Source organism: Malania oleifera, chromosome 8 (assembly GCF_029873635.1).
Source record: "Malania oleifera isolate guangnan ecotype guangnan chromosome 8, ASM2987363v1, whole genome shotgun sequence".
NCBI lineage: Eukaryota > Viridiplantae > Streptophyta > Magnoliopsida > Santalales > Ximeniaceae > Malania > Malania oleifera.
Window position 1 is genome coordinate 93,445,143 of NC_080424.1, and position 72,089 is coordinate 93,517,231.

Here is a 72,089-nt window from a genome sequence, read left to right on the forward strand (position 1 = left end):
TACTATGGGTTGGGATAGGTGGTTAGTGGTCGAGAGTGTGTGTATTGTGAACTCCTGAGACTGTTGTATATGTAACCACGGTGAAATTAGGAATAGCTTCCCAAGAGGGGGGGTGAATTGGCTTTTAAAAATTTCTTTTGACTTCTTTTAAGAATCCTTAACTTCTTTAAACACTTAACTAATTCTTTAACTTGTTTGTTTAATTTCACCAATCACATAAGAACTTAGTTCTTTTATCCAATTAATAACACAATTAAACAACCAATCAATTAAACACAATCTTCAAACCAAACAATCAATTTATTTGCCAAGTACAAGTTAAACATCAAACAACCAAACCAAGATATAAGGTATTCAGCACTTTGGTAATATAAGATCTTGAGATTGTTTGTTTGTTTATATAAGCCCCGTGATTATGAATTTGAAAACCTTGTGAAGAATGTAATTTAATATTCAATAATTCTTTCATAAACACAATAAAGCTTTTGTAGTCAGCTCTAGATATAAATTTTAATCAAGCCCTGTATATATGGATTTGCTTAATATGATATTCAATACAACATTCAATCACTCTTTCCAAATATTCAAAACTCAAATAAACTTTCAGTTAATTTATCTTTGAGTGTTTAACCAAGAAACGTACACCCGTATGGTTTCCACAAGATATGGTTTCACCAACGTACTCCCTTTCGGTTTCCGCAACCCATATCAAAATTAATCTTTAAGTTTACTTGATTTCCAAATATGCGTCGTATATTTGATTTTCAATTTAAATCATCCACGTAATTTAAATATGTACTAAAAATAAAGAATAGGGAAAGAGAGAGTGAGACGGAGATTTTTACGAGGTTCAGCTTATACCCAACCTACGTCCTCGCCTTTGAAAAACCACCAAAGGATTCACTAAACCTGTTCTATTGACGGGTGGAACAAAACCGATTACAACATTCCTTGGTTAAAGCTAGAGTCTGCCTTCTCCAAACGATATTCCCTCATTCGGTCACTCCTTACATAGGCTAGAGTCCGCCTCTCTAAGCAATATCCCCTTGCTTAGCCAATGATCCAAACACCTTGGAACGCCAATGAACTACAAGAAACATAAGATAAAATCTGCGTACAAGTATACTCTCTCAAAGAGCAAGTTAGTACAATTTCAGCACTATATACTTAAATGTAAAATATCAATAGGAAATAGAATGAAGCTCAAGTGTAGAATTCATCAATATCCTTCTTAGAAGAGGATTAGTAGTAGGAATTCAAAGGAAGAAGGATCAGCACATCATAATTCTCAGCAAAATAATTTTTTAATTAGTGAGCAAGAGAACCTAGGAAGAACAAGAGTACTTTCAGCTCCTCAAAACAGATTTTTTAATTCTTAGAGTTTTTTTTTTTTTTTTTTGCAAAACCATGTATTTATAGGCTTTCAAACTTGCAAAAGTTTCCTTAAAGAATTTCCCTATTTATTAGAATATTTAAGGTTCAAACGGCTATAATTTAAAACATTAGAATTTTAAAAATTTGCCCGTTGAATAGTTTTTAAATGTCTAACAGCAGTGACCCCATTTTAGTGTTTTGACCATAACTTTTTCTGTATAACTCCAAATTAAGTGTTCTTGGTGTCAAAAGAAAGCTAAGCGAAAATCCTACAAATTTAATGTTTACCATTCTTTAAAATAATGAGTTTTTGATAGATAAAAATTTACCTCAATGCGGCTATATAAAAACTGACAGCATTTAGGAAAAACTCTTTTTGGTGCTCTTTATTCCAAAAATGATTCTAACCTTTTTAAAATAATTTTTGACCTTATAAAAATATTATTCAGGTATTTTAAAAAGTATCTAGGTCTAAGAAGTTAACCTAAGAGTTTCAAAATATTTCAAACGATATTTTAAACATCAAAGCACTTACATGAGAGTTCTAAAATATTAACATTTTAAGTTCTTGAGTCTTCATGCTTTGTCCTTGGATTGAATCCATCTTTTCTTCAAGCTTCCATATTCTTTAAGCTTTCTTACTTTGCCTTTCTTTGGATCTTTTGACTTTAATATGCCTTGGCTTTCAACAACTTATTCATGTCCTCATGTTCTTCAACAAGTAATTCATGTCTTGGCTCATTTAAGCTTCATTTGATCCTTGTGAGCACTTTGACCTTGCTTCCATCATATTTGATCCTTGTGGGCACTTTGACCTTACTTTCACATATATGAACCTGAAATATCATTACTCACACAAATACATTAAATTTCACTTGTTTGTATCAAAACAAGATAACAAGATTTTAAGCCTTGTAAGCCAACACACGATATTCCTCCGCCATAAGTGACGGTATGTATGTGTATGTGTATGATGGGACTGCGTTGTAGTGGTCGCCAGTTCTCTCTAGAGTGGTAGATATGTGACAACTTGGTATCGATTGTATGTATGACTTTATGAATGAGAGATGGCAAATTTCGAGGATGAAATTTTTGTAAGGAAGGGAGATTGTGAGAACCCGAACTGTAATAATGGGTTTATATATATAAAGAAAGGGACATTTTTGTAAAAGAGCAGCTTTCGTCGACGAATCCAGAATTCGTCAATGAAGGTAGAAGGCTTCTCATCGACGAAATTCAGAGCTTCGTCGACGAGGAAAAGTCGAGAGGCAGAAGTTGAAAATATCGGGGTTCATCGACTAAGGCACCATTTCATCGACGAAATTCCCGAAGATTCATCGACAAAGACACCATTCGTCTACAAAATTGGGCCGGGTCAAAGGGCTACAAAAGGGAAATTTCATTTCTTCTTCATTAAGCAAACTTAATATCTCTCTCTCTCTCTCTAAACTCTCCCTACCCTCTCCTTCTCTCTAGATTTCTTCACCGATCGCTGCGGGAATCGGAAAACGGAAGTTACCATGAGGATCATGGAAGGATTCTCTACAACTTCTACGGATCGGAATCTCGTTTCAGAGGTTTTCAAGTTTTGGCAAAAAATCGAGGTAAGGCTCGGTTTTCAATTCTGATCCGGTAGTTTTGTAGGTATCAATCTTGTGAATATATGCTGTACTTTAATTTGTAGGTTTTGGAACTTAGTTCGCTGTTTAGGAGCCTTGGAGTTTGGGATTTGCTTACGGGATTAAGGTAAGGGGAAACTGTGTTATGTTGGTTATTTTTGAAATCGGACTCGGTGGAATTGTGGTCCACGGTCCTGTGTGTGTTTTGGCTACTCATTTGGGGGGATCTAACGGGGAAAACTATGGGTTTTTCATTATTACAGTTTTGGGAAAAAGGGGGTGACGGGTTGAATCCCGGATTTTGTTGAAAATCAAGTATATGTATGCTTTATACTGTGATATTGAAATGGCCGTGCCTTGACTTTATTTAAATTGTATTTGTTTGGAAAACCATGATTTAGATTACCAAATGAGTGTGGTTTGTTTGGTTATATAAGCATGCATGTGTGTGTGATATGTTGAGCATGCATGTGTGTATGAGCATGCATGTGTGTGATATGGGAACGCGATTCCAAAATAAGTCCAGGTACTAAGAGTGTCCGGCTCTATATCCGAGGGCGTGTGTTTATCGCCTGCCATGTAGGTAAGAGTGACCGATTCTATATCCGAGGGCGTGAGCCTATTCTAGCAGATCAGGCCGAAGGGTGTGGATCCACCAGTTAGCGCCGGTATGATGCCGTGAGAGTCTGGGACTAGCCATGTGCTAGTGGCGTCATGCTTCGTGGGTTGGCTACGGGCCAACGCCGAATTGTCGCAGATATGCTTCGTGCCGATGGGTGTGACGACACCAGGTTACTGATTATGTGTGTGTATTGTGATGGGGCTACGTATAAATGGCTGTCGTATATGTGCGCGAACGGACTGTGTAAATTAGTACTAGATTGCATTCAACTGCGTGTATGTTGTGTTATGATAACACTCAAATGCCACACACCGATATAACCTGTGTTCTTCCTTACTGAGAGGTGTCTCACCCCTGCTGTACGTACATTTTTACAGGTCCTTTGAGTAACCGGAACTAGCGTCCTGGTGTAGGGAGCGTAGTGGCCGGTGTACTGCGTTAGCGCTTGGGTAAGTGTTAGGACTGTAGTTTTGTTGGGTTTCCATTTTGAGTTGTATTTGGGCACCCGGTTTTACGTTTTGATAGAACTATGTTTGGCTCGTGGATTGACTCTGGTATGGTATTGCATATGTTGATATAGAATGACTTTTTCTGCTGCGTATATGGTTGTGATTGGATGTGTTTAGGGTGCCTTGGAACTCCACGAGGTCGAACCCTCATCCAGTGTACTGTATCTATGATGATTTGTATGATACATGGATAGGTTAGGTTACATTCTCATCTCTGGGTCCCATTTCGGGGTTCGGGGCGTGACAGAACAAGTTCTACCATCTCGACTGCCCACTTAATCATCCGACTCTACACTGGTCCTTTCATCAGGTACTCTTATCCTTTCACTGATTACCTTTCTTATTCCTGCTTAAGTCCTATTCACCGTGCCTTCACCATGGCTATCTCTCTTGCCAAAGAACCACAATCTTTCTTGCAGGACATGACCGATCCAAACTGGCATACTGCTATGCATGTTGAGATTGATGCTCTCGAGCTCAACAATACCTGGATCCTCACTCCTCTCCCTCCTGGTAAGAAGCCTATTGGATGTAAATGGGTTTATAAGATCAAATGCAATCCAGATGGATCCATCGAACGATACAAGGCTCACCTCGTTACCAAGGGTTACAGTCAACAAGAAGGCATTGACTACATCGAGACATTTACTCCAGTCGCCATGATGACCACTGTTCGCACCATTCTGGCACTTGCTTCCATGCAAAACTGGCATCTTCATCAACTTGATGTCAACAACGCTTTCCTCTATAGAGATCTGGAAGAAGAAGTATATACATGCAGCTTCCACTAGGATTCAGATGAAGGGGGAGACTAGAGTATGCAAGCACATTAAGTCTCTCTATGGCCTTAAACAAGCCTCAAAGCAATGGAATGCCCAGCTCTCATCCACCCATATTGATGCAGGATATTCACAATCCAAGATAGATTACTCAATTTTCATCCGATCCCATAAGAACAATTTCACTGTCATTTTAGTATATGTGGATGATATTATCGTTGTAGGAAACAGTTTGGAGCAGATCAATGCGGTCAAGAAACTTCTAAGTGACCACTTCAAGCTCAAAATTTTAGGAATTCTCAAGTATTTCTTGGGAATTGAAGTGGCTCGTTCAGCCAAGGGAATATTTCTGTCACAGAGGAAGTATGCCCTTAAGATATTGGAAGATGCTGGCTTCCTTGGAGCTAAGCCTAGCAACTTTCCCATGGAACAAAACCTTGCACTCAACGAGAGTGAAGATGAACTCATTACAGACCCTTCATAATATAGACGAATTATTGGAAGGCTGATTTATTTGGCTGTCACAAGACCAAACTTATCCTATGTATTACATGTACCAAGTTAGTTTATGGACAAGCCACGTATACCACACTTTGATGCAGCACACAGAGTCTTACGGTACATTAAGAAATCTCCAGGCCAGGGGCTTTTCTTGTTGGCTTCTAGTGAAATTCAACTCCATGCATACTGTGATGCAGATTGGGCACGCTGCAGGGACACTAGACTATCAATCACCGGGTATTGCATCCTGCTCGAAAAATCACTCACTTTCTGGAAGACCAAGAAGCAAACAACGGTCTCTCGCTCCTCAATTGAAGTAGAGTATAGATCTATGGCCTCTACATGTTGTGAGGTCACTTGGTTAAAATATTTACTCTCATATCTTGCAATGACATATTCTAAACCAGTCAGACTATACTATGATAATAAAGCTGCTATACATATAGCCTCAAATCCAGTGTTTCATGAACAAACCAAGTACATCGAGATAGATTTTCATGTGGTTTGAGGAGAACTCCAAAATGGGATCATTCAAACAATCCATACGCACACAAGCCAGCAACCCGATGATTTATTTACCAAAACTCTTGGAGTTGCACAATTTAACTACCTACTCAACAAGTTGGGTGTTATAAATATCCACGCCAACTTGAGGGGGAGTGTTGAGGAAGACCACAAATCAAAGAACAAACATGAGGCCTCAATTACGTGATATTTCTTTTTGAGAAAAGTCAGCAAATCTCGTTATTATAGAAAGGAGCTGGAAATTAATTTAGGATTAATTTTGTATTTATTCCATTGTTCCCCAATTATAAGTATAAATAGGGGTTGTAAATTGTTGTTAGATATACAATTTTTGAACAAATTTTTTTCTTTTATATTCTTCTTCCTTTAATTTTTCACAGATATTTTACAATAAAACATGAGTTTTTTGCATTTGATTATGTATTATTGTACCCGTACATATGAGCATCAATGGTAGCTGGATTGTCATTCAAGTCAACAAGGCAGCCTTCACTAACCCAACAGTCACCACAAGAGTCCAGCTCCCACCTTTCAAGCCGTCCTTCCTACGAGAGATTAAGACATGTACAGTAGGTTGTAAAACTCGATTAATTTTTGTGGGCAAAATTAGTAAATGGTAGTCTTGGAATGTTTGAATTTCTTCGGTGCCTTTTGCCTTTACATGTCTAGGCTCAGACGTGATGCTTTTTCTTAGCTCCACGGACACTAATGGCTCTTCGAGATCACATTGTATGTATAATAGAATATATATGAACACAACATGGATGTAGCCTTTTAAATTCATCCTTAGTGTTATCTATATCTGTTTAATTATTTGATCCCATCACACGTCTAATAATAATGCAGCAAAATCATGTCACATCTAATAATAATGCAACAAAATCATGAATTTTTCTTGGTGTAAGGTCTATTTCTCTGTTCACTAGGCTACTCTATGGGGGGACATATAGCTAGATATAGACAGGACATTAAGTAATGAATATGATATATTAACCAAAATAGTAATGAATATATATATATATATATATATATATTGAAATTTTAATCTACCCCACTTTAATTAATTTACCATATTCATTACTACTTTGGTTAATTTACCATATTCATTACTTAATGTCCTGTCTATATCTAGCTATATGTCCCCCATAGAGTAGCCCAGTGCACAAGAAATGAACCTTACACCAAGAAAAATTCATGATTTTGCTGCATTATTATTAGACGTGAACACAACATGGATGTAGCCTTTTAAATTCATCATTACATTCTCTGACTTTTCTATATCTGTTTAATTATTTGGTCCCATTACATGTTGTCACATCTAATAATAATGCAACAAAATCATGTCATGTCTAATAATAATGCAGCAAAATCTTGAATTTTTCTTGGTGTAAGGTCCATTTCTCTGTGCACTGGGCTACTCTATGGGGACATATAACTAGATATAGACAGGACACTAAGTAAGGAATATGGTAAATTAACCAAAGTAGTAATGAATATGGTAAACTAATTAAAGTGGCGTGGATTGAAATTTTAATATATATATGTATAGAGAGAGAGAGAGAGAGAGAGAGAGAGAGAGAGAGAGAGAGACATGACATTAATTAATGAATATGTTAAATTAATTAAATTGAGATTCAGACTGATAGTGAAGTTGATAGAAAGAAAAGTTCTATTTAAAGGGGAGGCTATAACGTTTTCTTCACCAACTAGCTTGTGAGCTCCGAAACTGATCAACCTTGTTACATACTATATAGTTTGTTTTGGGATCGATCAAAGGGTGGTGTAAGTGCAGAGAGAGGTCGAGCAGAATGGCTGCAGGAACTGGGATTGTGGAGAAGTTGGAGGCAGAATTGGAGATCAAGGCTTCTGCTGACCATTTTCATGACATCTTAAGCTCTAAACCTCACCACCTATCCAACGTCTGTCCTGAAAAAGTTCAGAGTTGTGATATCCATGAGGGTGAATGGGGCAAGGAGAGCTCTGTTATCTACTGGAAGTACGTCCTTGGTAAGCTAGCCTCTACACACGCACGCACACACACACACACACACTATACATGTTTTGAAATACTTTGAATATATATAGTAACTATTGATAAAGTAAAAAGAAGAAAAAATGATATACTGTCTTATTTAATTTGATGAGTTTGTTTTAATTCTACAATGAGAAAGCAGATCCCTAATTTTTATGGAATTTCCATTTATAGGTGTTGTAATAGTATTGATTTGAGCTGACCATGTATTTTCTTTAGGTTGGTTTGATCAAGAATTTCGTTTAAAAAAGAAGAAAAATAAAAAGAAAATTTATTTTTCATTATTTTTTCTCTTTACATCACATAATATAAAAAATGAAATTTTTTCTTGGTAATATAATTAAAAGTTAAGAAAAATCAAATGTTATTCATGTGTAATATTTTTAAAATATTACTAGGTTATTATATATTTTATTTTTCTTTTTTACTTTTCTTGATAACCAAATAAAAAATTTTCAATTTTTTTAATATTTTTATTTATTTTCTCTCATATTCTAAACAGGCCCTTAAAGCTAAAATAGGATTAATGATTTCTTTTTTGAGAAAAAGGAATTAAGAAAATCATTGATATTTGTTTAATTAATTTGGGTCTGGTTATCCATGAGTAAACATAAGTTATTAACTTTTGACTACATCTAAGTAATTAATTGCATGAATACTTAAACTTGGCTCGATTCTTTTTCAAACATATAACATAGAATTTTTGGTTTAATATACACAAGCGGGCAATATTTTGACTCAAACGTTGAGTCCAATTATGTCATAACTCATATATCCTCACTGAATTAATTGAACATTTAAGAATGGAAAGTTAATCTAAAAATTTTTAACAAAAAACATATCAAAATTAAAAGAAAAAATAAAATAAAATTTGCTTTCATTGATTTATTTTTTTTTTTTTTTTACTCTATGTTTTTTTAATTTTCAAACATTTCTGAGTGACTCCCCGTGTTTGGTGGCCGACAACAAATAATAAAATAGACGGGAAAGCTTGTGTGGCGAAACAAATAGTAGAAGTCATAGACAGTGAGAAGAACTCAATAACATGGAAAGTGATAGAGGGAGAATTGCTAGAGGACTACAAGAGCTTCAAGCTCATTGTTCAAGCTACCCCGAAGGGTGAGACTACGTTGGTAAAATGGACCCTCGAATTTGAGAAGCTGAAGGAACATGACCTGAGCCCAAAAAAGAGTTAGACTTCTTGATTCATCTCACAAAAGATATTGAAGACCACCTTGTTAAAGCTTAAGATATATATATTATTAAGTATTGTTCCATAATTCTAAGTTTTGCATGTATAATAAAGTAGTGTTTGGGATGTTGATTCTAAATTTGAAATTTGTATTAAGCCAAATTAAAAATACTATGTAAGGGTTTAGGAAGGTTTCTTGTATTAATTTGCTCCCTTGTATGGTATCCGCCCATCCATAATTAAGTATCATGTATTTTGCTAGTAACGTGAGCATGGGTTGGCTGCAATCTGTATTTGGTGAGGTGAGGTAATTATTAATAGCTATTAAATGTGGGCTAGCCTGCTGTGTGGATGAGAAGACGAATCTTTCAATAGAGATTTATGATGTTGTATGTCTAATATTGTTTCCTAGTGCAATTTCCTCCATTCGATTTATTTATTTATTGTGTAGCAAAGCTTAATTGAGCAAAGACTGGCATATCTCAAGGGCTGTGTTCGTGTAGATGGAAAAAAATCAGGCTTTGAATCTTCATAATATTCAGTCCGTGCTATATTTAGGAAAGAGAAAAATTATTATTATTATTATTATTATTATTATTATTATTATTATTATGTGTTCAGGAAAATATAATTTTAAAATTTGAATCTATATTTGTGTGATTATATAAAATTATTTTAATTTTTAAAAAATTTACATAAATTTAAATCTAAGCCCAAAATTGATTCTTTCAAAGATTATCTTTAAAAAATATCTATCTCAAACATCTAAATGGAAGAAAAATGGATGCAAAGACTTAGTAAGGATGGAGATAGGCTTGAAAGTAGAATAGAGGAAACAACTCATACATACTTATCGGTTGTCTTGCGTAAATGGAGATAACCATGATAAATGAACCTACTAGTATCAAGAATGAAAATTTTCTTCTAGAATTCTAACCATAATAAAGGAGCCTTTTAATGATTAATGTCACACCCTAAACCCGGTAATGGGATTCAGGGGTGAATTAGTAACTTAACATGTCTCTGTATTATACAAAATACCAATGATACTATAACGAATGAGGGTCTGATCCTATGAGGATCCCGTACACCCTATACACATTCACATACATGACATATACGTAGCGAAAATTGTTCTTTCTATACATACATTATACCATACTAGAGTCTATACAAAAAGAGTTTAAGCTTCATAATACAAAACATCAACTCAGGTACCAGCCAAAACCCAAAACGAGAACCCGATATAGTCCTAGTACTTACACAAGTATTTCACGCAGTACACCGACCACTACGCTCCCAACACAAGGATGCTAGTTTCAGTTACTCGAAGGACCTGAAAATATGTACGTACGATAGGAGTGAGACACCTCTCAGTAAGGCAGATACAAGTATATAGGTGTGTGGCATATGAGTGTCATCATGACATATAACATACAGAGTTCAATACTGTAACGACCTGCTTAATTTATCATATAATAAAACATATTTAATAATAAGGTCAACCCGAACCCAAGGGTAACAGGAACTCATCTAACATTCACAACGGAAACCTATGCAGCATTTAATGTAAATCACATGCTCATAACCACAAATACATAATACCAAAGTTATTACATTCCCAAATATCTATATTTATATACAATCTCCCAAAATACAAAAATAACTCTAAAATCTCACATCAAAATCTCTTGATCCTAGTTCAAACTTAACCTTCTAGTTCAAACTTACCCTCCTAGTAAGGTAGCACAACAGACTCAATGGCGGCCTCGACCCGCCGGTCCTTCTAGGTTTCTTGAAAATTATTTAAATTCAGGGGTGAGACACTTCTCATTAAGGGAAAAGAAAATAAATACAACTGTGTGATAACATGAATATTTAATGCTATAATACATATACAATACATTTAATATGCTGGTAAACATTCCTCATATCATAATGGAATAATCATATACTTTCATAATTACTAATAATTCATACTGATAACGAAACGTCGGATATAATTGATAATACTGAAAATTCACCCAAGATGAATAGCTAGCTAATGTCATGTATTACCCCCCATGACGGGTCGTACAACCTGAAGGCGGGACCCGACAATGGCTGGCTGACCACCACAGAGTCAAAAATGTCTGTAAGGACGATGGACCCGCCACACCCTGGTCCGGACTACCAATGGACGTCTACAACTTTACATTGAAAGCCACATCGACTATCCATCTCCCACCCCTTTGTGGGGCGGTTAGCACAAATCTAAACATAATATCTTATCTGTATAGCAACGGTATCGTGCCCCTGTAACTAAACTGAACTATCATCCAGATTCTGATAATACATAATACAAGATAATATACAGTTTAACATAAATAGATTAATAGCATGTTCTGTAATAATGTAAAAAATACAGCCTTGCGCCGTTTACTTTCATATCTGTGACCTTACGCTAAAATCATATATACGGCCTTGCGTCGAAATCATATATCATACACGGCCTTGCGTCGGCTATCAATCATGGCTTTGCACCGAACATTTTGTAAATATTGTTCTGAATAAATAATTCATTTATCATGTATTTTGAAACCATAATGTACTGCATTATCTCATAATCTGTAAAAACGTGTTTATTCGTAAAATTTCCATAACATAATACTTTTCAGGTAAAATAATATTCATGCCACACAATGCTGAATAAACCGTACATTCCATTCTAAAAATCATATTTCCTGGCATATCATACTAATATATATACATTTCAACATAATAGCAGTATTTTCACAAACATGCATTATTACCAATCTCTTCATATATATTATACATGCTTCGTGAAAATAAAGTTGCTAATAAATAATAATAATATAATTTGCATGGAAAATAACTGCTTTTTTTTATTCCCTTATCTAACACTGAGAGAAACCCCCTAAAAACTCCACTCATCCTGTACCCACAGGGTTTCCCGTTCAACACCCTGAATTTAACAACTCCCAGAACTAAATTTCAGTATTTTTCCATGAATAACATTTCCTACAACTATGGGAAGACCAAATTTTGCATAAAAAGTCTTACCTCAACTTAGAGATGAATTTCAACTCAATCCCACCAACAATCCGCTATAGAAAATTTGGAGAGAACTTCCCTAGGAACGTCGTGGTGGCCTCAGATCGTCGATCTAGTGAACGATGAAGCCGAAATCGATGAGAGAGAAGAGAGAAACTGTAGGGAGGAGAGAGAGAGAGAGAGAGAGAGAGAAAGAGAGAGAGAGAGAGAGAGAGAGAGAGAGAGAGAGAGAGAGATTTCTGCCAATTTTTCTGCATAAAATCTGAGGTTTACACTATTTATAACATGAGCTTCGTCGACGAGACACATAACCTCGTCGATGAGGTTAAGAGGCAATTCGTCGACGAACTCTCCCCTTCGTTGACGAAATTCAGAGGCCCAAATATCCTCTCGGTATCTTCTCGTCAATGAAACACACCTTCGTCGACAAGCTCATAATGCAATGTCATCGATGCCTGCTGCCTCCTGCCTCCTCCTGTTATGTTTCTCATTTACCCCTTTCTTATTATTTAAATACCATTATTCTTCGGGTCATTACAGTTCCAGTTCCAGTATTTTCACAAAACAGTCCAGTATAGTGCTCATCACACACACAAACACACATGATCAAATAACCCGATGTCGTCACACCCTTCGGCTCGAAAACAACCTGCATTACATGGCGTCCCCGACACATGGTGTAGCCCTAGGCTCCCATGACATCGTACTGGTACAACTAGTGGATCCACAGCCTTCGCTGATCAGCCGAAAAGGCTCATGCCTTTGAATATAGAGCCAGACACTCTTGCCACTGGCAAGTGGTATTTCACACCCTCGGATATAGAGTCGGACACTCTTTCACAACCTAGAACAATTCGGAACCCCATTCCTATATCTCATTTCAGAAAATCACAACTCATGCATGTTCATATAACAATTCATTCCACACTCATTTGGTAATCTCAACAATCATGATTTTCAAAATATAGTTCAAAACAAGTCAAGGTACGACCATCTCCATAACACAATATATATCACAATATATCCACGGTTTTCCAAAAAAACCAGAGATGCGACCTAATGCCCATTTTTTCCCAAAACTGTAACATGAAAATCCCATAATTTTACCTGTTAGATTTCCCCAAATAAGTAGTCAAAACACACACAAGATCGTGAACCATAGTTCTACCAAATTTGATTTCAAAAATAACTTATATAAACAGAATCCCCTTACCTTTCCCCAAAAATCCAAACCCAAACTCTACGGCTCCTAAACAGCAAATCAAGTTCCCAAAACCTACAAATCAAAGTACAAAACTTACTTACAATTCCATTCCCTACAAAACTACCAAAATGGAAATGAAAATCGAGTCTTACCTCGATTTTTGGTTAAAACCCGAAAACTCTCGAAACGAAGATCCGTTCCACAAATCTCAAAGAGAATCCTTCCCTAATCCTCAGAGAAACGTCGGATCGTCAATTCTAACAATGTACAATGAAGAAATCTAGATAGAGAGAGTGGAGTTTGAGCTCTTAGAGAGAGGGAGAGAAAACTTGATAACTTAACTTCTAAGCAAAGAAAATGATATTTATAGCACCTTTGACTCGGCCAACCTCGTCGACAAGGCGGAGTCTTCGTCAACGAGTCAATGTAGACAGTTCGTCGACGAAGCGGTGGCCTCGTCGATGAGCTTGAGATTTTCGGATTTCCTGAAACCTCTCGGCTTCTCCTCATCGAGGAGCACCTGCAATTCGTCATCGAACAGCAGAAGGGCCGTCGTCGACAAAGCCTACTCAATTTACCGTTTTACCCTTCTCTTATTTATTTATTCCAAGTCCCATGGATCAGGTTCTTACAACCTCCCCTCCTTACAAAAATTTCGTCCTTGAAATTTGTAATCTCTCATTTACAAACTCCTCCACATAATCAAACATACATTCTTGACTCCAAGAAAGAACTGGCGGCTACTACAAGGCAGCCCCATCACAATACATACATACCCTCACTTATGGCGAAGGAATACTGTGGTTACATACATACATCATCTAAAGAGTTCACAATAACACAATCCCAACAACGAACCACCTATCCCAATATCATAGTAGGGTAATACACACATACTCACTGTTTCTACTATCAAATCACAACTCAGAACAACTATGAATACTTCCAGCATATCTCTGCTTCCAATTCCCAAGAAGCTTTCTCAACCTTGTGATTCCGCCACAATACCTTCACTAGCGGTATATCCTTGGTATGTAACTTCTGAACTTTATGGTCCATAATCTGAACGGGTACTTCTTCGTACGCTAAAGTATCCCAGTTGCCAAGTTCTCATAACTAATAACATGCGATGGATCCGATATGTACCTCCTCAGCATGGATACGTGGAACACATCGTGAATCCTCGAGAGTGCTGGAGGTAGTGCAATCTTGTAGGCTACTGGACCCACTCGCTCAAGAACCTCGAATGGTCTAATATACCTCGGGCTTAGCTTGCCCTTCTTCCCAAATCTTATCACCCCTTTCATCGGAGCGACCCTCAGGAATATCTTACCCCCTATCTCGAATTCCAACTCACAGCGGTGAACATCCGAGTAACTCTTCTGCCGAGTCTAAGCCGATTTAATCCTATCCTGGATCAAAACCACCTTCTCAGATGACAGGATTGTGTGGATCAAAAGTGGGATCTAGCAATGATTGGCCGACCATGCTAAATCAAACTTAAGTCTATAAGTACGATGGGTCTGTTCCACCTGTGCTGGTCAACCAGGGGAACTACGACACTCCCATAAAGTCACATCAACTGTCATCTCCCACACTCTACATAAGATGTGTGGTAGCAATGACATATTCATAATCATAAACATATAGCTATGGTACCGTGCTTCATAAAACTAAATTAAGCTATCCAGGTTCCAATAACATATAATATATTCCATATTAAAACATAGTTGTTTCGTAATTCAGAATAATATTTGACATAAACATACTTCAAGACTTCTTACATATCATACATAATCACGGAATTTTCGCCAGCATAATTCATAACGTGATAATCATAAATTCTTACATTGTTTAACATAATCTTTAAAACAATTTTCCTGTACTGTTTTTAGGGTTTTCCTAAAAACTGCTATAACATACTTACCTGTGAAAACTCATAATATTTCAATATTGCATAATTTCATAAAAATATTGTACTCATGCCATACAAATATACATAACCTTATAAACTCATAATTAATTCTGAAATCATATTTCCATGTAAAACATGCTTAAATAATTTCCCTGTTCAACAGCAGTAATCCCAAACATAGTTCTAAATCATACATATTTTCCTAGAAATAAATGTTATATACTAATAAATAATTTCATGAAAAGTCTGACTTAATTTATCCCTTTACCCAACTTACTGTGAAGCCCACAAAATACTCCAAATCTATACCTGTGTGTTCCCCAGCTCAACGCCCTGAAATTGCATTTTCTCTAACCAAACTTCAGTATAATACTATCTAAAGCATTTTCACTAGTCCAACAACACCAAATAACTTATAAAGCTTAAAATAACTAACTTACCCAGATTTTGGGATGGTGCCCAAGTTGGCCTAACCAACGAACTATTCTAGCATACTTAAAGATAATCTTCCTAAAAGTAGCGTGGCGGATTCCGATCTTAGAACCGGCAAAGGACGAAGCCAAAAACTTAGAGAGAAGGAAGGGGAGACAAGTTAGAGAGAGGGAAAGGTTTCGTGAAAATTCTAAAGCTGAAAATCCCGAATTTGGCATATTTATATAGGCAGATTCGTCGATGAGACATGTCACCTCGTCGACGAGTCCATGAAGGGAGTTCGTCGACGAACACCTACTCCTCGTCGACGAGTTTCAGGCCTTGAAATCAACCCTCCTGGTAATATCTCGTCGATGAGACACGCGTCCCCGTCTACGAGTCCAAGAGGTCTACTCGTCGACGAGCATTTTGCTCTCGTCGACGAGACCCGGCTGAAACCCTTTTGAAAATTCCTTTTCTCTCCTCATTTTATTATTCAATTACTATAATTATTCGGGTCTCTACAGCTGATATCTTGTGGAACATATGATCAAATTGCTTATATTTTCACAAAACCACTCAGGCGTGATATTTTTGAAAGACTAAAGACAATACTCAGAATGACAAAGTTAGTAGAATCAAGTTTAACCGGGGATGTTGAAGATTAAACTTGACGGTGGGACGGTGACAACAAAACTTGACGGTGGCAGCTCCACCAACCTAGCAATTTATGTTGAACTTATTAAGCTGCAAGCAACCTACTCCACCTACCAACCTACCTTCGTTGAAGTTAATTCTCACCTACTGTTCTAGCAATTGCTATAAATAGATGTGTGTGTGTGTGTGTGTGTGTAATGTAATATATGGTGTAGAGAGAGACATTAACGAGTGAGAATACAAAAATTTTGTATTTCAAAATCTCCTCTGTAATTTTCAATTTTTATTAAAATTGAAAGAGTTGTTTGCCTCCTCACTGAATTCAATCACAACTAGTGATTGAGTCCCTTTCACCTATAAAAAAAAAATTATCCATAAAATTCATAATACCCATTCAATGTAAAATATATAAGATAGGAATAGATATTTCGATCTATGTATTATGAACTAAATTAAAACTTTTATGTTTGTCATTTTTACACGATGACAATACATTTATTTATGCTATCAAATCTTAATGATCATTCTACTATTAAAATCTAGATATTTTACATATGAGCATCAAGGGCAGCTGGATTGTCATTCAAGTCAACATGGCAGCCTTCATTGACCCAACAGTCACCACAAGAGTCCAGCTCCCATCTTTCAAGCCGTCCTTCCTACGAGAGATTAAGCCATGTACAGCAGGCTGTAAAACTCAATTTATATTTGTGGGCAAAATTAGTATATACCTGGAGGTAGTCCTGGAATGTTTGAATTTCTTCGGTGCCTTCTGCCTTTACATGTCTAGGCTCAAATGTGATGCTTATTCTTAGCTCCACAAACACTAATGGCTCTTCGAGATCACGTTGTTTGTGTGTATATATATTTTGCCTTTTAAATTCATCGTTAGAGTTTTGCTCCCTTCACATGCTGTCACGTCTAATAATAATGCAGCAAAATCATGAATTTTTCTTGGTGTAAGGTCCATCTCTTTCTCTGTGCACTAGGCTACTCTATGGGGAGATATATATATATATCTAGACATAGACGGGACATTATGTAATGAATATGGTAAATTAACCATAGTAGTAGGGGTGTACACGGTTCGTTTCGGTTCAGTTTTGGCCAGAACCAAAAATCGAACCGAAATTTTTGATTTTGGGATTTCCGATCCGAAACCAAAACCAAACCGAACTTATGCTTTAATTGAAAACCAAAAATTTGGCGGTTTGGTTGCGGTTTTTCGGTTTTAAACCGATTTTTTTTTTATAAAAAAAAAAAAATCTTTATTTTTCATAAAGTTGTTGAAAATTTATTGAGCATTTTAATTTTTTTTAGGGACTCATAATTTTAACAAAATAAAATATGTTGGACACTTTTAACAAAAATAACCTTCATTATATATATATATATATATAAAAATCGGTTTTTCGGTTTTTTTGGGTTTGGTTTCAACATAAAACCAAAACCAAAACCGAAACCAAACCTTTTTATTTTTTAAAACCGCAACTAAAACCGAAAATCGAAAAACCAAACCGTTTATGGTTTCGGTTCGGTTTCGGTCCGGTTTTCGATTTTTCGGTAATTTTTGTACACCCCTACATAGTAGTAATGAATATGGTAAATTAATTAAAGTGGGGTAGATTGAAATTTCATTATATATATATATAAAGAGAGAGAGAGAGAGAGAGAGAGAGAGAGAGAGAGAGAGATGACATTAATTAATGAATACGTTAAATTAATTAAAGTGGGATTCAGACTTATAGTGAAGTTGATAGAAAGAAAAGTCTATTTAAAGGGAAGGTTATAACATTTTCTTCACCAACTAGCTTGTGAGCTCTGAAATTGATCAACCTTATTACATACTATATAGTTTGTTTTGGGGTCGATTGAAGGGTGGTTTAAGTGCAGAGAAAGATCGAGCATAATGGCTGTAGGGACTGGGAAGATGGAAAAGTTGGAGGCAGAAGTGGAGATCAAGACTTCTGCTGACCATTTTCATGATACCTGTAGCTCTAAACCTCACCACATATCCAACATCTGTCCCGAAAAAATTCAAAGTTATGATATCCATGAGGGTGAATGGGGCAAGGAGAGCTTTGTTATCTACTGGAAGTACGTCCTCAGTAAGCTAGCCTCTACACACACACGCACACACCCTACACACGTTTTGAAATACTTTGAATATATGTATGTATATATATATATAGTAACTATTGATAAAGTAAAAAGAAGAAAAAATGATATACTGCCTTATTTAATTTGATCAGTTTGTTTTAATTTTACAACGAAGAAGCAGATCCCTAACTTTTATGGAATTTCCATTTGTAGGTGTTGTAATAGTATTGATTTGAACTGACCATGTATTTTCTTTAGGTCGGTTTGATCAAGAATTTTGTTTCAAAAAAAAAAAGAAAAATAAGAAGAAAATGTATATTTCATTATTTTTTTTTCTCTTTACATCACATAATATAAAAAATGAAATTTTTTCTTGGAAATATAATTAAAAGTTAAGAAAAATCAAATGTTATTCATGTGTAATATTTTAAAAATATTATTAGGTTATTATATATTTTATTTTTCTTTTTTACTTTTCTTGATAACCAAATAAAAAATTTTCAATTTTTTTAATATTTTTATTTATTTTCTCTCATATTCTAAACAGGCCCTTAAAGCTAAAATAGGATTAATGATTTCTTTTTTGAGAAAAAGGAATTAAGAAAATCATTGATATTTGTTTAATTAATTTGGGTCTGGTTATCCATGAGTAAACATAGGTTATTAAGTTTTGACTACATCTAAGTAATTAATTGCATGAATACTTAAACTTGGCTCGATTCTTTTTCAAACATATAACATAGAATTTTTGGTTTAATATACACAAGTGGGCAATATTTTGACTCAAACGTTGAGTCCAATTATGTCATAACTCATATATCCTCACTGAATTAATTTGACATTTAAGAATGGAAAGTTAATCTAAAAATTTTTAACAAAAAACAAATCAAAATTTAAAAAATTTTAAATAAAATTTGCTTTCATGGATTTATTTTGTTATTTTTATTTTTACTCCATGTTTTTTTTTAAGTTTCAAACATTTTTAAGTGACTCCTTAATTTGGCGGCTGACAACAAATAATAAAATAGATGGGAAAGCTTATGTGGTGAAACACATAGTAGAAGTTATAGACAATGAGAAGAACTCAGTAACATGGAAAGTGATAGAGGGAGAATTGCTAGAGGACTACAAGAGCTTCAAGCTCATTGTTCAAGCTACCCCAAAGGGTGAGACTACGTTGGTGAAATGGACCCTCGAATTTGAGAAGCTAAAGGAACATGACCCTCAGCCCAAAAAAGAGTTAGACTTCTTGATTCATGTCACAAAAGATATTGAAGACCGCCTTGTTAAGGCTTAAGATATATTTATATATATATATATATATATATAAAAGAGTTAGACTTCTTGATTCATGTCACAAAAGATATTGAAGACCGCCTTGTTAAGGCTTAAGATATATTTATATATATATATATATATATATATATATATTATTAAGTATTGTTTCATAATTCTAAGTTTTGCATGTATAATAAAGTAGTGTTTGGGATGTTGATTTTAAATTTGAAATTTGTATCAATCCAAATTAAGGATTTGAAATTCGTTCCAAAATTCTATGTAAGGGTTTGGGAAGGTTTCTTGTATTAATTTGCTCCTTTATATGGTATCCGTCCATCAATAATTATCATGTATTTTGCTGGTAATATGAGCGTGGGTTGGCTGCAGTTTGTATTTGGTGAAGTGAGGTAATTATTAATAGCTATTAAATGTGGGCTAACCTGCTGGGTGGATGGGAAGACGACTCTTTCAATAGAGATTTATGATGTTGTATGTCTAATATTGTTTCCTAGTGCAATTTCCTCCATTCCATTTATTTATTTACTGTGTAGCAAAGCTTAATTGAGCAAAGGCTGGCATATCTCAAGGGTTGTGTTCCTGTAGATGGAAAAAAATCAGACTTTGAATCCTCATAATTTTTTTGTTCGTGTTATATTTGAGAAAGAAAAACTATTATTATTATTATTATTATTATTATTATTATTATTATTATTATTATTAATGTGTTTGGGAGAATATAATTTTAAAATTTGAATCTATATTTGTGTGATTATATAAAATTATTTTAATTTTTTTAAAATTTACATAAATTTAAATCTAAGTCCAAAATCAATTCTTTCAAAGATTATCTTTAAAAAATATCTATCTCAAACATCTAAATGGAAGATAAATGGATGCAAAGACTTAGTAAGGATGGAGATAGGCCTAAAAGTAGAATAGAGGAAACAACTCATACATACTTATCGGTTGCTTTGCGTAAACGGAGATAACCATGATAAACGAACCTACTAGTATCAAAAATGAAAGTTTTCTTCTAGAATTCTAACAAATGTGTATTATGCATTACTATTTTCGTAGTAACTTATATTCTTTATTAATGTACACATTTTTCAAGTGCCCTAGATGTTGATTGCAAAACAAGCAATATATGTAAACTATTACCGTAAATAAATATGTCTCTTTAATATCTAATCAAGATTACATTAGTTAGCTTGTACATCCACTCTTCGCGTATTTATTGATCTGACTAATGTCAAGGATCTTATCCATTCCACTTGCCATGAGAAATCTAAGAAAATGTGAACAACATATAAAAATTATGTTAATCATTTAAAGAGAAATATATATATAGCCATTTCATGGAACAATTAAAAAAAATTGCATGTTCAAACTCATATTTATCTCAATATGAGGCATAAGTAACTTACTTGTCCCTAAGAACTCTTGTTATCAATTGACAACCTCCAAGCACTGACGACTGCATATTTACAGCAATATTAGGCATATGAATACTCTGTCGTAGATGAACCCATCCATGTTGTCCATGTTCTTTATCTGACACTTTAACCCTGAATTTGCAATAGTTATGCTAAGTTCATTTTGGTTCATAGAATGATTATTCATAAAAATAAGATGGAATAAGACAAGTCATGAAAATGCAGTAGAATATTGGAATATAATAGTTTTTTAAAAAAAAAACCTAATTTGCTAGCTTTCCTAAGATTATATCTAAATAATATCTCAGAAAGACACTAAGTGGAGCTCATTTATAGGGTTCACACAGTTGTGGGATTCACCCTTACTATATATTTTGTATTTAGAAATGAAATGAAATCGGGGGGAAATCTTATCACTCGTTTTCATTATCCTTTTTTTTTTTTTTTTTCAAAATCTTATTCTCTTTCTTTCTTACCCCATATAAGTTTACAAGCCAAATATATTATTAATGTCTTCCCATGATATTGTAGGGATCTAATCCCCAAGAAAATCATTTTTATTTGAAAAAATAAAATTTGTAGTTTTTGAGACAGGTAATATAATTTAAAAAGTAGAGAATTCAAGTAAGATGTTTGCATTATTTAAACAAGACAACAGATGAAGATGAGGTTAGAATCACCCTCCTAAATCAATGAAAATACAAGAGAACTCTTTCCAATTTAATGATGAAAGAATTGTATTGGAACTAAACCAATGAAACAAATTTGATAAACAATGGTGAAATACAATTGTGAGTGTAGAGTAATTCTCCCTGAAGATTCTCCCATTTCTCTCTTTCCAGATTTCCCAACATATAACTGCCAGAACTGCTGCCTTCAATCTTCTAAGATACATCCTTTAAGCTTTGAAATGTTTTAAGCTAAAAACATTGTTGTCAAGGAATTTGGTGTGACTATGTGATTAAGCATCCTCTGACCATAGCCCAAATGTGCTTGTTGAAATGACAATGTAGAAAGGGATGATCGACCCCTTCATATTCATTTTTTGCATAAGACACACATAGATGCTAACATCTAGCCTCTTCTTTGAAAATTAATTATTAGTAGTGAGAATCCTGTTATCAGTAGTGAGAATCATGTTATTAGTTGCAAACCAACAAAATATACTCACTTTTGAGGGGATGATTGAGTTCCAAAACTGATTATGGGGAAGAATTAGATTAATCTAAGCATCCTTATGAGCAAGATATGCGATACCCCATGGATGAAAGACTTAAAAAATTAGGTGTTACTACTCATATCAATAAGGTGCACCTTTCTTTTCGGGAGCCTTCCCATAAGAACTTCATAGTTAAGTGTGCTTGGCTTGGAGAAATCTTAGGATGGGTGACCACCTGAGAAGTTTTCTCAGGAAGTGTGTGAGTGAGGACAAAACACACTGAAAATGACACGTGTTAGTTTGTGGGGCCAATCATTAGTCTGATAAAGCCCGCCCCCTTGTTGTCTAGGCCATATGGAGGAGGAGAGACGCAGTGCTCCCTGTCAGACCTAGGTTGGGGCGTTACAAATGGTATCAGAGCCAACACCCAGCCGAAAGTGTGATGAGATTCACATCGCCTGGGTTTGAAAATGTGGGTTCACAACGAGGACGTTGCGTTCTATAAGTGGGGGAGAATGTGATACCCCATGAATGAAAGACTTAAAAAGTTAGATGTTATTACTCGTATCAACAAGGTGCACCATTCTTTTCGGGAGCCTTCCCATAAGAACTTCATAGTTAAGCGTGCTTGGTTTGGAGCAATCTTGGGATGGTGACCACCTGAGAAGTTTTCTCAGGAAGTGTGTAAGTGAGGACAAAACACACTGAAAAGGACACGTGTTGGTTTATGAGGTCAGTCATTAGTCTGATAAGGCCCGCCCCCCTGTTGTCTGGTCCAGGTGGAGGAGGAGAGACGCAGTGCTCTCTGACAGACTCAGGTTGGGGCGTTACAAGATAATTGTAAAGACTTTTTACCGTGAAAGTCTGAGTTGTCCCACAAGCATGAATCAATTTTTTCCCTATTGATCACAACATTGTAAACTAGATTGAACAACTCGATCGAGAACTTTGTTGCCCTCCTTACCTCTAACATATATGTTAAATGAGATATCCTTGAAAGGCCTGTTGTTGTGGAAGCTAAGCAAGTCATCCATTGTAGCATTCTTTTTTCTTGCCACCATGAAGAGATTTGGGTATAGCTCTTGATGGGTGGATTTTGCTGCCCATTTGTCCAGCCAAAATTTTGTTTTCTTTCCATCCCCTACTTTGATTCTCAAATTATCCCAAAAAGATGGCATGAGATTGATTATACTTTTCCATGGGCTTCACCTAGCTCCTCCCGAACTTAATGGCGGGTACCAGTTAGACACATTGTACTTGTACTTAATACAAATTACCGATTTCCAAAAACCCTTATCTTTCTTGCCGAAACGCCATATTCATTTCCCCAAAAGTGCTTTGTTCATCGTATCTAGGTGTTTAATACCCAATCCGCCACAGGATTTGGAGCGGGTGACGGAATTCCATTTTGCCAATGGATATTTAAATTTTAATTTCCTCTGTTCCTCTCCAAAGAAAATTTCTTTGCAACCTCCTTAAAACTTGTGCTACCTTCTTGGGTATAGAAAACATTGACATGAAATAAATGTGTTGATTAGAAAGAACCGCATTTTTTTCCACCACCAAGTCCCAAATGTGTTGAGAGTTTGATTTAACTCCCAAAGAAAGACCCAGATATGTTGTAGGGAAGGAATCCGGGTTGCAATTAAGAATTTCTGTCTTCTGCTCTACACTTGCAAAGGCTCTCATCGGGAAGAAACTACTCTTGGAAAAATTGATATTGAGACCCGCTACTACCTCACAGCAAAGGAGGATGACCTACAAATTCCTAAATTCTAATAAAGAGTTGCTACAAAATATCAATGTATCATCTGCAAATAAGAGGTGACATAAAGTGGTGAAGTGAGACAAGTTATGAATATTAACTCCTTTCAATAATTTCTTGTCCAAACCTCTGTTAATCATTTGCGAGTGAGCTTCCATTACAATAACAAAGAGGAAGGGAGAGAGAGGGTCTCCTTTTCCAAGGCCCCTGGAGCTATTAAAGAATCTGGTAGCCTCTCCATTAGACAAAACTGAGAAGGAGGCCATTGAGGTGCACCATTTCATCCAATTCCTCCATTTCACTACAAATCCCATAATTCTCAAGATTATTGAGGCAATTCTAGTCAACGTGATGAAAAGTCTTTTCTAGATCAAGTTTGCACTGCACAAAGCTTTTTACCTTGTTTCTCCTCAGAAAATCTACACCTTCATTAGCAATCAGAGCTGCATCTAAGATCTGTCTTCCCGAAACAAAAGTCATCTGCTGGTTTGATACAATAAAGGGGATAACTTCTTTAAGCCTGTTAGACAAAACTTTTTCTAGAATCTTATAGAAGATTCTGACTAAGCTGATTGGTTTGAAGTCTCATGTTTCTGTTCCCGCCCTTCTTTGGGATTGTAACAATGAAAGTTGCGCTAAGACTTTTCTCAAATCTTTCTTCCAAGTGAAAATCATATAACGATGAGAGATAAAGTCATCCTTCATCCCCAACATTTCTGAATAAAATAGATGGTAAACCCATCTGGCCAAGTAATTTGTCCCCATTCAAAGAATGTATAGCTCCCCATATTTCATCCACTGAGAAGAGTCTTTCAAGATCTTACAAACTGTTGTTCGACAAGGAATTAAATCCTTCTTCCTTCAGTCTGGCCGGGTCCCCACTATAAGGGCTCTCGAAGTAGGTCCTTAAAAAAAATTTTGATCTCAGAATTTATCTCTTCTTTTTCTATGCACGTCTTGTTCCCAATGACCAACCAACCATGGGACTACTTTAACGTGGAATAGTAAGAATCTTGCAAAGCCATGACCTTTTGCAAGAATGCTGAGAAGCGGTGGCCGTGGTAGCGGTGGTGGTGGTGTTGGTTCGTCATGCTAATTGGGTGAGGCGTTGATCAGAGAAATAGAGTTTAGTTTGCATGATGACAATTGATATATGTTTAACTTTATTACTCTTGGTATGTATTATCTCCAGAAGAAGAAGTACACGAAAATTAAAGAAGAAGAAGAAGAAGAAGAATCCTTCAGAGAGAGAGAGAGAGAGAGAGAGAGAGAGAGAGAGAGAGAGAGAGAGATTTACAGAATGATAAAGTTTGTATTACCCATTCAATATAAAATATATAGGATATGAATAGATATTTCCAGCTGTATATTATGAATTAAATAAAACTTTTATCATTTTCGTACAATGACAAAATATTTATTTGAGCTATCTGTTAAAATGTCAACCTAGAATATCTTTGTAAATAAAAAAAAAATTAGGAAAGTGAGTAATTAGTGAGTAATTATGGGGGATTTGATTTCATTTAATAGGAAATTATTTCCTTGATTAGAATAGGTTATTGTATTATATATTGGATTGTACGTAAGAACAAAATTATGAAAGAAATATTATTTCCAATCTTTTCTTCTTTCATGGTATCAGAGTTAGGGTTTCTTAAACCCAGCTAAAACAATGGCTGACAGCAGAGACTCTATCTCCTCTACAAACATCACCGATGATTCAGAGGTTACATCCGGTGGGAGTTCGAATGATAACACAGTTTTTCCATTTTCACTGGAAAAATTAAACGGAAAAAATTTTCGTGAATGGGCTCAATCCATTAAACTAGTAATTGAGGGAAAAGGAAAGCTTGGTTACCTTACCGGTGAGCGAAGGAAACCAGATCCATCCGATGCCGTCGCCTTGCAAAGATTGAGGTCCGAAAATTCCATGGTCACGGCTTGGCTCGTCAATTCAATGCAACCATCAATCGAAAAAATTTATTTGTTTTTGCCGACAGCAAAGGAGGTCTGGGAAGCCGTACGTGAGACGTACTCCGATGGTCAGAGTTACTCTCAAATCTTCGACATCAAGACCCAATTATGGCAGATGAGGCAAGGCGAGAGAGGGGTTTTCGAGTATTTCATGGAGATGAGTCATCTCTGGCAGGAGCTCGATTTGAGCATCGACGAAGAGTGGGAGTGCTCCGACGATAGCACGCGATACCGAAGGAGGCTCGAAAACGAGAGGGTCTTCGAGTTTCTTGCCGGCCTGAATCGAGAGCTCGACGACGTGAGGGGACGGATCCTTGGCCGGCGCCCTCTCCTTTCAACCTAAGAAGTTTTCACAGAGGTCAGGCGTGAGGAGAACAGGAGATGGGTAATGTTGCGAACCCAAAATGATTCCGCTGGGCTGGACCCAGCTGCGCGTGGATCTGCCCAAAAATTAGATGGGCCGCACACTGGGCTGGACGCTTCAGCCCTTACATTAAAAGGCCCAGGAGGACCTAGTCAACGGCCACAAAGAGGTAAAATGTGGTGTGAACATTGTCAAAAAACAGGTCATTCAAAAAATACCTGCTGGGAGATTCATGGAAAACCGGCAAACTGGAAACCGAGACAATACCACAAAAATCGTGGGTACCAGGCCAACACTGGCGGGTCAAATGAAAGATCACAAGGAGAGAACAATGATACCCCATCCGGCAGTGTATTCAGTCCTGAACAGTTTGATCAATTATATAAGATGTTTTCATTAATGCAAACATTGAGTCAGTCTTCCTCTGGTTCTCTGGCTCATCGAGGTAATCATCTAACAGCTTTAAAAACCACATCTTGTTACAAATGCCCTTGGATAATTGATTCGGGTGCGTCCGATCACATGACTAGGTCATATCAATATTTTTCATCCTACTCCCCATATGCCAGGAATTTGAAGGTAAAAATTGCAGATGGATCTCTCTCACCAGTTGCTGGAAAAGGAAGTATTCGCATATCTGATTCCTTAACTTTACAATCAGTATTACATGTCCCCAAGTTATCCTGCAATTTGTTATCTATCAGTCAGTTAACAAAAGACTCAAATTGTTCTGCTAAATTTGTTTCCTCCCATTGTGTTTTTCAGGACCTATCATCGGGGAAGATGATTGGCACTGCTAAAGCGTATGAGGGACTCTACTACTTTGAGGAGGCAAGTTTGAGTGAATTATGTAATACTACAATTTGTGATTCTGCATCTACTTCTAAAAATAATGAACTTTTGTTATGGCATTCACGGATGGGTCATCCCAATTTTCAATATTTAAAATGTTTGTTTCCTTCTCTTTGTTCAAATAAAATGGCTTCTGAGTTTTAATGTGAAGTATGTGAACTTGCTAAACATCGTCGTACTTTGTTTCCATCATCCATATACAAACCATCTCGCCCATTTGCTATGTTTCATAGTGATGTATGGGGTCCCTCACGTTCCCTAAATCGCACCAATACAAAATGGTTTGTGACCTTTATCGATGACCACACTCATTTTTGTTGGGTCTACTTACTGAAAGACAAAACTGAAGTTCGTTCCATTTTTATCAATTTTCATACCATGATTCATACACAGTTCTAGACTCATATTCAGATCCTGCGTACTGATAATGGTACGGAATATTTCAATACCATTCTGGGAACTTATCTTCAAGATCATGGGATTGTTCATCAAAGTTCTTGTGTGGATACCCCTCAACAAAATGGGGTTGCTGAACAAAAAAATAGACATATACTTGAAGTCACCCGGGCTTTAATGTTTACTACCCACATGAAACATTATTTTTGGGGCGATGCCATCTTAATAGCCACACATCTCATTAATCGAATGCCAAGTCGAGTACTCTCATTTGTCACTCCTTTACAGAAATTTCAGGAAAACTTTCCTAACTCTCGACTCCCTTCCAGTCTCCCACTGAAAATTTTTGGCTATACTACGTTTGTTCATGTCCATGCACACAACTGCAATAAATTGGATCCTCGTGCCATTAAATGTGTTTTCATTGGTTATTCACCTACCCAAAAAGTCTACAAATGCTATGACCCAGTCTCAAAAAGACTGTTCGTTAGTCTTGATGTCACTTTTTTTGAAACCACTCCTTATTTCTCAAAGCCCTCTCTTCAGGGGGAGAAATGGAGAAGTGAAGATCAGTTCTTTGATCCTTTTACTATTGAATCTGCGGTTACTCCAGTTACTTAATTCCCTAGCCCGTCTATTGAGTCTTCCATTACAGTACTTCCTTATCTGCCAAACACAACTGAACACTTACGCTCACGGGGAGATGCAGGAGAACAAAACAACGCAAACATACTGGTTTACTCAAGAAAGCCGAAAACAAAGGAGAAGGAGAACCTCATATCTGAAGCACCAATAGTGTTGGACCCGGTGATGGCTCCGAATAATCATGATCTGGTAATTGAGTCTTCTTCTGACAATTCTACACCTGATGATATCAATCTACCTATTGCAATCAGAAAACAAACCAAGTCATGTACTCAATATCGTTGGTCGAAATACATGTCTTATAAAAGCTTGTCTACAGAATATCGTGCATTTGTCTCTAATCTAGACAGGACGAAAGTACCAAAAAACATTCAGGAAGCTCTAGAAATACCAGAATGGAGAGAGGCAGTCTTGGAAGAAATGCGAGCCCTAGAAAAAAATGGAACTTGGAAGTCGACAGATCTACCGAAAGGGAAGAAGCCAGTAGGTTGTAAATGGGTTTTCACAGTGAAATGTAAATCTGATGGAACAGTTGAAAGATATAAATCCAGACTTGTTACAAAAGGCTTTACACAGACCTACGGCATTGACTATACTGAGACATTTGCACCAGTGACAAACTTAAATACAATTCGGGTTCTCTTGTCCCTGGCAGCCAATTTAGATTGGCCACTACAACAGCTTGATATCAAAAATGCTTTCTTAAATGGAGAATTAGAAGAGGAAGTTTACATGACTATACCACCAAGATTCAGTAGAACAGGTGAACAAGACAGAGTGTGTAAACTAAAGAAATCGTTATATGGCCTCAAACAATCTCCAAGAGCGTGGTTCGATAGATTCGCAAAGGTACTAAAGAATCGAGGGTATCGACAAGGGCAATTTGACCATACACTATTCTTCCAACAGTCTGAAGGAGGTAAGCAAACAATTCTAATAGTGTATGTTGATGATATAATTCTTACTGGTGATGATACTGTAGAAATGTAGAGATTGAAGAAGGTTCTAGCTACTGAATTTGAATTTAAAGACTTAGGACAGATGCGGTATTTCTTGGGCATGGAAGTGGCAAGAACAAAAAAGGGGATTAGTGTTTCTCAGCGAAAGTATGTTACTGACCTCCAAATTGAAATTGGCATGCTAGGCTGCAAACCTAGCGAAACCCCGATAGAAACAGTAAATAGGGTTGAAGATTGTGGAAAACCAGTAGAAAAGGAGAGGTATCAGAGATTGGTTGGCAAACTAATCTACCTATCACATACTAGACCAGATATTGCATTTGCAGTTAGTGTAGTAAGTCAACACATGCACTCACCAAAGGAAGTTCACTTCGATGCCGTATACAAGATCCTTAGATACCTCAAGGGATCCCTAAGAAGAGGACTCTTCTTCAAGAAATGTGAGAGCAAGGAAATAGAGATCTTTACAGATGTAGATTGGGCAGGATTAGTGGAAGATAGAAGGTCCACCACAAGATATTGTACATTCGTCTGGGGAAATCTCGTGACTTGGAGAAGCAAAAAACAAAATGTGGTGGCTCATAGTAGTGCTGAAGCTGAATTCAGGGCAATCGCTCAAGGGATTTGTGAAGGATTGTGGTTACGAAAACTATTGGAAGAATTACGGGTACCGGTAAACCTTCCTATCAAACTCTACAGTGACAATAAAGCAACTATTAGCATCTCTCTTAATCCAATCCAACATGACAGGACTAAACATGTGGAGGTAGATAGACACTTCATCAAAGAAAAAATTGAAAATGAATTATATGTATGACTTATGTACCAACCAAGGAAGAAACTGCAGATATTCTCACTAAAGGCTTGGGACGACAGAGTTTTGATGATCTTATTAACAAGTTGGAGATGAATAATATTTATGATCCAATTTGAGGGGGAGTGTTAAAATGTCAACCTAGAATATCTTTGTAAATAAAAAACAAATTAGGAAAGTGAGTAGTTAGTGAGTAATTATGGGGGATTTGATTTCATTTAATAGGAAATTATTTCCTTGATTAGAATAGGTTATTGTATTATATATTGGATTGTACGTAAGAATAAAATTATGAAAGAAATATTTTTTCCAATCTTTTCTTCTCTCACTATCAAATCTTAATATTATGATTATTCTACTATTAAACTCTAGATATTGATATAAGTTTTTTGCATTTGATTATGTATTATCTACCTGTACATATGAGCATCAACGGCTGCAGGATTGTCATTCAAGTCAACCAGGCAACCTTCACTAACCCAACAGTCACCACAAGAGTCTAGCTCCCACCCTTCAAGCCGTCCTTCCTACGAGAGATTAAGACATGTACAGTTGGCTGTACAACTCAAAATTTATTTTTGTGGGCAAAATTAGTATATACCTGAACGTAATCTTGGAATGTTTGAATTGCTTCGGTGCCTTTTGCCTTTACATGTCTAGGCTCAGATATGATGTTCATTCTTAGCTCCAAAGACTCTAATGGCTGTTCAAGATCTTTTATTAGACTACCAATGCCTTCATCTGATCCTCTCAACTTCATGCGAACCATTTCAATGATTATTTTTACCACCATGTAAGCCCCTATATACGATAAGATATATAAGTGATACTATTATTCACAAAATATGTGTTCGTTAAGCTGATAATGTGAGAGAGAGAGAATGGATATATAACTAACATGCAGAAAAGTAACGTTAATTGCTAACCATCATCGAGAAAATGATTCTCTTTGAGAGCGCCGTGCCCAGATGTTTCGATCATGAGATGCGTTTCGACGCCGTCTCTGTTAAGCTGAACTCCCTTGTCTATGACATTCCGGTAGCCAACTCGGTACAAGCAATGGTGGCCGCCTCTGTCGGTGATGAACCGAGTAAGCGCCAAGCTCGTGCGAGCGTCGGTCACCACGGTGGTTCCCGGATGCTCCCGCAAAACAATGGCGGCCATGAGCGCGATCAGCCTGTCCCCGTTGATGGGGTTGCCGGCGCTGTCCACCACGCCGCTGCGGTCGACGTCGGTGTCGAAGACAATTCCTAGATCGGCGGAGTTTTCAAGGACAGACGCTCTGGTGAGGGACATGGCGGTTTTGTCCTCAGGGTTGGGGATGTGGTTGGGGAACATTCCGTCTGGGTTTAGGTGAAGAGAGCCGAAGGTGTCTGCTCCCAGCTTGTCTAACACATCCCATGTGAAGAAGCCTCCTGATCCGTTCCCAGCGTTCACAATTATCTGTGTTTGATTGTTGATTGTTGATTGATCAGGCCAGTGCAATATATAGAAAAAACTATGGATCATGCATGTACATGTATGTATATATATCTAACTGCTCGTCAAATTGAGAACCGTTTTATTCACATAAATGCTGACAGAAGTTGTAAGTGTATCATACATGGTATTCCAATTTCATGTATATTTTCTTTTTTATTTGGGGAATGCAATGAAAATTTGAATGGTTAGTAAGATGGAATCATGTTATAAATTGATTAATTCATTCCCTTGATTATATTCCATTTTTAGGTATCAAATGTACAATTCGTAATTTAGGGCAACTAAGCATAAGAAAAAACATTTGTGAATGAAAAAAATAAAAATTTTCTAATCACATCATATTTTAAAGAAGTTGTTGTAATAAACTTTGACTTAAATAATATAAATAACTATAAATTTTGAATTTTTTTTCCTTTTGGAAAGAGCTGGAAGTCACCCACATAGCGGTCCCGTCCCAAGTTTATTAATAGCTCTCACTTATGCCGAAGGAATACGGTAGAAACAAAAAGACACTTGAGCTTACAAATAATCAATAAAACACACCATACATTGTGTTTCTAAAATATATGTGATGGGGTTAGACATGCATTAATATATTCCATTAATTCCTTAAGAAGGACGAGTATTTTTTTCCCATTTCGTTTCAGTGATTGATAATTAATCTCAATTAAAGTTGAGAAATAATTCAGGGAAGTACTAATCAGCTTTGGTGAGTGATATCTCAGATGCATTAATCAGCTTTGGTGGGTGATGTTTCGGGAGTCATCCTAACAAAACGCAATTAATCAATCAAATTGGATGCTGGGTCAACATTGAGTACGTGTGCACTGTGCAGTGCACGCATGACCTTTTGTCTTCACAACGGAGCTCCTCCCAAGAAGGCTATCATGCATTGCTGAACGGATGTAGATGGGAGAGAGGAAATTAAGAAACCTGAAATCCTTGGAGGGGAGTGTCGTAGTGGAGGGGGTGGTTAACTCGCGTCTTGATGATGTCCCTGAGGTACTGCGCGTAAGCGGCCATGAAATCAGCTCTGGCGGGAGGAGTGGGGAGGGTGATGGACACTTTGGCAAGCCTGTTGGCATACGTGCGGGCAGCTCTATCGCATATCTCCTCTACCTCTGGTGAGCTCAACCCCCCTTTCTTCGTAAAAAATTTCAGACCATTACGAGTGTAGGGCAAGTGAGAGGCTGTCATCTGCATTAATTAATTTACACCACCAAAAACAAACCAGCTGCTGAGAATTCAGTATATGGTGCTGCTCGTCTCCTCATCCTTCAGTTCACTAACTTATATATATATATATATATATATATATATATATATATAGATATGTATATATATATATATATATATGTATATATATATATGTATTCCCACTTCCCACACCACATGCATGTCCAAGGAAGAAGGAAAAACATACATGGTTGGATCTACGTGCTCATGCACCTGGTAATTATAAACTCTGGCTTCCCATTATTAAGATGTTGGTGTTGTGTTTGAAAATTTGATTTTCTATTTATGTTTGAATGAATTTATAAGAAATTTGAATACAATTATATACTATATTTTATTTAAATTTATATATATAATTAATCTAAATTTAAAATTCAAATTCCATACATTCTCGACTCCCAAACAAAACAAAAGAATTACTTAGAAGTAAATTTGTATCTTTCGAGGAGAAAATATTAGACATTTTAGGTTTATATATTAGATCTAATATGATTTCATCATATGTATGTACTTTTTATTTTTTAAAGAGAGCTGAAGAGAACTACATACTCCCAAGCAAAGGGCTTGAGGGATTCATTAGAACAAATGTATTATATATGTGTTTTAATTAAATTAGATAATTTTTTATACTTAATAAAATCACGTTAGTTCTGGTGTATATATTTTGATTAGCACTTTTGAGGCCAAATTTTATATTATATGTACTCGTTGCCATCTTATACCTCATATGTATTGCTAATATTATAATAAAATTTACGTTTACCATCCCTATTATTTGCTTATAATATAATAAATAGTAAAATTCAATTTCCTTCCACTACATTCTTTTAATAGTATACTTAATAAAATTGGAGGTATGCATAGTAGACTTTGAGTCTTTAGGTTCTATTGCAAAAGGTGAGAGAGATACAAAATGAGAATGGATTATATTTCAATGTATGAAATTAAGCCTCCATATACCCAAAAAAGTTGTAAAGAATAGGTGACATCTATATATATTAGTTTATCATAAAAATTTTATTAATTTTCATTAGTCTTCGCTAAGAAACCTTATATATATATATATATATATATATATATATATATATATATATATATAATTTTATTTTTTAAATATTTAATTTCAATTTTAAATTTTAATCTTTTGATTTTGATTTTGATTTTAAAATTTACTTAAAATTTTAATTCCAGCTTACCATTTTTTTTTTTTTTTTTTTGCATGAAATTTGTGGATTTTTAAAAACTTTTATATTTCAAATTCATTTGTAAAATTTTGAAAAAACTAAATTAGATAAAATTAATTTATATTTAATTTGTTGAATTTCAGCTCTCAAACTTATATTTGAATTTTGGATTTATTTAAAATTTCTAGATTTTTGTTAACTTTTGAATTTCACTTTTCAATTTTAAAATTTGAGAATATTAAAGTAATAAAAATAAAAAATAGATTTTTTAAAGAAAAAGAAAGAGGAAGAGATGGTGACTGATCATTTTTTCTTCTTGTAATTTTTTTTTTAATTTTATTTTAACTTAAACTAAAATAAAATAAAATAGATTAATTTCCAAAATATTATAAAACTCATACCTATCCTTTTAACATTCAATCTTATGTTGCACCCAAATAATATATAGTAAAAGGTAATAATTAGTCTAAACTAGTCAATTGCCATATTTATTAAATTATATATATTTCATTTTGGTCTATTTTTACAAACATTATGATGTGAAACTAATTAAAGTTTATTAAGTTAAATTGTCTAATCGTAATATATTTTAAGTAATTAATTATTTTCTCAAATTTAAGTAATTTTATGAAAATTTAACTCAAAACAATAATAATTAATTAATAATACTTAAAACATAAAACTTTAATTATTGTGCAAAAAAGATGATGTGATTAGATCATAATTTTCCAAACAAACACACCCTTAAAAAAGAAGAAAATGTGTCTACCATTATTGACGCTTCATAAGCAAATGGATGCAGCTGTGTGCTCATAAAACACGCCGGCGTCGTCGCCAGTCCCATATCAAACACCGAACAGCCGGCGCGAGCGAGGCCGGCGAACACTGCTACGCTCAGCGACGCCCCGGAGATTCGAGGATCCCGCCCCACCGACACCCTCACCTTTTCCACCCCTTCGCTCTCCGACCCGCTTTTCACCCACTCCCCGAAGCTCTCCGCAATGGCTTCCACGGCCGCTGGCGTTAGATCCACCGTCCGCCCCTTCTCGCCTTCCACCGCCACCCCGCGAACGTCCGACCCGTTTTGAAGCCTCCGGATTCTGTCAATTTCTTCGTCCACCACTGCTTCACTGTAGTACCTCGCGGTGCTCGAAGATTTTCCAGCTAGAGTTTTTCTTGTGGGCAATAAAAATGGAAAATTGAGATTCGTACTGTGGAGTTTTGCATCCGTTGATGGAAGGAAGCTTGTTCTGTGGACATTGTTTTGCAGGGAGAATGAGGGGGAGTTGGAAGTGGAGGCGGCCATGTTGAACTGGTTCGAGTTGGCGCCCAACAGATAGAGCTCTGTTTGCTCGAAAAGTTTTTGGAGTATGAGGATTGAAAGCTTTAATTTTGGACCAAGCAAGGAGACCAGGTGTTGGGGGAAGATAAGATTATTCCCCAAAAAAATCATAACCCTTCAATGTAACATATCTATCCGGAGTAGAAATATCTGTAAGCAAACTTCCAAATGCCTTTTGATTTTTCTGTTGTTTTTATGTAACAGGCTTGCCTCTATATCCTTTTCAGCCTTCCTGGTTTTGCTTGTGCGGATGATACTTCAAATAAAATATGAGCATCAATCTTAATGTGGAAGAGAACAGAGGGCATATGCTTTTTGAGGTTATTGTCTCGTCTTGCCTGGTTTAAGAGCGCGAGACTTGCATTAATGGTATTGCAAATTGGGCCTTGTTCGCAAACTCATATCATAGTGTCACGTGCTTTGAGGATTTGTAAGTTTGTATCCCCTTGACAAATTGAACAAAAACATGTATGGTCTATATATACATAGTCCTTATCTTGAATACTTAAGTAAAAGGAAGCTCAAAGTCTTGCCATGCACACAAGACATGCCTTAGTGTTATGTTTATTCGATTATGTTGAAGATTAAATTTGAACAGTGGGACGGTGATAACAAAATTTGACGGCAGCAGTTTCATCAATTGGTAGCCCACCTCTGTTGAAATTGGGCAAGATTCGGCCACCAACCTTACCAACCAGCCCACAATTTTTTATTTTAATCTTCACTTGTTCTGCTATAAATAGATATATGTGTGTGTATAATGTAATGTGTGGTGAAGTGAGGGTGAATAACCAGTGAATGAGTTGTTTTGAATTCTTCTGTATTTTTTTAGATTGAAATTAATTATTTTGCAATTGAGGGCAAATACTTACTGAATTTTCAATCATGCCTTAGTATTATGTTTATTCGATTATGTTGAAGATTAAACTTGAACAGTGGGACGGTAGCAACAAAAATTGACGGTAGCAGTTCTATCAACCGGAAGCCCACCTTTGTTGAAATTGGGCAAGATTCGACCACCAACCAGCCCACAATTTTTTATTTTAATCTTCACTTGTTCTGCTATAAATAGATGTGTGTGTGTGTGTAATATAATGTGTGGTGAAGTGAGGGTAAATAACCAGTGAGCGAGTTGTTTTGAATTCCTTTATATTTTTTTAGATTGAAATTAATTGTTTTACAATTGAGTGCAAATACTCACTGAGTTTTCAATCACAACCAGCGACTGAGTTTCCCCTCCACCCATCAGTGGTATTAGAGCGTCCAGGTTCGCTGCCAAACAGACGCAAACAGAGGGAAATTCAATTTTTTTCCCAGATTTGAAGTTGCTCAAAATCCAAAATTGAGCCTACGACTGTGAAATTCGTGTCGAGACAATTCCAACGGTAAAAACCGAGCTTCAAAACGGAGTCCGAGAGCTCCTGCACGCGATCCCATGCACTAATAGATAAAATAGCGTCTACCACACGCGCCGGCAAGAACGCTGATTGTAACGACCTGCTTAATAAACTGGTTTCTTTTTATATATATAAAATAACATTCTACATGCTCTGATACCATATTGGGATGAACCCAATCATCAACCCAAGCAGCAAGAAGCAGAAATCAAGTAAACATAACCATATGTACATATATATACAATACCATACAATACCAAAGTACTACCATGTTTCCCAAAATATACACATAAATCTGTTTCCCCAAAACACCCTCAACTATCATGGGATATACAAAAATCCTCCTCAATACTCACTTCACTGATAGGGCACTACTGAAGTCCCTCTATCTGCGAGTCTGGTCTGCTCGCCTACCTGAATCACCTGAAAAATGATTCAACACTAGGATGAGCCAACGCTCAGTAAGACGAAATATGATATTACTAATGTATGGCAAATGAGCTACAATACTATGAAAATTTATTTCATATAATCATGTATAACTGGATACGTAAATACAGTATAAGTAATAAAATCTACCACCCTTTTCATGTTGCTTAACGTAATAGTATTATAGGTTTCTATTCAAAATACTTCTATTATACATAAGTATGATCCCTGTTTTTGTAATATATACATACGTAATAGTAACTGAAAACTTTCCCTGTGGATAACTGTGTGTCATGATTTAACCCCTCATGACAGGGTTGTGCGGCTCGTAGGTGGGATCTACACTAGCTGGCCGACCAGGGTAAATCACTATACTTCATTGGTCTGATTTGCCCACCTCAACCCATATCTGATGGGGAGTCTATCCACGTCAAGGGCCTAGGTGATCGACCTACTACCACGTATTATCTAAATAGGTGGTTGCACTTATAACATAACATAATATCTGTAGCAACTGTATCGTGCTCTGTAACTGCATAGTCTAACAGGGTCTGATACTATATAATGTATTTCTATATACAACTATCTGATTTACCAAGATTCTAAAATAACTATAATAACCATGATGTTGCATAAACTGTAACTGTAATTCATACATCATAATACTGAGAATTGTATAATCATAATACTGAAATTCTTATAATCATGGTCCTGAGATTCGTATAATCATGGTACTGAAATTTATAAAATCATGATACTGAAATTCATAAAACATATCTCCGTACTATATTTATATTCTCAAGCCACACCATGCTTTAATACATAATATTCATAATTTAATAAACTGTATAATATTTTAAAATACCTAGCATAGCATATTTCCCTTACCTGATTACTAGAAAACCCCTATAGTATACTGGCCTAACACCCGCAGGGCCTCCTACACAACACCCTGAAAAAACTATTTGCCAGAACAGAATATCAGTATTTTTTTTTGCCTACATCATTTCCTATAACTGTCATAAGGCCAAAAATGGAATAAAAGGTCTTACCCTGAATTTGGGATGAAATCCAACTTTGTTTCCCCAACGATCTGCTCCAGCAAACTTGCAGAGAACTTCGCCAGGAGCATCGTGGTAGCCTCAAATCTTCGATCTGACGAGAAACAGGCCCGGAAACGAAGAGAGAAGTGAGAAAGAGAGACGTAGAGAAAGAGAGAGGAGAGAGAGAGGAGCGCTGGATTGTAATAAAAATCTAATTTTTCACTACTTATAGGGCCAGATTCGTCGACGAGACACATCACCTCGTTGACGAGTCCTTCATTAAATTCGTCAACAAAATTCAGAGCAGCCCAATACCTTCGCTCAGTATTTTCTCGTCGACCAAATGAGATCTCCTCGACGAGATCCTAAAGACATTCGTCGACGAATTCTTGTATTCGTCGATGAAGCCTGGTAGTTTCCTGAAATTATATTCTCCAAAATGCAATGTCGTCAAAGAATGTGGAGCGTTCGTCGACGGCCTCCTTCTATTTCTGTTTCCATTTCTCTCCCTCTTATTATTAAAATACCATTATTCTTCGAGTCACTACATTCTCCCTTCCTTATAAAATTTCGTCCTCGAAATTTACTATTTACATCTCTATCTATACTCTCCATCATCCAGTAAAAGAAAAGGGTCTACTTATTTTATTATCTGCCCTCACTCATGGTGGAGGAATACCGTGGTTACATGGGTAGTTTTGGGAGATTACAACTATAAAAGAAAATTTCTCCCAAAACAAAATACTATCTAACATATACTCTACATTACAATTATACTGGACTCAACAAAATAAAATTACCATCTAAGCATATATATCAATACTATAATTCATCAAATAAATGGGGATATTTCTATCTAATTTCATTTTCAAGCTCCTATGAGGCTTCTTCAATCGCGTGATTTCTCTATAAAACTTTCATTAGTGGTATCCTTTTGCTGCGTAATTCTTGTTCGTTTCTATCTAAAATATGTACTGGAGCTTCTTCATACGCTAAAGTCTCACTGACTTCCAATTCTGCATGGCTGATGATATGGGAAGGATCTAGGACGTATTTCCTTAACATAGAAATATAAAATACGACATGAACTCGAAATAGAGATGGTGGTAAAGCTAACCGATAGGCTACTGACTCAATCTTATCAAGTATCTCAAATGGGCCAATGAACCTAGGGCTTAACTTACCCTTCTTCCCAAATCTCAAGATCCCCTTCAGTGGAGTTATTCTCAGAAATACATGATCACCCACTTCAAATTCTAGTTCTCGGCGGCAAGTATCCGCGTAGCTTTTCTGCCGACTCTGTACTGCACTGATCCTATCACGAATAAGTCAGACTTTATCACATGCTTGCTGAATTATTTCTAGACCCAAAACTCGTCTTTCGCCTACTTCATCCCAGAAAAGAGGAGATCGACATCTCCTACCATATAATGTCTCGTAAGGTGTCATGTCGATGCTAGTCTGATAACTGTTATTATAAGCAATTTCAACTAGCGGCAAAAACTGAATCCAGCTACCTCCAAAGTCTAGCACACAAGTACGAAGCATATCTTCTAATACTTGGATTGTTCTCTCAGTCTGACCATCGATCTAAGGGTGAAAAGTTGTGCTAAATGCTAGCTGAGTCCCCAATGCCTCCTGTAAGTTCCTCCAGAACCGTGATGTAAAACGTGGATCATGGTCCAATGCAATGGATACCGACACTCCATGGGATCGAACAATCTCCTATATATATATATCTCTACTAACCGATTCATAGGGTAGCTGACCTTAATAGGCAGAAAATGCACTGTCTTTGTCAACCTATCAACTATTACCCAGATGGCATTCTGACCATGCAACGATGGCGGCAGTCTAGTAACAAAATCCATGGATACGTGGTCCCACTTCCACTCGAGAATGAAAAGTGGCTGCAACTGACCAGCCGGCCTCTGGTACTCAGCTTTAACCTACTGGCACGTCAAACACTGCCGTACAAATTCTGCTATCTCTCTCTTCATGCCACTCCACCAGAAATAATCTCGTAGATTCCTATACATTTTTGTACTGTCAGGATGAACAGTGTATAGAGATCTGTGTGCCTCCTCTAAAATCGTCCTCCTAATACTGTCATCTGCAGGCACACACATTTTGGTGCGAAATCTCAAAACCCCATCCTCTGAAATACTGAACTCTTCCCCTTGACCATCCTATACTCTAGCAAACACCTCCACTAACTCTGGATCATCTCTCTAAGCAACTTTAATCTTTTCATATAATGTGGGTTGTACAACCAAACTGGCAATAAGCGCCTGAGGATCATCCTCCACTAATTCCACACCGAGTCTTTCTAAGTCCATCTAAATCAGATGCTGAATTACCGCTACTAGTTGTGTTGTGTCTCCTGATTTACGGCTCAAAGCATCAGCCACAACATTTGCTTTACCTAGGTGGTAACTGATGGTATAGTCGTAATCTTTAATGAGTTCCAACCACCTCCTTTGCAGCATATTCAACTCTTTCTGTGTAAATAAATACTTGAGGCTCTTATGATAAAAAAATATCTTACACCTCTCACCATAAAGGTAATGCCTCCATATCTTCAGCGCATGTACAACCGAAGCCAATTCTAGATCGTGAGTAGGGTAGTTCTTTTCATATTCTTTCAACTATCTGGACGCATATGCTATCACCCTACCATGCTGCATCAGCACACAGCCAAGCTGTTTCAAAGATGCGTCACTGTAAATAATATAACCATCACCTCCCAATCGAATCGTCAGAACTGGTGCAGTGATGAGCTGCTGCTTTAATTCTTAGAAGCTCTGTTCACATTCTTCATCCCACACAAATCTGGCATTTTTCCTAGTCAACCATGTGAGACGACCTGACAAAGCTGAAAAACCCTCAACAAAATGACGATAGTAACCTTCCAGTCCTAAGAAACTCCTGACTTCCTACACATTTCTCGGCCTAGACCAATTTACCACCGCATCAATCTTACTGGGATTCACTGAAATACCGTCCCCTGAGATCACATGGCCTAAAAATGCCACCTTCTCAAGCCAGAACTCACACTTGCTAAACTTAGCATATAACTTCTCCTCCCTGAGAGTCTGCAACACCTACCTCAAATGCACCTCGTGCTCCTCAAAACTCATCGAGTACACCAATATATCATCAATGAAAACTACTACAAATTGATCTAGATACTGGTGAAAAAATCTATTCATCAAGTGCATGAATATAGTCGGGGCATTCGTCAAACCAAACGGCATAACGAGAAATTCATAGTACTCGTACCTGGTCCTGAAGGCTGTCTTCGCGATGTCCTCCACTTTTACTCTCACTTGATGATACCCGGATCTGAGGTCAATCTTGGAATATACCCGTGTACCCTGGAGCTTATCAAAAAAATCGTCTATACAAGGTAGAGGATATCTATTCTTAATAGTAACCTTGTTGATTTCTCTGTAATCAATGCACATCCTCATGGACCCGTCTTTTTTCTTTAGAAACAACACTAGAGTTCCCTATGGCGATACACTAGGTCGTATAAACCCCTTATTCAACAAATCCTGCAACTGATTTTTCAATTCTCCCAACTCGGTTGGAGCCATACGATACGGGATCTTAGAGATCGGCGCAGTCCCTGGAGGTAAATCTATAGGAAAATCCACCTCGTGCACAGAAGGCAACCCTGGTAGCTCCTCTAGAAAGACATCTAGAAATTCTCGTACTACTGGGGTACTGTCAATCTTCAATTCATTTTCAGATACTTCTTTCACAAATGCTATAAACCCCTAACCTCCACCCAAGAGTAATCTGCTCGTCTGTACGGCTGTCACCAGCTTATGTTGGAGCACGTACCTCTGAACCAAAGAATCAGAATTCCTGCTCTCCAGGAGGTCTGAAAATTACTTCTTTCTAAAAACAATCAATGCTGACATGATTGACAGCCAACCATTCCATACCCAGTATTATATCGAACCCACACATATCAAACACAATAAGATCTTCTGGTAATACTTTTCCTTAAATTTCTATCGGATAGCCTCTAAATATCCTCTGACATCTGATCACTGATCCTGATGGTGTAGCTACCGACGGTGCTATATCTAATGACTAAGTCTCACTCTCAGATAATTTAACATAAGATACAGAAATAAAAGAATGAGTAGCACCCGAGTCAAAGAGAACAATAACTGGATATGATGAAACAGTAAATGTACCTGACACCACATCCGTAGCAGCCTCTGCATCACCCGACGTCAAAGCATATACTTGCGCTGGGGTCACATTCCTCTGTTGGCCACCACAAGGTGCCTGGCATCCTCCCCGAGCTACTTGATGCCCTCCTTGATAAGGCTTGGGTGCTGGAACCTGGTCCTGCTGACTTGGGCACTCACGCATCACGTGACTGGATCTCCCACAATGATAACATACACCTCTGCCTACCCGGCACTCCCCCAAATGATGTCTCCCGCATGTCTGACACACCGGGTAGGTCGGTGCACCCTGGTTCCCATGAGGTCCAGCCATCTACCTCTGATCTCCCCTCTCACGGCCTCCTCTCCATGGGCCCCTACTAGAAGCAGCCTAAAAACCCTGAGGCACAGGCCTCTTCCTCTGACTCTAAGCTGCTACACCCCTTTGAATGTCACTCTTAATAATCGCAGCTTTGTCTACAACCTCTGTGAATGTCTGAGCCCTAAAACCAATCACCTGCTCAAATAAGTTCTACCTTAATCCCTCTTCAAACTTCCTTACCTTTTTCTCTTCATCAGGTGCTAGATGTGGAGCAAAACACGACAACTCGACAAATTGAGCCGCGTACTGGGATATAGTCATCTGCCCCTATACCAAATGCAGAAACTTTGCTGCCTTCGCACTCCGAACGATAACAGGGAAATATCACTCAAAGAACAGATCCTTGAATCGGTCCCACGTCACTAGAACTAGAACCGGCCTCTGCTCATCTATTAGGAGCGTTGCTCTCCACCAACGCTTTGCCTCCCCTGTCAACTTAAATGTTGCAAATGCTACTTTCTGTTCATCTATACATGGAAGCACCGCCAATGTCTCTTCAATGTCCTGGACCCAATTCTCAGCCACAATCGGGTCATCTCCTCCAACAAAGGATGGGAGTTTCATACATATAAACTGCTCAATCGAACAGCCACACTCCCTAGAACTCCTAGTCATCTCATCCATCACCTGCTGAGTGACACTACGCAGTACAACATCTGTATCTCCTCCACCTATGCTGGAAGGTCCTGGCCTATCCTCCCCAGCATTCGTGCCACTACTTCTTGGGTCCATCTTGAAAACATGAAACACACTTAAGCACTTTATCTCCTATACGAACCTATCCTATACCAACTCAAAATTAATTACCTTCCCTAAACTTAATTCAATATCCAGTTCGATCACCTAGACACACGACTCGACAATAGTTTACTATGGTTTTCCTGAAATCGTCACCCTAAGAAAAGCACAGAAACCACTGTGAAAATCCTGTACCCAGACACAGAACAAACCCCAAATCATTTTTCTATACTCTAGTATTGCTTCTACTGCACTCTAAAGTTTACAGAAACCAGCAACCTAGGCTCTGATACCAAACTGTAACAACCTGCTTAATAAACTGGGGTTTTTGTTTTTAATTTTATATACAATAACATTCTACATGCTTTGATACCATACTGGGGTAAACCAATCATCAACCTAAGCAGCAAGAAGCAGAAATCAAGTAAACATAACCATATGTACATATATATACAATACCATACAATACCAGAGTACTACCATGTTTTCCAAAATATACACATAAATCTGTTTCCCCAAAATACCTTCAACTATCCTGGGATATACAAAAATCCTCCTCAATACTCACTTCACTGACAGGGCACTACTGAAGTCCCTCTATTGCGAGCCTGGTCTGCTCGCCTACCTGGATCACCTGAAAAATGATTTAACACTGGGATGAGCCAACGCTCAATAAGACGAAATATGTTATTACTAGTGTGTGGCAAATGAGCTACAATATTATAAAAATCTATTTCATATAATCATGTACAACTGGATACGTAAATACAATATAAGTAATAAAATTCACCACCCTTTTCATGTTACTTAACATAACAGTATGATAGGTTTCTATTCAAAATACTTCTATTATACATAAGTATGATCCCTGTTTTTGTAATCTATACATACGTAATAGTAACTGAAAATTTTCCTTGTGGATAACTGTGTGTCATGATTTAACCCCTCATTAAAGGATTATGCGGCCCGTAGGTGGGATCTACATTGGCTAGCCAATCAGGGTAAATCACTATACTCCATTGGTTTGATCTGCCCACCTAAGCCCATATCTGATGGGGAGCCTATCCACGTCAAGGGCCTAGGTGATCGACCTACTATCACGTATTATCTAAATAGGTGGTTGCACTCAGAATATAACATAATATCTGTAGCAACGGTACCGTGCTCTGTAACTGCATAGTCCAACAGGGTCTGATACTATATAATGTATTTTTATATACAACTATCTGATTTATCATGATTCTAAAATAACTATAATAACCATGATGCTGCATAAACTATAACTATAATTCATTCATCATAATACTGAGAACTGTATAATCATAATACTGAAATTCGTACAATCATGGTACTGAGATTCGTATAATCATGGTACTAGAATTCGTATAATCATGGTACTGAAATTCATAAAATCATGATACTAAAATTCATAAAACGTATCTCCGTACTATATTCATATTCTCAAGCCACACCATGCTTTAATACATAATATTCATAATTTAATAAACTGTATAATATTTTAAAATACCTAGCATAGCATATTTCCCTTACCTGACTACTAGAAATCCCTTATAGTATACTGGTCCAACACCCGTAGGGCCTCCTACATAACACCCTGAAAATAATATTTGTCAGAACAGAATATCAGTATTTCTTCGCCTACATCATTTCCTATAACTGTCATAAGTCCAAAAATGGACTAAAAGGCCTTACCCTGAATTTGGGATGAAATCCAACTTCGTTTCCCCAACGATCCGCTCCAGTAGACTTGCAAAGAATTTCGCTAGGAGTGTCGTAGTAATCTCAAATCTTCGATCTGACGAGAAATAGGCCCGAAAACGAAGAGAGAAGTGAGAGAGGGATGTAGAGAAAGAGATGAGAGAGAGAGAGAGAGAGAGAGAGGAGCGCTGGATTGTGATAAAAATCTGATTTTTCACTACTTATAGGGCCAGATTCGTTGATGAGACATGTCACCTCGTTGACAATTCCTTCATTAAATTCGTCGACGAACCTTACCCTTCGTCGACGAAATTCAGAGCAGCCCAATACCTTCGCTCAGTATTTTCTCGTCAACGAAATGGGACCTCGTCGACGAGATCATAAAGACATTCGTTGACGAATACAGGGATTCGTCGACGAAGTCTACGGCCTCCTTCTATTTCTGTTTCGATTTCTCTCCCTCTTATTATTAAAATACCATTGTTCTTCGGGTCACTACACCAACTGCCGACATTACGCGCTCCACTCGGCCGCACACGTCTTCCTTGCCCAATTAGTGAGATCCAACTCGGAGACCCAATCTGCGACTCGGCCCAAAAACCCAACTCTAGTCTCGCGTGGACAACCCGACCCGGCTAATGGACCCGCGTCCTATCACTGACACGCGGCACTCCCAGAAGCCGCCACGTTGCTCTAACGGCACGCCCAGTCCAGCTAAACTGGTTCAGAATTCTTTTTTGGCCAGTTTTGTGATTTTTAGACCGATTCTTTGCAACCCAAAATCGGTTCCTAAGGTTTTTAGACCTTTTGAACACATTGGTGGCATCAAATTTGCCAAAATCTATTCCCATCACTCTATTTTGATATATTAAACCTGATGGCTAACGGTACTACACAAGCAGTAATTCCAAAGTTGACCCAGGAGAATTTTGACAACTGGTATATTAAAATGAGAGCCCTTTTAGATGCTCAGGATGTCCTAGACATCATTGAAGATGGGCACAGAGAAAGCCCTTCAAAAGAAGCCGAAGTAGTTATGTCTGATGCTTAAAGAACGATCTTATAAGCTGATCGAAAGAAGGATTGTAAGGTGAAGTCCATAATCTACCAAGGCCTTGATGAGGCCACGTTCAAAATCATCACCTCCTCTAATACATCCAAAGAAGTTTGGGACTCTCTCTAGCGAACACACAAAGTTGCAGAAAAAGTAAAGATGTAAGAACCCGAACCGTGATAAATGGGTTTAAATATTTAAGAAAGGGACATTTTGGTAAAAGAGCAAGCCTCGTCAACGAAGCCTTTGTTCTTCTCGTCGACGAAATTCAGAGACTCGTCAACGAGGAGAAGCCGAGGAGTCTTGGAAAAACTAGTGATCTTAGATTCGTCGACAAGGTCACCGATTCGTCGACGAAGGTAATGGAAGATTTGTCGACGAAGGCACCATTTCATCGACGAAATTGCCCGGGTCAAAGGGCTATAAATAGAAATTCCTTTACTTCCTCACTAAGAAACTTAAAACTTATCTCTCTCTCTCTAAAACTCTCCCTCTCTCTATATTTCTTCACCGATCGTTGATGGAATCAGAGATCTGAAGTTACCATGAGGATCGTGGAAGGATTCTTTACAACTTCTATGAATTTGAATCTCGATTCGGAGATTTTCGGGTTTTGACAAAAAATCGAGGTAAGGCTCAGTTTTCATTTCTAATCAGGTAGTTTTGTAGGTGACTATCTTGTGAGCATATTTTGTACTGTAATTTGTAGGTTTTGGAACTCGATTCGCTATTTAGGGACCTTGGAGTTCGGGATTTGCTATTCGAGGAAAGGGTATAGGGAACTATGTTTATATTGGTTATTTTTGAAATCAGACTCGGTGGAACTATGGTCCATGGTCCTGTGTGTGTTTTGGCTACTCATTTGGGGGGATCTAACAGGGAAAACTATGGGTTTTTCATTATTACAGTTTTGGGGAAAAGGGGGCGACGGGCTGCATCCCTAGTTTTGATGAAAACCTATGTATATGTTGATTTATACTGCGTGATTGGGATGGTCGTGCCTTGACTTGTTTAAACTACATTTGTTTAGAAAACCATGATTTAGATTACCAAATGAGTGTGGTTTGTTTGGTTATACAAGCATGCATGTTTGTGTGATATGTTGAAATGCTGGTAGGAATTGAGTTCCGAAATGATTCCAGGTACTGAGAGTGTCTGGCTCTATATCCAAGAGCGTGTGTTTATCTCCTGCCATATAGGCAAGAGTGTCCGACTCTATATCCGAGGGCGTAAGCCTATATCGGTAGATCAGGCCGAAGGGTGTGGGTCCACTAGTTAGCGCCAATACGATGCCATGGGAGTCGAGGACTAGCCATGTGCTGGTGGCGCCGTGCTTCGTGAGTTGGCCGGGCTAACTCCGGATTGTCGCTAACCGATTTTGGGCCAAAGGGTGTTACGACACCGGGTTGCTGATCATGTGTGTGTGTGCATGTATGCACTATGTAAAATAGTACTGGATTACATTCAACTGTGTGTATGTTGCATCATGATAACACTCAAATGTCAGACACCGATATAACATGTGTTCTTCCTTACTGAGAGGTGTATCACCCCTGTTGTACGTACATTTTTACAGGTCTTTCGAGTAACCGAAACTAGCGTCCTGGTGTAGGGAACGTAGTGGCCGGTGTATTGCGTTTAGCGCTTGGGTAAGTGCTAGGACTATATTTTGTTGGGTTGCCATTTTGAGATGTATTTGGGCACCCATTAGTACATTTTGATAGAGTCGTGTTCTGCTCTTGTATAGACTCTGGTATGGTACTATATATGATGATATAGAATGACCTTTTTTCGCTGCGTATATGTTTGTGATTGAATGTGTTTAGGGTGCCTGGGACCCCCATGGAGTTGGACCCTCATCCATTGTACTATATCTCTGATGATTTGTATGATACAGGGACAGGTTATGTTACATTTTCACCCCTGGGTCCCATTTCGGGGTTCGGGGCATGACAAAAGAAGATTTGTCTTCAAACATTGCGAGGTGATTTAAAACTTTAAAAAAAAAATCTACAGAATCTATTACTGACTACTATACACGAGTTATGGTAGTATCAAATCAATTGAGAAGAAATGAAGAGACTCTTAATGACGAGAGAATTTATGAGAAAATTTTGTGATCTCTAGATCCAAAATATGATTATATAGTTGTGACCATGGAAGAAACCAAAGATTTGGAAACAATGTCCGTAGAAGAACTTGTGGGTTCACTCCAAGCCCATGAGCAGAAAGTCAACAGAAGGAGTGATGATAAAGCACTAGAACAAGCCCTCCATGTGATGACCCAAAAGTTTATATATGATTAAAGCATAATAATAATAATAATAATAATAATAATAATAATAATAATAATAATAATAATAATAATAATAATAATAATAATAATAATAAATGGTCATTAAGTTATATCAATACAGAAATGTTTTTCTATAGGATCCTTGATTTCATGTTTGATGCCTAACAAAGACCTTGTCTTAGCGAGTGCTCAGAGACCATTGCGACTCAATCGCTCCCTGGAGGTCAGCCTAGTCAAAATGGAATTTCATAGGATAAACAAGATAGACACTATTTGTATACGTAAATAAGTACATATACATAAAATAGTGTTTTGACAGATATAATTTGTAGAAATACATGGTATAATAATAATAATAATAATAATAATAATAATAATAATAATAATAATAATAATAATAAAATTAATAATAATAATAATAATAATAATAATAATAATATAGGTATCCTATGTGGGGTCCACAAGATTGTGTGGAGCCCACATGAGTCCCGAAGTCGTGTGGGGTCCTCATGAGTCTCAAAGTTATGTAGGGCTCATAAAATCATGTGAGAACTAATGGAGTTATAAAGGATTCACTGGGGTCTCGAAGTTGTGTGGGGCCCATAAGACCATGTGTCACATGAGTTTTCAAAATTCAAACTTAATTCTTTTTAAAAAAAAAATACTAAAACATAACTTAAAAATAATAATAATGATAATAATAATAATTTATTTAAAAAAATTAATTAAAAAAATTAATTAATTAATTAAATGGGAGTGGTGGCAAGCACTCTCACATGACCTCTATTCTTTTCCCATATCTAACTCATGCCTAACTCATCTAACGTCTGTAAAAACCCGAACCGTGATAACTGGGTTAAAATAAATAAGAGATGGGCAAATTGGGAATTTGGCATATTTCGTCGACGAAGCTAGATTTCGTTGACGAAGCCTTTGTTCTTCTCGTCGATGAAATTCAGAGACTCGTCGACGAGGAGAAGCCAAGGAGTCTTAAAAAAACCAGTGATTTCCTATTCGTCGACGAGGCCACTGATTCGTCGACGAAGGTAGTGGAAGATTCGTCAACGAAGGCACCATTTCGTCGACGCATTAGACCAGGTCAAAGGGCTATAAATAGAATTTTTCATTTCTTCCAAGTTAAGCAAACTCAATTCTATCTCTCTCTCTCTCTCTCTCTCTCTCTCTCTCTCTCTCTCTCTCTCTAAAACTCTCCCTTCTCTCTCTCTCTCTCTCTCTCTCTCTAGATTTCTTCACTGATTGTTAACGAAATCGAAAATCTGAAGTTACCACGAGGATCGTGGAAGGTTTCTCTACAATTTCTATGGATCGGAATCTCGTTTCAGAGATTTTTGGGTTTTAATGTAAAATCGAGGTAAGGCTCAGCTTTCATTTTTGATCCAGTAGTTTTGTAGGTAACTGTCTTGTGAGTATATTTTGCACTGTGATTTGTAGGTTTTGGAACTCGGTTCTCTGTTTAGGGGCCTTGGAGTTCAGGATTTGCTTTCGGGGAAAAGGTAAGGCGAACTATGTTTATATTAGTTATTTTTGAAATCAGACTCAGTGGAATTGTGGTTCACGGTCCTGTGTGTGTTTTGACTACTCATTTGGGGGATCTAATGGGGAAAACTATAGGTTTTTCATTATTACAGTTTTGGGAAAAAGGGGGCGACGGGCTGCATCCCTGGTTTTGATGAAAACTTATGTATATGTTGATTTATACTGTGTGAAGAGGATGATCGTGCCTTGACTTGTTTAAACTGTCTTTTTTTAGAAAACCATGATTTAGATTACCAAATGGGTGTGATTTGTTTGGTTATATAAGCATACATGTTTGTATGATATGTTGAAATGCTAGTAGGAACTGGGTTCCGAAATTGTTTTAGGTACTGAGAGTGTCCAGCTCTATATCCGAGGGCGTGTGTTTATTGCTGGTCACGTAGGCAAGAGTGTCTGGCTCTATAACCGAGGGCGTGAGCCTATACCGGCAGATCAGGACGAAGGGTGTGGATCCACCAGTTAGCGCTAGTACGATGTCATGGGAGTTGGGGACTAGCCATGTGCCGGTGGCACTGTGCTTCGCAGGTTGGCCGAGCCAACGGCGGATTGTCACGGACCGGCTCCGGGCCGAAGGGTGTGACGACACTGGGTTTCTGATCATGTGTGTGTATGTGTATGCACTGTGTGAACTAGTAATGGATTACATTCAATTGCGTGTATGTTGCATCATGATAACACTCAAATGCCATACACCGATATAACCTGTGTTCTTCCTTAGTGAGAGGTGTCTCACCCCTGCTGTACGTACATTTTTACAGGTCCTTCGTGTATCCAAAACTAGCGTCCCTGTGTAAGGAGTGTAGTGACCGGTGTACCGTGTTTAGTGCTAGGTAAGTGTTTGGATTGTAATTTTGGTGGGTTGCCACTTTGGGATGTGTTGGGCACCCGTTTGTACGTTTTGATAAAGCATTATGTCTGCTCTTGTATAGACTCTGGTATGGTACTGCATATGTATGTATGGTTTTTTCGCTATGTATATGATTATGTTTGGATGTGTTAGGGTGCCTGGGAACCCCAGGAGGTCGGACCCTCACCCTTTAAATTGTATCTCTGATGAGTTGTATGATATAAGGACATGTTAGATTACTTTCTCACCCCCCCTAGGTCCCATTTCCAGGTTTGGGGCGTGATAGCTTGGTATTAGAGCTAACCAGGTCGCTAGATCTTATAGACTTGGTTAGGCTTAGTTGTGAGTATATACCAGAGTATAGGATGTGGATATGGGTAGAGTTGGTTAAGGGTTCTTCGGTTGCTAGACCGGGATTTATCGACGGTATTTCATATTTTTTTTTGGGATGACGATTTCAGTAAAAGAAGAGCAGATCATTGATGACTTTCGTGTCGGTGTGATAGGACAGACTTGGACCTGGCAGGGAGTAGTTAACACAATTAGTGTAGATCATTATGTTAACTATATGTGTTGTAAGGATACTGATAGATTCCTATTGTGCTGCAAAATGGAGCCTAAGGATAATAACCTGGGAAGTGGCTCTAAGGAGACTACGAGTGATGAGTCACCTTCTGTGCCTCAAGGTTTGATGAGGCAGGTGTTACGGGAGATCAGGCGGAGTGTGAGGAGACGCGAGCGCTCTCCTATTGTTGCGGGGTGCACCATTGAGAGGTTCACACGCATGCATCCTTCGACGTTCTCTGGAAGATCTGACCCAACGATAGCAGAGGATTGGGTGGAGAATACTGAGAGGATCTTAGAGGTCCTGCACTGCACGGATAGGCAACGAGTCCTTTATGCCACCTTCCAGCTGTCTGGGGAGGCAGGTCGATGGTGGACTGCAGTGAGTCTGCTGGAGAAGCATATAGCCGATCTTGAGGAGATGACGTGGAGCCGTTTCAAGGAGGTGTTCTTTGATAGATACTTCTCGGCTTCAGTACGTGATGCGAAGGCAAATGAGTTTTCTGCTTTGACTCAAGGGAGTTTGACGATGCAGGGGTATGAGGCTTGATACATAGAGCTATCCCGCTTTGCACCATATATGATCTCAAGCGAGTATGAGAAGACTTGGAGATTCGAGAAGGGTTTGAGGAAGGATATTCGCAAACTGGTAGGTATGCTTCAAATCCATGAGTTCTTGGTGTTGGTGGATAAAGTCACAGTGATTGAGGCTGGAATACGAGAGGACGAGGCGGATCAGGAATCGAGGAAGAGGATAGTACCTTCTAGTTCTCAGACAGGATCTCGTCAGGGATCGTGGAAGAAAAGGAGCAAGGGCTCGGATTACCACAAGAATATCGAGCGCCAGGATTCTCATGGGAGCCAGACTAGTGGCCATTGTACCAAGTGCCACAGGCGGCACGAGGGTGAGTGTCGGTCATTTGAGGGTAATTGCTACAACTGTGGCCAACCAGGTCATATAGCTCGTGATTGTCGAGCACCAAGGCGAGATGTTCCTACATTCAGTGGGAATCAAGGAAGCAACCAGATACCTTGGGGAACCGTTCAAATGAATACAGCTCCAGCCAGAATATACTCTCTTACTCCAGCGGACGCTGAGTATGCAGGTAACGTGGTGACAGGTACCTTATTATTGCTTTCGAGTAAAGCTTCTGTTTTGTTTGATTCGGGTGCGACCCATTCCTTTGTGTCTATGAATTTTGTGGGACGGTGTGGGGTTAAGACCCGAGACATGAATGAGGTACTATCTGTTACTACACCATCTGGGAGTGTATCTTTTTGTAGGAAAATGTTGGTAGACTTCCCATTGGAAATTCAAGAGAAGCTGCTACCGGTGAATCTTGTGGTATACAACATGTCGGGGTTTGATGTCATTCTGGGGATGGATTGGTTGTTCTCCAGTTATGTTGTAATCGATTGTCGTAGGAAGGTGGTAGTTTTCAGACCTCTTGGGGAGCAGGAGTATGAATTCGTAGGATTGTGTGTGCGTTCAGCGCCACAGATTCTGTCGGCACTACAAGTGAGGAGGTTACTCTTGGACGGATGTCAGGGGTACCTAACTTGTATGGAGGAACCGCCATGGGAGGAGTTGAGACTCAAGGACATTCGGGTAGTTAGCGAGTTCCCGGATGTGTTTCCAGATGATTTGCCCAGTTTACCTCTGAATCAAGAGGTGGAGTTTGCGATAGCAGCCTAGTAAGGCACTGATCTCTAAAGCTCCATACCAGATGGCTCCAGAAAAACTTCGGGAGTTGAAGGAGCAATTAGAGGAATTACTGGACAAGGGTTTCATTCGACTTAGTGTTTCGCCTTAGGGAGCTCCAATACTGTTTGTAAAGAAGAAGGACGGGTCGATGCGGATGTGCATTGATTATCATGAGATTAACAAGGTGACTGTGAAAAATCGCTATCCTTTACCTCGTATAGATGATTTTTTTGACTAGTTGTAGGGGACTCGGATCTTTTCAAAGATCGACTTGCGGTCAGGATATAATCAGGTGAGGGTTAGAGCGAAGGGTGTAGCGAAAACTACTTTTCAAACCAAATATGACCACTATGAATTCTTAGTCATGCCATTTGGGTTGACGAATGCTCCGGTAGTGTTCATGGATCTGATGAACAGGATTTTCCATGAGTACCTAGATCGGTTCGTGGTGGTGTTCATTAGCGACATTCTGGTATACTCGAGGAGTATGGAAGAGCACGTGGAACATTTGAGGTTAGTGTTACAGATTCTGCGGGAGAAGAAGTTGTATGCTAAATTGAAGAAGTGTGAATTTTGGTTGAGTCAGATTGCGTTCTTAGGCCATGTGGTTACTGGGGATGGTATACAAGTTGATCTTAGCAAGATTGAAGCTGTGGTCGACTAGGTAAGGCCGAAGAATGTGCAGGAGGTTCAGAGTTTTCTAGGACTAGTGGGTTACTATCGTCGGTTTGTAGAGGGTTTCTCTAAACTGTCTGGACCTCTAACACAATTGACCAGGAAAGGAGTGCAGTTTGAGTGGACTAGTGATTGCGAGCAGTGCTTTCAGGAGTTGAAGCACCGACTGGTTACTGCTCCAGTGTTGACCATTCCTTCAGGGGATGGTGGATTTGTGATTTATAGCGACGCATCTCTAAAGGGTTTGGGATGTGTGCTCATGCAACAAGGTAAGGTAGTGGCGTATGCTTCTCGGCAACTAAAAGAGTATGAGAAGATTTACCCTACGCATGATCTGGAATTGGTTGCTGTGGTTTATGCACTGAAGATCTGCCAACACTATCTATACAGGGTGCAGTGTGAGATCTTCACAGACCATAAGAGCCTCAGGTATTTCTTCACGTAGAAGGAGTTGAACATGAGGCAGAGGCGGTGGCTAGAGTTGATTAAGGACTACGGTTGCACGATCAGTTATCACCCGAGGAAGGCTAATGTGGTAGCTTATGCATTGAGTCGGAAGTCAAGGCCTACGGCTATATCTGCGGTTGTAACTCAGTATTACATCAGACAGGAGTTGGAAAGCTCAAGTATAGAGTTGGTGATTGGTGATCATCAGGCTTATCTTGCTAGTTTGATGGTCCAACCGACTTTGTTTGAGCGTACAAAAGTCGCGCAGCCTAGTAATGTAGAGTTGGCAGAGGTTAGGGAAAAGGTATAGCAAGGATTGACTATGGATTTTAACATATTTGAGGGAGGTGTGCTGAGGTTTGGGACCAGACTGTGTGTTTCGAATGATGATGAGATCAAAAGGATGATTCTGGAGGAGGCGCATCGTTCTATGTATATGGTACATCCTGGTAGTACAAAGATGTATCAAGACCTACGTGAGACCTTCTGGTGGTTTGGTATGAAGAGGCAGATTGCTCAGTTCGTGGAGCAGTGTCTGATGTGTCAGCAGGTGAAAGCTGAATTAGAGGCCGACAGAGCCGTTACAGCCTTTGCCTATTCCGATATGGAAATGGGAGCATATTTTCATGGATTTTGTGACCGGATTGCCACCAGTGCTTCATGGGTAGAATGCTATTTGGGTGATTGTGGTTAGATTGACGAAATCTACTCATTTCATACCAATGAAAGTTGGCTATCCTTTGAGTAGGCTAGCAGAGTTGTATGTGCATGAGATTATGAGAATGCAAGGGGTACCAATGTTCATTGTGTCAGATCGAGATCTAAGGCTTACTTCTCGATTATGGATGAGCTTGCAGGAGGCATTGGGGACGAAGCTTACTTTCGGTACAGCGTTCCAACCCCAGACCGATGGACAGTCGGAGAGGACGATACAAAAATTGAAAGATATGTTGCGAGCTTGTGTCTTAGACTTCAGTGGTAGCTAGATACAGTTTATGCCACTTGTAGAGTTTGCTTATAACAACAACTTCCAGTCTAATATCGGGATGGCACCGTTCGAGGCCTTGTATGGTCAGAGGTGTCGATCGCCTTTGTATTGGGATGAGATTGGTGAACGTCAGGTGTTAGGACCTGAACTCGTGCAGCAGGTGTCTGAGAAGGTGGGTTTGATCCGGTAGAGGATTAGATCAGCTTAGAGTCAGCAGAAGAGTTATGCAGATGTTCGCCGCTGTGGGTTAGAGTTCGAAGTGGGAGGTCAGGTATTTTTGCGTATCAGTCCGATAGAAGGGGTGATGAGATTTGGAAGGAAGGGCAAGCTGAGCCAGAGGTATATCGGACCATTCGAGGTACTTGGGCAAGTGGGTCCAGTAGCCTTCAGGATTGCATTACCTCCAGCACTTTCGAGGGTCCACGATGTGTTTCACGTATCCAAGTTGAGGAGGTACGTGTTGGATCCTTCACATGTTATTAACTATGATGAGTTGGAAATTGGGGATACTTTAGCGTATGAAGAGATACCTATTCAGGTTCTGGACCGTAAAGTTCAGAAATTTCGTACCAGAGAGATACCATTAGTGAAGGTATTGTGGCGAAACCATGAGGTTGAGGAAGTTTCTTAGGAACTGGAAATAGAAATACGCCAAAAGTATCCACAATTATTTTGAGCACTTGTACATGATCCTACTATGGGTTGGGATAGGTGGTTAGTCGTCAGGAGTTTGTGTGCATTGTGAACTCCTGAGACAGTTGTATATGTAACCACGGTATTCCTCCGCTATAAGTGAGGGTATGTATGTGTATGTGTATGATGGGACTACGCTGTAGTGGTCGCAATTTCTTGTTGGTAGTTCGTATATGTGTATTCCAGATATGTCTTTATGAATGAAAGATAGCAAATTTCGAGGACGAAATTTTTGTAAGGAGAGGAGATTGTAAGAACCCGAACCGTGATAACTAGGTTTAAATAAATCAGAGATGGGAAAATTGAGAATTTGGCATATTTCGTCAACAAAGCCAAATTTCGTCGACGAAGCCTTTTTTCTTCTCGTTGACAAAATTCAGAGACTCGTCAACGAGGAGAAGCCGAGGAGTCTCGGAAAAACCAGTGATCTCAGATTTGTCGACAAGGTCACCGATTCGTCGAGGAAGGTAGTGGAAGATTCATCGACGAATTGGAATGGGTCAAAGGGCTATAAATAGGATTTTTCATTTCTTCCAAGCTAAGCAAACTCAATTCTCTCTCTCCCTCTCTCTAAAACTCTCTCTATTCTCTCTTTTTTTAGATTTCTTCGTTGATTGTTGACGGAATCAGAAATCTGAAGTTGCCACGAGGATCGTGGAAGGATTCTCTACAATTTTTAAGGATCGGAATCTCGTTTCAGAGATTTTTGGGTTTTGACGTAAAATCGAGGTAAGGCTCGATTTTCATTTCTGATCCGGTAGTTTTGTAGGTAACTTTCCTGTGAGTATATTCTATACTGTGATTTGTAGGTTTTGGAAATCGGTTCGCTGTTTAGGGGCCTTAGAGTTCGAGATTTGCTTTCGGGGAAAAGGTAAGGGGAACTATGTTCATATTGGTTATTTTTAAAATCGGACTCGGTGGAACTGTGGTTCACGGTCCTATGTGTGTTTTGGTTACTCATTTGGGGGGATCTAACAGGAAAAACTATGGGTTTTTCATTATTACAATTTTGGGAAAAAGCGGGTGACGGGTTACATCCCAGGTTTTGATGAAAACCAATGTATATGTTGATTTATACTGCATGATTGGGATGGTCGTGTCTTGACTTGTTTAAACTGTATTTGTTTAGAAAACCATGATTTAGATTACCAAATGGGTGTGGTTTGTTTGGTTATATGAGCATGCATGCTTGTGTGATATGTCGAAATGCTAGTAGGAACTAGGTTCCGAAATTGTTCTAGGTACTGAGAGTGTTCGGCTCTATATTCGAGGGTGTGTGTTTATCGCCCGTCACGTAGGCAAGAGTGTCCGGCTCTATATCAGAGGGCGTGAGCCTATACCGGCAGATCAGGCCGAAGGGTGTGGATCCACTAGTTAGCGCTGGTACGATGCCATGGGAGTCAGGGACTAGTCATGTGCCAGTGGCGCCGTGCTTCCCAGGTTGGCCAGGCCAACGGCGGATTGTCACGGTCAGCTTCGAGCCGAAGGGTGTGATGACACCGGGTTGGTGATCATGTGTGTGTGTGCGTGTATGCACTGTGTGAACTAGTACTGGATTACATTCAACTGCGTGTATGTTGCATCATGATAACGCTCAGATGCCACACACCGATATAACCTGTGTTCTTCCTTACTAAGAGGTGTCTCACCCCTGCTGTACGTACATTTTTACAGGTCCTTCATGTAACCGAAACTAGCGTCCTGGTGTAGGGAGCGTAGTGGTCGGTGTACCACGTTTAGCGCTAGGTAAGTGCTACGACTGTAATTTTGGTGGGTTGCCGTTTTGGGATGTATTAGGCGCCCGTTTATACGTTTTGATAGAGCATTATGTCTACTCTTGTATATACTCTGGTATGGTACTGCATATGTATGTATGGTTTTTCCACTACGTATATGATTATGTTTGGATGTGTTAGGGTGCCTGGGAACCCCACGGGGTCCGACCCTCACCATTTGTACTGTATTTCTGATGAGTTATATGATACAGGGACAGCTTAGATTACTTTCTCAGCCCCGGGTCCGATTTCCGGGTTCGAGGCATGACAATGTTCATTCCTTAATTTAAAAAAAATTATAATTTCACCCCTCTCCCGACACTTTTACAAATTCAATTTTCTTCCCCAAAATTTTCCTATAAATAGGATGCTCTCAACCTTCATTTTTCACAAAAAAATTTTCAAAGGAAGAGAAAGATTAGTGAGTGAAAGAATTAGTGGTGCAGGGAGAATTTTTGCTATAATTAAAATTCTCACTCACCCACTCTTTCCGATCTCATTTTTTAGAGATATTCGTTGGGTTTGTAACACAAGGTAAAGGAAGAGGTAATTAAATTTGATTATGTTAGACTTTTATTAAAATTCACACCAGAGTTTATTTGTAAGTAAATTTGATTATGTTAGATTTTTATTTAAAATTCATACCCGAGTTTATTTGTAAGTAAATTTCAATTATGTTAGTTAATTTCATAAAATTCTCCTGAGTTTATTTTTATGCATATTTAATTATACTAGTTTTAGCTTTAATATACTTGCATTTATTTTTTAGTTAAGAAATATTCTAAATCTCTCAGGTATTTTACATCATTAATTTCTATTTAAGAAAATATTTTTAACACGAAAACTGTGCGGCATGAGTTAATTTATACGTTGTATATTTCACAAAAATATGAGTAAAGATTACATGAGTTGAATTTTTTTATGTTGTATATTTCACGAAAATATGAGTAAAAATGATATTTTCATGATATTATTTTAATTGTACAAATTATATAATAAAAATATTTTTAAAACCCCTTATGGCTCAGACGATACAGAAAATTACGAATGCTCGGTACCGCAGCTTAAAGTTTAAACAAATCAGAGTACACCCACACTGTTTCCAGAATGATTTTATATGGTAGTGGATTTCTCCTGAGTGTACACCTGAGTCAGATCAGGGTTTAATAGGGAAAATCCTACTTAATGATGATGTGCGTTGATTTAGTTTGGCCGACTAGCCAGTTAAGTCTAGTTTTCGGACTGCACAACCCAGTCATGGGGGTAAACATGACTTACGATTAATAGGCATAAGGATGGTTTTTATAGTATATATATATATATATATATATATATATATATACATATTTAATTACGTGTACAAAGTTATTAATGATTTGAAGGTAAAGTATAAGTTTATATGAACATGACTACTATTATGCCTAAATGATGATTTAAAAGAAATGTATAAAGAAAAGTATATACATGTATATAATTAAAAATTATAACTATAGTTTTTAAAGTTAAAAGTTTAATTTAACAGTTATAGTATATGATTATAAAATTTTACTGTTGTAGTTGATGGCAAAAGTTTTTATGTAGAAATTTTTAAATTTACATTTATTTTAAAAGCATTTTTGAAGTTATAGTATTAAATATTATTTTACTTATTATGAAAGCTCATTTTGGTCACACGCTAATAATAATCTTATTTACTTACTCAGTGTCGTCTCATCCCAATCATTATTTTATATTTCAGATCATTTTGAAGAGTGTACCAAAAATCTGGCATAGTAAGTGCATAGGCGAGAATAGAAAGAGTTAAGTAGAATAAAAAAATTAGCATAGTACAATTTAGAATATATTTGTGTATTTTAAAATTTTAAAAATTTCAATTTTAATAGTTGAGACATATATTTGTAATAAAACTAATTTATACTTTGGTAATAAAAATAATTTAGATTTATTTGCGTCCGCTGAAAAATTTATATGTAGGAACTCACTCGAGTTCAAATCCTTACACTCCAAACAAAGTTGTCACTCACTACAGATAGATACAACAAAGGGGGGACGTCAAAGCGAGGAAGAGAATGAGGTTAAGGATCTCGTGGAAGAAATTATGGAAATTTTGACTCCAAAGAAGGTGACAGAGTCGGAAGAGGTCCCACTAGAGAAGGACGTAATCAACAAAACTATGTCCCACGAGGCATAGGACAAGAAAGAAGAGGAGGATACAATAACCGTCTGAACGTAGACAAAAGAAACGTTCAGTGCTACAACTGCCACAAGTACAGACACTACAGTACTGAGTGCAGAGGTAATCCCCAAAATCACGAAGTAAATGAAAATGCTAACTTTGCAGAAAAGGAGAAAGTCGAAGGAGAATCATTTATGTTGATGGAACAAAGTTCAACCCACTAAGACCAAAATGTTTGGTACTTTGACTATGGAGCCAGCAATCACATGACTGGAAGAAAGAATCTGTTTAATGAACTTTATGAGAAAGTTCACGGAGAGATATCATTTGGTGATCTTTCTAAAGTTCCAATTCAAGGAAGGGGAAATGTCCTTATCAAGAGGAAGGATGGAAACCACGCTTTTATCTCTGTGTACTATGTGCTAGCCATGAAGACTAATATACTTAGTATCAGATAGCTTGTGGAGAAAGGCTATCGAATTAGCCTTAAAGATAAACAGATGGTGATAACATACGCTCGAGGTAAGCTCATTACTCAAGTACAAATAGAAAAGAATTGAATGTTTCTGCTCGCCATTCAACATGATACACCAAGGTGTTTGAGCGCTATCATCAAAGACTAAGACTGGCTATGGCATCTAAGGTATGGACATCTGAATTTTGATAGTTTGAAGCAGTTGGGAAGCAAGAAAATGGTGAAAGGCTTACCCAACATCCACCATCCAAATGTGATATGTGAAAGCTGTGTTTTGAGCAAGCAACAAAGAAAAAGCTTTGGAAAGCAAGTCGATTGGAAATCTACCATACCGCTCCAACTAGTACACACAGACGTGTGTGGTCCATTGAGACCAGTTTCAAATAGACAGAATCGATACATCCTCACCTTCATCGATGACTATAGCAGGAAGACTTGGGTCTACTTCCTGAAAAGGAAATTAGAGGTGTTCGACAAGTTTAAAGAGTTCAAAACTTTTACGGAGAAACAGAGTGGCTATCGCATCAAGTCACTCTGATCAGACCAAGGAGGAGAGTACAAGGACGAAGCTTTCCTAGAATTCCTTAGGAAATAAGGGATTCAAAAGCAGTTCACACCGACTTACACTCCCTAGTTGAACGGTGTAGCTGAGGAAGAACCGCACGATCCTTAACATGGCCAATAGCATCTTAAAGGATGAGAATGTGTAACGACCTGCTATTTAACTAGGTTTTTTTTTTTTTTTTACTATAACATTTAAAATGCTTTGATACCTCACTGGATTAAATACAATCATCAACCTAAGCAACGAGAAGCAGAAATCAAATAAACATAACCATATGTAATTATATACAATATCAGAGTGCTAAATTATTTCCCAAAATATACATATATAACTATTCCCCAGAAATATCCTCAACTGGCTAGGGCTATACAAAAATACTCCCAAAAATACTCACTCTAATATCAGGGCAATCCTGAGGCCCCTCTATCTGCGAGCCTGACCTGCTCGCCTACCTGGATCACCTGAAAAATGTTAAAGTAATTAGGATAAGTCAACGCTCAGTAAGACGAAATATGTTATTGCTAGTGTGTGGCAAATGAGTTATAATACTGTGAAAAACTATTACTATATAATAATGTATCACTGAATATGTAAAGTACAATACTAGTAATAAAAACCATCATCTTTTATCTATTGCTCAACATTTCTATACTTTAGGCTTTTACTCAAAATACTTCTAATAAATATATATATATATATATATATTTTATGTCTCTATAAATCTGTATAAATATAGTAATAACTGAAATCTTCCCTGTGGATAACTGTGTGTCATGCCCCGAACCCTAAAATGGGACCCGGAGGTGAGAATGTAACCTAACCTATCCCTATATCATACAAATCATCACAGATATAGTACAAAGGATGAGGGTCCGACCCCGTGGGGTTCCCAGGCACCCTAAACACATCCAATCTCAAAGATATATACAGCGGAAAAAGTCATTCTATATCAACATATACAGTACCATACCAGATTCTATACATGAGCCAAACACATCTCTATCAAAACGTACAATCAGGTGCCCAAATACAACCCAAAATGGCAACCCAACAAAACTACAGTCCTAACACTTACCTAGGTGCTAATGCAGTACACCGACCACTACGCTCCCTACACCAGGACGCTAGTTCCGGTTACTCGAAAGACCTGTAAAAAATGTATGTTTGGTAGGGGTGAGACACCTCTAAGTAAGAAAGAACACAGGTTATATCAGTGTGTGACATTTGAGTGCTATTATGACACAACATACACGCAGTTGAATGCAATCTAGTACTAATTCACATAGTGTATACACGCACATATACGGCGGACATTTATACACAACCCCGTCACAATAAACACACATGATCAGTAACCCGGTTTCGTCACACCCATCAGCCCAAAGCCGATCCGCGACAATCCGGCGTTAGCCCGTAGCCAACCTGCAAAGCACGGCGCCACCGGCACATGGCTAGTCCTCGACTCCCATGCCATCGTACAGGCGCTAACTGGTGGATTCACACCCTTTGGCCTGATCTGCAGGAATAGGCTCAGGCCCTCAGATATAGAGTCGAACACTCTTACCTAAGTGGCAAGCGATAAACACACGCCCTTGGATATAGAGCCGGACACTCTCAGTACCTAGAATCATTTTGGAACCGCGTTCCTATCAGCAATTCCGCATATCACACACACATGCATGCTCATATAACCAAACAAACCACACTCATTTGGTAATCTAAATCATGGTTTTCTAAACAAATACAGTTTAAACAAAGTCAAGGCACGGTCATCCCAATATCACAGTATAAAGCACACATATACTTGATTTTCAAAAAAACCTGGGATTTAGCCCATCGCCCCCCTTTTTCCCAAAACTGCAATAATGAAAAACCCATAATTTTTCTCGTTAGATCCCCCCAAATGAGTAGCCAAAACACACACAGGACTGTGGACCCCAGTTCCACCGAGTCCGATTTCAAAAATAACCAATATAACACAGTTTCCCCTAACCTTAACCCTGTATAACAAATCCCGAACTCCAAGGCTCCTAAACAACGAACCGATTTCCAAAACCTACAAATCACAGTATAGAATATGTTCACAATACAGTTACCTACAAGACTACCGGATCAAAAATGAAAACCGAGCCTTACCTCGATTTTTTGCCAAAATCCAAAAACCTCCGAAACGAGATTTCAATCCGTAGAAGTTGTAAAGAATCCTTCCACGATCTTCATGGTAACTTCCGTTTCCCGATTCTAACAACGATCGGCAAAGAAATCTAAAGAGAAGGAGTAGGGAGAGGTTTAGAGAGAGAGAGAGAGAGAGAGATAAAATCTAAGTTTCTTAATGAAGAAGTAATGAGAATTTCCTTTTATAACCCTTTGACCTGGGGGAATTCGTCGACGAAATGGTGCCTTCGTCAACGAATTTTTCACTAGCTTCGTCGACGAATCTAGGGCCTCGTCGACGAATCTGAGATCGCCAATTTTTTAGAGACTCCTCGACTTCTCCTTGTCGATGAGTCTTTGAATTTTGTCGACAAGAAGAACGAAGGCCTCGTCGACGAATTCTGGCTTTGTCGACGAATCTTGCTCTTTTACCAAAATGTCCCTCTCTTTAGAATTAAACCCATTTATCACCGTTCGGGTTCTTACAATCTCCCCTCATTTACAAAAATTTCGTCCTCAAAATTTGTCGTCTCTCATTCCCAGATTCATACATACAATCGAACACATAGACACAACTCAAGAGCGAACTGGCGATCACCACAGCGCAGTCCCATCATACACATACACATACATACCCTCACTTATGGCGGAGGAATACTGTGGTTACATATACAACGGTCTCAGAAGTTCACAATGACTAACCACCTATCCCATCCCACAGTAGGATCATGTACAAGTGCTCAAAATAATTGTGGATACTTTCAGCGTATTTCCGTTTCCAGTTCCCAAGAAGCTTCCTCGACCTCGCGGTTTCGCCACAATACCTTCACTAATGGTATCTCTCTGGTACGAGGCTTCTGAACTTTACAGTCCAGAACCTGAACAGGTATCTCCTCATGCGCTAAAGTATCCCCAATTTCCAACTCATCATAACTAATAACATGTGAAGGATCCAACACGTACCTCCTCAACATGGAGACTTGGAACACATCATGGACCCTCGAAAGTGCTAGAGGTAATGCAACTCTGTAGGCTACCGGACCCACTCGCTCAAGTACCTCGAATGGTCCGATATACCTCGAGCTCAACTTGCCCTTCCTGCCGAATCTCATCGCCCTTTTCATCGGAGCGATACGCAGGAATACCTTACCTCCCACTTCAAACTCTAAATCACAGCGGCAAACATCTACGTAACTCTTCTGCCGACTCTGAGCTGATCTAATCCTCTCCCGGATCAAAACCACCTTCTCATACACCTGCTGCACGAGTTCAGGTCCTAACACCTAACGTTCACCAACCTCATCCAAACATAAAGGCGATCGACACCTCCGACCATACAAAGCCTCGAACGGTGCCATCCTGATACTAGATTGGAAGCTGTTATTATAAGCGAAATCTACAAGTGGCATAAATTGTATCCAGCTACCACCGAAGTCCAACACACAAGCTCGCAACATATCTTCCAATATCTGTATCGTCCTCTCCGACTGTCCATCAGTCTGGGGGTGGAACGATGTACTGAAAGTAAGCTTCGTCCCTAATGCCTCCTGCAAGCTCATCCAGAATCGAGAAGTGAACCTCAGATCTCGATCTGACACAATGGACACCGGTACCCCGTGCATTCTCACAATCTCCTACACATACAACTCTGCTAGCCTACTTAAAGGATAGCCAAGTTTCATCGGTATGAAATGCGCAGATTTCGTCAATCTATCCATGATTACCCATATAGCATTCTGCCCGTGAAGCGCTGGTGGCAATTCGGTCACAAAATCCATGGAAATATACTCCTATTTCCACACTGGAATCGGTAAAGGCTGCAACGGTCCTACTGGCCTCTGATGTTCAGTTTTCACCTACTGACACGTCAGACACTGCTCCACGAACTGAGCAATTTGCCTCTTCATACCAGACCACCAAAATGTCTCGCACAAGTCCCGATACATCTTCGTACTACCAGGATGTACCGTATACATAGAACGATGCACCTCCTCTAGAATCTTCCTTCTAATCTCATCATCGTTCGGAACGCACAGTCTAGTCCAAAACCTCAGTACACCTTCCTCAAAGATGTTAAACTCTGTAGTCAGACCCTGTTGTACCTTTTCCCTAACCTTTGCCAACTCTGCATCATTAGCCTACGCAACTTTTATATGCTCAAACAGGGTCAGTTGGACCACCAAACTAGCAAGATAAGCTTGATGATCACCCACCATCAACTCTATACCTGAGCTTTCCAAATCCCGTCTGATGTGACACTAAGTTACAACCGCAGATACAGCCATAGGTCCTGACTTCCGACTCAACGCATTAGCTATCACATTAGCCTTCCCCGGGTGATAGCTGATCGTGCAATCGTAGTCCTTAATCAATTCAAGCCACCGCCTCTGCCTCATGTTCAACTCCTTCTGCGTGAAGAAATACCTGAGGCTCTTATGGTCAGTAAAGATCTCACACTGCACCCCGTACAAATAATGTCGCCAAATCTTTAGTGCATACACAAGAGCAACCAACTCTAGATCATACGGAGGGTAATTCTTCTCATACTCTTTCAATTGCTGAGAAGCATACGCCACAACCTTACCTTGCTGCATAAGCACACATCCCAAGCCCTTCAGAGACGCGTCGCTATAAATCACAAATCCACCATCCCCCAAAGGAATGGTCAACACCGAAGAAGTAACCAGCCGGTGCTTCAACTCCTGAAAGCACTGCTCGCAATCACCGGTCCACTCAAACTGCACTCCCTTCCTGGTCAATCATGTCAGAGCTCCAGACAGTTTAGAGAAATTCTCTACGAACCGACGATAATAACCCACCAGTCCTAGAAAATTCTGAACCTCCTGCACATTCTTCGGCCTTACCCAGTCAACCACAACTTCAATCTTGCTAGGATCAACTGATATACCATTCTCAGAAACCACATAGCCTAAGAATGCAATCTGACTCAACCAAAATTCACATTTCTTCAATTTAGCATGCAGCTTCTTCTCCCGCAGAATCTGTAATACTAACCTCAAAACTTCCACGTGCTCTTCTGTACTCCTCGAGTATACCAGAATGTCATCGATGAACACCACCACAAACCGATCCAGGTACTCATGGAAAACCATGTTCATCAGATCCATGAACACCGCCGGAGCATTCATCAACCCAAAAGGCATGACTAAGAACTCGTAGTTGTCATATCTGGTCCGGAAAGCAGTCTTCGCTACATCTTCTGCTCAAACCCTCACCTGATGATACCCTGACCGCAAATCGATCTTCGAAAAGACCCGCGTGCTTTGCAACTAGTCAAAAAGATCATTTATACGAGATAAAGGATAGTGATTCTTCACAGTTACCTTGTTAATCTCACGGTAATCAATGCACATCCGCATCGACCCATCCTTCTTCTTCACAAACAGTACTGGAACTCCCCAAGGTGATACACTAGGTTGAATGAATCCCCTGTCCAGTAATTCCTATAACTGTTCCTTCAACTCCCGAAGTTCTGCTGGAGCCATTTGGTACGGAGTCTTAGAGATTGGTGCCTTACCGGGCAGCAACTCTATCACAAACTGCACCTCACGATCCGGAGGTAAACCGGGTAAATCATCTAGAAACACATCCGGGAACTCGCTGACAACCCGAATGTCCTCGAGTCTCAACTTATCCCACGGTGGTTCCTTCATACAAGCTAGGTACCCCTGACATCCGTCCAAGAGCAGCCTCCTCGTTTGTAGTGCCGACAGAATTTGTGGCGCTGAACGCACTCACGATCCTATGAATTCGTACTCCTGCTCCCCAGGAGGTCTGAAAACTACCACCTTCCTGCGAAAGTCGATCACGGCATAACTGGAGAACAACCAATCCATCCCCAGAATGATATTGAACCCCTACATGTCGTATACCATAAGATTCGCCAGTAGCAACTTTCCCTGAATTTCCACTGGGCAGTCTACCAACATCTTCCTACAAAAAGATACACTCCTAGATGGCGTAGTAATAGATAACACCCCATTCATGTCTCGGGTCTCAACCCCACACCGTCCCACAAAATTTAAGGACACAAAGGAATGAGTTGCACCCGAATCAAAAAAAACAGAAGCTTTATTCGAAAGCAATAATAGGGTACCTGTCACCACATTACCTGCATGCTCAGCGTCTGCTGGAGTAAAAGAATATACTCTAGTTGGCGCTGTATTCGTCTGAGTGGTTTCCTGAGGTATCTGGTTACTCCCTCGGTCCTCACTAACTGCAGGCACGTCTCGCCTTGGTGCTTGACAATCACAAGACATGTGGCCTGGCTAGCCACAATTGTAGCAACTACCCCCAAATGGTCGGCACTCACCCTCGTGCCGCCTGTGGCATCTAGTACAACGACTACCAGTCTAGCTCCCCTGAGAATCCTGGCACTCGATATTCTAATAGTAACCCGAGCCCTTGCTCCCCTTCTTTCACGATCCCTGACGAGATACTGATTGAGAACCAGAAGGTATTGTCCTTTTCCTCGTTTCCTAATCCGCCTTATCCTCTCGAATACCAGTCTCGATCACCGTGGCCTTATCCACTAACACCAAGAACTCGCGGATCTGAAGCATACCCACCAATCTGCGGATATCCTTCCTCAAACCCTTCTCAAACCTCCGAGTTTTCTCGTACTCACTCGAGATCATACATGGTGCGAAGCGGGACAGCTCTATGTATCGAGCCACATACCCCTGCACCGTCAAACTTCCCCTGCGTCAGAGCAGAAAACTCATCTACCTTTGCATCACGTACGGAAGTCGAGAAGTATTTGTCAAAGAACACCTCCTTGAAACGGCTCCACGTCATCTCCTCAGAACCACCTCTCTGCTTCTCCAGCAGATCCACTGCAGTCCACTATCGACCCGCCTCCCCAGACGGCTGAAAAGTGGCATAAAGAACTCGCTGCCTATCTGTGCAGTGCAGGACCTCCAAGATCCTCTCAGTCTTCTCCACCCAATCCTCTACTGTCGTCGGGTCAGGTCCCCCAAAGAACGTCGGAGGGTGAACGCGTGTGAACCTCTCAATGGTGCACCTCGCAGTAGTAGGAGAGCGCTCGCGTCTCCTCACACTCCGCCCAATCTCCCGCAATACTTGCCTCGTCAAACCTCGAGGCATAGAAGGAGACTCATCACTCGCAGTCTCCTCGGAGCCACTTTCCAGGTTGTTATCCTTGGGCTCCATTCTGCAACACAATAGGAATCTATCAGTATCCCTACAACACATACAGTTAACACAATGATCTATACTAATCATGTTAACTACTCCCTGCCAGGTCTAGGTCTGTCCTATCACACCGACATGAAAGTCATCAATGATTTGCCCTACTTTTACTGGAATCACCATCCCAGGAAAAACACGGAATACCGTCGATAAATTGCGGTCTAGCAACCGAACAACCTTCAACCAACTCTACCCATATCCACATCCTATACTCTGGTATGTACTCACAACTAAGCCTAACCAAGTCTACAAGGTTTAGTAACCTGGTTAGCTTTGATACCAAGTTGTCACGCCCCAAACCCCAAAATGGGACCCGATGGTGAGAATGTAACCTAACATGTCCCTGTATCATATAAATCATCATAGATACAATACAAAGGATGAGGGTCTGACCCCATGGGGTTCCCATGCACCCTAAACACATCCAATCTCAAAGATACATGCAGCGGAAAAAGTCATTCTATATCAACATATACAGTAACATACTAGAGTCTATACATTAGCCAAACACAGCTCTATCAAAACGTACAACCTGGTGCCCAAATACAACCCAAAATGGCAACCCAATAAAACTATAGTCCTAGCACTTACCCAGGTGCTAACACAGTACACCGGCCACTACGCTCCTTACACTAGGACACTAGTTCCGATTACTCAAAGGATCTATAAAAATGTACGTACAGTAGGGGTGAAACACCTCTTAGTAAGGAAGAACACATGTTATATTGGTGTGTGACATTTGAGTGTTATCATGACACAACATACACGTAGTTGAATGCAATCCAGTACTAATTCACATAGTGCATACACGCACATATAAGTCGGGCATTTATACGCAGTCCCGTCACAATACACACACATGATCAGTAACTCGGTGTCATCACACCCATCGACCCAAAGCCGATCCGTGACAATCCGGCGTTGGCCCATAGCCAACCCGCAAAGCACGGCGCCACCGACACATGACTAGTCCTCGACTCCCATGGCATCGTACCGGTGCTAACTGGTGGATCCACACCCTTTGGCCTGATCTGCCGGAATAGGCTCACACCCTCGGATATAGATCTGGACACTCTTGCCTACGTGGCAGGCGATAAACACACGCCCTCGGATATAAATTCGGACATTCTCAGCACTTGGAATCATTTTGGAACCGCATTCCTATCAGCAATTCCGCATATCACACACACATGCATGCTCATATAACCAAACAAACCACTTATTTGGTAATCTAAATCATGGTTTTCCAAACAAATACAGTTTAAACAAAGTCAAGGTACAGTCATCCCAATATCACAGTATAAAGCACACATATACTCGATTTTCAACAAAACTCGGGATTCAGCCCGTCGCCCCCCTTTTTCCCAAAACTATAATAATGAAAAACCCATAGTTTTCCTCATGAGATCCTCCCAAATGAGTAGCCAAAACACACACAGGACCATGGACCACAGTTCCACCAAATCCGATTTCAAAAATAACCAATATAACACAATTTCCCCTTACCTTAACCCCATATAACAAATCCCGAACTCCAAGGCTCCTAAGCAGCGAACCAAGTTCCAAAACCTACAAATCACAGTACAGAATATGTTCACGAGACAGTTACCTACAAGACTACGGGATCAGAAATGAAAACCGAGTCTTACCTCGATTTTTTGCCAAAACTCGAAAACCTCTGAAATGAGATTTCGATCCGTAAAAGTTGTAGAGAATCCTTCCACGATCTTCGTGGTAACTTCCGTTTCCCGATTCTAGCAACAATCGGTGAAAAAATCTAGAGAGAAGGAGTAGAGAAAGGTTTAGAGAGAGAGAGAGAGAGAAAATCTAAGTTTCTTAATGAAGAAGTAATGAGAATTTCCTTTTATAACCCTTTGACCCAGGGGAATTCATCGACGAAATGGTGCCTTTGTTGATGAATCTTTCACTGGCTTCGTCGACGAATCTAAGATCGCCGGTTTTTCCAAGACTCCTCAGCTTCTCTTTGTCGACGAGTCTCTGAATTTCATCGACGAGAAGAACAAAGGCCTCGTCGATGAATTCTGGCTTCGTCGATGAATCTTGTTCTTTTACCGAAATGTCCCTCTCTTTAGAATTAAATCCATTTATCACGATTCGGGTTCTTACACTGTGTATCATAATTTAACCCCTCATAACAGGGTTGTGCGGCCCGTAAATAGGATCTACCCTGACTGACCAAACAGGAATAAATTACTATACTCCATAGGTCTGATCAACTCTCCTTTACCCATATCTGATGGGGAGCCTATCCACTCGTGGGCTCTATGCGATCGACCTTTATACCACGTATTATCTAAATAGGTGGTTGCACTCTATAAACTGTATGTAGCTACGGTACCGTGCTCTGTAACTGTATGGTCCAATAGGGTTTGATACTATATATTACATCTCTATATACAATTATCTGTTTTACCATGATTCTGTAAAAACTGTATAAACCATGATGCTGTAGAAAACTGTATCTATATCAACTGTGTTTCTGTAATTAACTGTAAATTTGTATGTCATGGAACTGTAAAACTGTATAATCATGGTATTTCTGCAATTGTTGTAAAATACATTCACTGTCTGTATATTCAGTAAAACACATCTCTGAAAAATACTGTAAAACATGTTTCTATACTATATCTATATTCTTAAGCCACATAGTAATTTTAAAACATATTAATCATACTTGATAAACTGTATAAATCTCTACTGTGAATAATACTCTGGTAAGATATATATAATTTTATACTAAAATCATACTCGAACAACCTAACATAAAATATTTCCCTTACTTGATTTCTGTTAAAATCCCCCTTCTGTAACGAGTCCTACACCCGCGGGGTTCTCCACTCAACACCCTGAAAATCATAAATCTCATAACAAAACATTACTATTTATACATCTACTATATTTCTCACAACTACTAGAAACCCAAATTCCAAATAAAATACCTTGCCCTGGATTTGGGATGAATTCCGACTTCGTTCCACCAATGATCCGCTCCGGCTAACTTGAAGAGAACTCCACCATAAACATCGTGGTGGCCTCAGATCGTCAATCTAGCGATTGACGGGGCCAGAATCGAAGAGAGAAGAGGGAGAGGCCATAGGAGAGAGAGAGAGAGAGAGAGAGAGAGAAGAGGGTTTCGGTGAAATTTTAGCGCAAGAAAATAAGTTTAACACTATTTATACTGCGGGATTCGTTGACGAGCCATGTCACCTCGTCGACGAGTCCTGTAGAAAGTTCGTCAATGAACCAGTACCTTCGTCAACAAATTTCAGACTTCTCAAAAATCGTCTCTCGGTATCTTCTCATCGACGAGATGGGACCTCGTCGACGAGGTCCTAAAGAACCCTCATTGATGAAACCCCTGTGTTCGTCGACGAGGCCTGAAAAATTTTCTTGGAATTATCACCTCCAAAATGCAATGTCGTCGACTGCCTCCTTCTGTTACTGTTTCCATTTCTCTTTCTCTCTATCATTAAATACTATTATTCTTTGGGTCATTACTAAATGTGCCTAAGAGTTTTTGGGCAGAAGTAGTGTCATATGCAGTCTATCTACTCAACTGGTGTCCTACAAAGAGCCTTGATACAAAGACA

General features: G+C 38.7%; 2 protein-coding genes across 2 annotated transcripts; one reads left to right on the forward strand and one right to left on the reverse strand.

The window, feature by feature from the left end:
* Window positions 1-7,645: 7,645 nt before the first annotated feature.
* On the forward strand, window positions 7,646-9,552 carry LOC131161575 (MLP-like protein 43). The gene is given in 3 exon segments (XM_058117416.1): window positions 7,646-7,936; window positions 8,943-9,131; window positions 9,134-9,552. Coding segments are annotated over 3 exon segments (465 nt in total). The 5' UTR covers window positions 7,646-7,737; the 3' UTR covers window positions 9,211-9,552.
* Window positions 9,553-20,798: 11,246 nt separating this feature from the next.
* LOC131161576 (uncharacterized) lies at window positions 20,799-35,782 on the reverse strand. Its single transcript, XM_058117417.1, has 7 exons — window positions 34,808-35,782; window positions 32,552-32,815; window positions 31,063-31,579; window positions 30,738-30,937; window positions 30,551-30,663; window positions 21,200-21,340; window positions 20,799-21,060 (listed from the first exon to the last, which is right to left on the reverse strand). The coding sequence occupies exons 1-7, from the start codon at window positions 35,489-35,491 to the stop codon at window positions 20,979-20,981; spliced, it is 2,001 nt and encodes a 666-aa protein (XP_057973400.1). The 5' UTR covers window positions 35,492-35,782; the 3' UTR covers window positions 20,799-20,978.
* Between the last annotated feature and the right edge of the window lie 36,307 nt (window positions 35,783-72,089).

What these genes read in the sequence shown, in the direction of transcription:
- LOC131161576 (XM_058117417.1), bottom strand. Translation starts at nt 35,491, where the DNA reads ATGATTTTTTTGGGGAATAATCTTATCTTCCCCCAACACCTGGTCTCC. An exon ending in CTTATGAAGCGTCAATAATG is followed by an intron (nt 32,816 to 34,807) that starts GTAGACACATTT and finishes TAATTAATGCAG; the next exon opens with ATGACAGCCTCTCACTTGCC. An exon ending in GTTGATGCTCATATGTACAG is followed by an intron (nt 21,341 to 30,550) that starts GTAGATAATACA and finishes TTGCAAATTCAG; the next exon opens with GGTTAAAGTGTCAGATAAAG.